The sequence below is a fragment of the Nematostella vectensis genome, chromosome 8 (assembly GCF_932526225.1).
Source record: "Nematostella vectensis chromosome 8, jaNemVect1.1, whole genome shotgun sequence".
Taxonomy (NCBI): Eukaryota; Metazoa; Cnidaria; class Anthozoa; order Actiniaria; family Edwardsiidae; genus Nematostella; species Nematostella vectensis.
In genome coordinates, this window is record NC_064041.1 from 5,954,154 (window position 1) to 6,025,825 (window position 71,672).

Below are 71,672 nucleotides of genomic sequence, written 5' to 3' on the forward strand. Positions count from 1 at the left end.
GTGCACATTTCCTAATGAATGCATTTTACCCTTAGTTCGTCTTATTCTATTACTAGGCTTTTTGTGAAGACTTTGTTTCGAAGACTTTCTATCTTTCATCGCGATGTTGTGTCCAACTGTTTATCTTTGTCGTGTAATCGATTATCCGCCGAGTGATAACCAGTTTCTTGGAGGCGAATTCGGCAGCAGGCTAAGGGAAAACTGGGAATTCTTTGAATCAAACAATCTATGACTGTAAAAGGGTTTCTCAAATTGTTTTCCCATTTCTTAGATGTTTGGAAGTTTGTGTTTTCACCGTGTCAAGAAAGCGTGGTTACATAGCTTGCGCGGGCAGGGCAGGCCGAAACCACAGGGCTCCCGCGCGTTGACCAAAAAACTAAGTCGCTTAGTTATATACCATATTTCTATACCTATGGTGCTCCGCGCGCGGCCTTCGGCGCAGGCTCCGCTAAGACTAAATTCCTTCGATAGAAATCAAAAGAGCAAGATAAAAGGACGAGTTTTAATATTATTGGCACCAGGCTCCGCGAAGGAGAGTATTACGAGGAACGCCTAGACGAGTCATATTTAGAAAGTAATTTGCGTTAGAAGACACTATTAGCAGGAAATGGGAGACATGTTATTCCGGAAGTCAAGTAATACCCGCAAAATTGTAGTCTCTATTCAAATAATGCGAAAAGTACCAATAGCCAAATAGTGCATTAAGTTTTGGTTCGATTCTCATATTCAAATAATGCGAAAAGTTTAAACCAATAGTCAAATAATGCATAGAGTTTTAGTTCGATTATCAAATAATTCGAAAAGTTTTAATAGGTTATTCACATAATGCGAAAAGTTTTTATTCGAATATCAAATAATGCGTATAAAAGTTTTAATTCGTAAGTAATTTAATCCGTGACACGCAACATTAATTTTGACCCTAAAAACGCGCCATAGAGTTTAACTATAGAAATATGCAAAATTCAGTAATTTAACAGCGGTAAGATTAAGGATAACGGTAATAGTTAAACTTTCACTTGAGCCTGGTGGATATAAACTGTTTTTGCTAAACACTAAATACGCATGTCAAACAATAAAGAGATCAAAGTGAAATGTCGAATGGGAATTGAAAGTAGATATCTAAAAGACGTGTCGGAAACGACTTCTAAATAGATTAACAATTCCTGCATAACACAAGTTTATTGTAGTTATTATCTGTGTCAGAGGCCATTTAATTTACCCTTGAGTTCAGCGATTGCTAAGAAATGGCCGTGTCTTGTTGCACGCACGCTTTAAACTGTGTCTTTGTTTTGTAAGACTTATAGAGATCGCTAGGTTATAAAACCTAGTTTGTTTCGTGTGTTAAACAATGAAGAGATCAAAGTGAAATGTCGAATGGGAATTGAAAGTAGATATCTAAAAGACGTGTCGGAAACGACTTCTAAATAGATTAACAATTCCTTCATAACACAAGTTTATTGTAATTATTATCTGTGTCAGAGGCCATTTAATTTACCCTTGAGTTCAGCGATTGCTACCCTGGTCCCAGAGCCTCGAAATACTTCGCTGGCCACTAAATAGAGAGAGGCTCTGGAACCAGGGTAAGCGATTGCAAACAAGTTTAAAAACAAATAGAGCCTCTTGTTTGTTTTCAGGCTTTTGTCATCCCCCCAAAAAATGCCATGTGCGAAAGAGCTCCCATATCCATCAGCTGATTTGGGAAAGGTATTGCCATATTTTTTTATTGAATTTGGCGAATAAAGTATCAAATTTTGTGTTTAGATGGTTATTTCGAGATTTCTTTTCGTAATTTACTTTCTATTTTTGAATAAAAGAAATAAAAAAAGCGTGGCGGAAAAGGGCTCCTTAAATGTTCTTACCTTTTCCTACTGAAAAAATAGAAACGTGCAATTTCAGATGATCTCTTAAAACCTCTCATGGGCAATATCAGAAATTCAAAAACCCCATTGTAGCAAAACACTTAAAAATCTAAAAATAAGATATGGCACGCACGCTTAAAACTGTGTCTTTGTTTTGTAAGACTTATAGAAATCGCTAGGTTATAAAACCTAGTTTGTAGGAGACCTAAAACAGGTCAAGTCCAAGTTGCTTTCACTCATAACCCAGGATTGGCTGAGCGGGGTGCGCAGTCATAGGTAACATCGAAAAAGCCTAGTATTTGAAGATTCCTTAATAAGAATTCCAGTTTTTGATGTATTGTATATAGTCTTCTGACTCACGAACACGACTATTTGGGTTTTTTTTTTTTATTTACCAAATTATAAAAATACTTTGGGCAATGGCTGCATTAATCAATGACGTTATATCTTCCGCAAAACTTATTCCCGTGAAGGCAATGATGCAAAACAGAAACCAATACTTAAAACAAGCGTTTAGGGTTATTCTTGTATTTTTTTCTTAGGATCCTGTGACAAAAACTATTTTGAAATAACATATTTCACAAAAATTTATTAAAAAAAGACTTATTAGTAAAAACCAGAGCTTATATAAGCACCCAAGTGTATAAAATATTATATCGGATGCGATTCAAAACTGGACTTAAGTCCAATATTCCTGACCTGGTCTTGAAATTTTGACGCTTTTATGATAAACTACCCTTTAATAACGGCCAAGGAATGTCTTAATTACCAATGACGATGATGTAAAATAGCAAGTCTAGTTGGTTTAAACATCAAAACAAGCCTACCTTCCTGCAAGAAGGATGAAGATTGTGATCTACGTCCTAGCCTTTGCGGGCCTTGTCGCATCAGTACACGCAGGTAAACATTCCCAAACGTTTAATGTTTAATAAATAACTGTAGGCCATTTCATTTTTTTTTTTGTTAAAACCTTTCCCTAGCGTTTTCTCTCAAACATTTAATAGTTTTTTTTTACATTTTTCTGACTAGGCCGGATCAGAATCGTACTTTTTGGTCATATGCATTTTTTTACCGCGGCGTTCCCTTAGCGTTTTCCCTTTAACATACATAACTTTAAAAAAAAATTAATAAAGCCACTGCTTACAAGTCCTTGTTTAAATATGGATATGCTTTTTATGCCTTTTTCTTGGCGTTTTTTTTTTTGCCTGCTGCGGTTATCTAAAGATCTCGAGCCCAGCCTGTTGTCCTAGTACCGAAACCTGTTGTCCTAGTCCTGACTCCCTCACTCTTAACGATGAAACCATGAGACGAATCTCTTATCCCCTTGTCAAGCCTCTTTAGAACATATATATGCTTTTTTTTTCTTTTTAACTACCCTTTTTCATGGCACTCTTAGCTCGTTTTATTTTTTTTCTGTGTTAGATTTGTGCGCGGACAAGCCCCACGGTGCGTACCTACCAGACCCCACCTCGTGTCAGCACTACTACCACTGCACCTGGGGGAAAGCTGTGCGCAAAGATTGCGGGCCTGGGAGGGTCTGGGACCCACGCATCACCAACTGCAACTGGGATTGGGCCTACAAGTGTGTGGGTACTCCCGCACCAAGTGTCGGTGAGTGCGGAGGGGTGGGGTGGGGTTTGTTAAGGCCACATATGTAATAACCTGCCACATTTGTTATAACGGCCACATTTGTAATAAGTAAGGCCACATTTTTAAAAAACTATCTGATATCTCATAAAAGAAACGTCTTACGGAAACCAAACTTGGTAGGTGTCGTGTAGGTGTCAAGGGGAATGCAACCAGATAGTCACGTGATGTGTGACGTCATCGACGACGTCATAAAAATATACATATCTAATGAAGGTCATCAGAGGAAAAGGAAATAATATCTCAAGAACTGAGCTTATCAAGGCAACAAAACCGAGAGTAATTTATGTTATTGATACAGTGGAACCCCGATAAACACGCGCCCATCTCTTGGGCAAAATATTATATTATTTAAAGATCCACCACACAGTAAGTCGAGCCCAAACGCTTAGTTTTTAGTCGGTCTGGAAGGGCGTGCATTGTGATGCCTTGTGTATGTGTCTAAAAAATAATTTTCGCCCGAGAAAGATGGTCGCGTATGTAATTCCAGATGGACACTCGTATCATTGTAATTACCTGCTATCATTCTTAACATAATATGGTGTGCGTTTTATTATTATTGAGTTAAAACGGTTGTTACTTTATCAATAAATATTTGTAATTACTATTACTGTTGGGAACACATTGTTTGCGAGAATAATAGTTGATTATCATTAATTATCAGAATTCCCCTTGTTTTTATCATGATATATGCAGTTTTGTCGTCAAGAGCATATTAGTTCTTTTACGGGATAAGATATGATCCTTGATGTTTGCTTTATCGACTTGAGATTGCATAATCGTCATTTTGATTAATTCTGTCGCAACGTCTTCCTTATTCTTAGGAAAATCAAATTCTTCTTGTTTATCAGATAACAGAGCTTTTTTTGTCCGATAATTTTAATATAAGGTTTTATGACTGCTTGTGTCGCTATCGGCATCGATAAAGTCGCACATTACGTTACTATCTCTTTGATCTGCCTAAACACCCATCGAAGCTAAATGTTTGGATGTCTGACGATGTTTCAACTTGAGATATGAATATTTCGATGTCGTCGTCGATGACGTCATACATCACGTGACCATCCTGTCTCACCTTATTGACACTCGCATGACATCTTTCATGTTTGACAGCCTGAAGATGTGTCTATCATGACATATCTTTATCTTTATCTATTTTTATATTTCTTATTTTTAAATGACGTCATGGATGACGCCATATATCATTCGACCATCTGGTTGCACCCCCATGACACCTACATGACATCTACCAACAACGACAACTGTGGCCTACCTTATTACAAATGTGGCCGTTATAACGAATGTGTCAGGTTATTACAAATTCTCGCACCAAATGTTGGTCCTTATATGTCGTTAAGCTGGGAAGGACTGAAGTGCCTTAAGACCAGCAGTCTGAGTTCGTCGAGATTTCTCGGAAAAATGATGTTTGGGTGCCCTAGCTCAAAATTAAACTGGTAATAGGTATGTGTGACCATGATATCCTGTGAAAGTTTGAAGCAATTTGGATAAATATTTTTGGCGATAGAAGCCGAAAAGTAATTTTTCGTCTCCCGCACCCGGATTTGAGACAATTTCGTGGTTGTTAGAAAAAGACTAAAAACCGGTTCGCAACGCGTGATAAAACAACTGCAGCTTATATAAACCTAAAGAATGGATAATAAGGAACTCCCAGGCTGAAGGATAAGCTGTTCTGTCAGCACCTTATTATTTTACGCGATTTTATTTTATTTTATGTTTTTGTATGATTTTGAAAAGCCTTGAAATAATCGTGTAATATCGCCGATGAGATGTGGATTTGGCAAAAATGTTTGCATTCATCGAAAAGAGCATCATTTCTACTTTTGATATGTGAAAAAAAATTTAGGGGCAAATAAAATCCGACTTTTTTACAAGCCGAAATATGACCCCCACTTGACCCTAATTATAAACAAATGCCGACACTCACTTTTTAATGCCTCGCTACCAAAAACTTATAAATAACAATTAAAACTCCCAAAAAAAGGATGCAATATAATTCTTGAAAATACTGGTATTTGATCAAATATTCTTGTCTCTCTGATGTTTATATGCTTTTCAAGATTATATTTTCATAACATTTTAAAGTACAATCCCCATGCATGATAATTATTATCGGCACTAAAAACTTCCGGTTCTTTATTCTTCCGCTTCATGAGCATCACAAAACTTTTTCCCACGAAAGTTATTCTTAAATCGTCCTATATTTATTTCTATCCATCCCTCGTTCTATAAGAATTATAATATTTTCTTTCGTTTCCTACTTTCGTGGACTAGAAACGCGTACCATCTTCTGCTGTCGTGTTGTTATGCAAATTCGAGGAGTTAATTTATTCAACAAGCGTTCATACAAAGAAATCAAGAAAACATAACAGTTGAAGCTTTTCTACCATTGTTTATGATATAACCAACCAATTTCCATTCCCCAGGTAAATTGAGTTATAAAAAGAAAGTAAGAAAAAATAACAGTTGATGCTTTTACTATTGTTTTCAATACTACCAAAAAAATTCCATTCTTGTCAGGGAGCATATGTCCAAAAAAGCTCCCTAGGTAAATTTTGAGGTTACTTTTCTGTTTTCATTTTTTCGCGCGTTAACTAAGGGCCTAATCGTACTAGGAGGACAAAATTTGTCTGGCCGGGATAAACAGCCGTCCAAATTTTGTCCTAGCCAATCGATTGGTTGTTAACCAGTAAAAAAAATCGCTTTCACTATTCACTTTACCGGCATACTACAAGCAAGACAACGCAGGATTCTATCATTGCGCGTAAGAAGCAGTAAAAGCTTATTGCAAGCAGGTAATTACTGTCTATAAGCGCTTCTTTACTTTGACAAAGTCTCAGGCAGGAGATCATAGGACCAGAGGACTGAGGAGGGGGGGGGGGAGGTGTGGCTTGCTCAACCATAGGTACCATTTGGAAAAATAATAATATTTGAAAAGCCTTCAATAAGGGGGGGGGGGGGGGGGGCGTTTACCCGGTGTATTATAGCCACCATCTTGGATTTGAGCAAAAATGAAAAACGAGGGGAGTGGGAGAGGAAGAGGAGAGAGAGCCTTCAAGCAGCATCCTGACCAATCGATTTCAACGTTTCCGGGCTCGTTCAGTGACGGTGAATTCGATGACATCCAGCGTGCTGTCGAGCGCAGGGCGAACGCCGCTGAGCCAGAACTCGCAGTCAGCAACGAGGAAGAGCCTACCACAAAGCTATTCAGCTGTCCAGTGCGTGAAAGGCTATACACGCTTGGCTTGGTTAGACCGGCACACACTATACGGCAAATGCGAGTTTGACAAAGAAGGGGAATGCATATCTTTGCCCGGGGGGGGGGGGGGGGGGGGGGGGGGGGGGGGGAGACTCTCTAAAAATATAGACGGGGGTAATCGTCATATCTTTTCGGGTATAAAATTTCTACCAACTGCCATCTCTTTGGGGGTGTTGGAGGATTTTTCAGATTTTGCTATCTCTTAGGGTGTAAAATTCGACCAACTGCTATTCCTAAGTGGGTGTTAAACGTTTTTTTTTTCCATTCTGTTATCTCTTAGGGTATAAACTTCGATTAATTGCTATTCCTAAGGGGGTGTTAAACGGTTTTTTTTTTCGATTCTGCTATCCCTTAGGGGCAAAAATTCCTTCGACCCTACCCAATTTTCCATCTCTTAGAGGAAATAATTTCTGTTGACCACGCCTAAAGTGCCATCCCTAACGGGTTAATTTTGCCGACGATCACCCCCGTCTGTTTTTATCGGAGTCCCCCTTCCCGGCAAGCTTGGCTACCACCAAAAAGTAGTCGGGGGGAGGAGGGGGGTGTACCATTAATTGGGAATGAAGTGATAGAATCAACAAGCTGCATCTCTATACAGGGGAACGCCGATTAAATCAGCGAGTTCCTATTACCGGGCCATGTACAGGTGTATTTTTCCCGAAAATAACACAGGGTGCGGAGGCAGTAGAGGCTGCGGAGGAGGCAGCCGCCTACTTCCGTACGAGAGCTGCCATCCTAGATGAATGCCGACTAAATCACCCAATAGAAGCGAACGGCATCGACTTGTGCCACTTGTACTCCAGGTCCAGGCTCACCTTTCTTTCAGTGGCCACCCTTCCCACTATCTGCAAAGAGCTGGAGCTTCAAGTGCCCGGAGCAACCCGACGCAAAGCTTCTTTTGTAGCCACGCTATTGGATGTTATTCGAAGATGTAGTTGCGCAAAATAAATCCACGATTTCTTGGGTCCTGATTATATTTTTTTCATGGTTACATGAAATAGATTTCTGAGTCGGTAATCCTGTGTTCTGTTGTGAAGACCAGAGTAAGTTTTTACACTTCAATACTCTCTTTTACTAAAAAGGAAAACAGCTTACGGTGAGAGGCCTCAATATCGCAAATGTCTCAGCGTTCTTGCGTAATTTGTATTTTTATTTGATCAAATTTGTAGTTGAACAAAGGCTTTGAAAATAAGCAAATTTTGACAATTTGATCAAGCTTTTTCTTTAATTACAATTTAAAACTGTACAAAATTATGTCAGTATCGCTTGTTAATTAAATAAAAACATGCAAAACTCTCATTTTCTTCTTTTGGACGTTTTTCTTTTTAATAAGTAATTATCAGAAAAGTCTTATTGCAGTCATGGTGAGGTATTTAATGCTTGTCGCTTTGTTTGTCACGCTTTTAAAATTACGTATGCATGGCAGCAAACAAAATAGTATCACGCGAGCCTAAAAATCGCAATTTAATGCAATAAATGCTATGAAATTATTACCATTAAATTTTAGTATTGCCGACAGTATATTTCTTTTGATTTGAGCGCTCTTTCTTGTTTTTCTGGAGATTTGAAGGCGTTGTTTGAATACGGAAAACCCGATACAGTAGTCAGCATTTGTTTATAATTAGGGTCAAGTGGGGGTCATATTTCGGCTTGTAAAAAAGTCGGATTTTATTTGCCCCTAAATTTTATTTCACATATCAAAGGTAGAAATGATGTTCTTTTCGATGAATGCAATCATTTTTGCCAAATCCACATCTCATCGGCGATATTACACGATCATTTCAAGGCTTTTCAAAGTCATCTAAAAACATAAAATAAAATAAAATCGCGTAAAATAATAAGGTGCTGACAAAACAGCTTATCTTTCAGCCTGGGAAATCCTTATTATCTATTCTTTAGGTTTATATAGGCTTCAAATGTTTTATCACGCGTTGCGAACCGGTTTTTAGTCTTTTTCTAACAACCACGAAATTGTCTCAAATCCGGGTGCGGGAGACGAAAAATTACTTTTCGGCTTCTATCACCAAAAATATTTATCCAAATTGCTTCAAACTTTCACAGTATACTGAGGTCAACCATACCTATAACCAGTTTAGTTTTGAGCTAGGGCGCCCAAACATCATTTTTCCGAGAAATCTTGACGAACTCAGACCGCTGGTCTTAACATCTAATGTAGGTGTGCGAAAGGGCTAAAAGTGCTTCAACACCTTATGTTGGGGAATAGAGAGGGATTAGGGTGCCCAGGTACCTAATGCTGGTGAGTGTGGAGGAGTTGAGGTCCTCCAACACCTTCTGTCGGAAAAAAAGGGAAGGGTGAAAATGCTCGAACAACTTTTGTCGGTAAATGGGAAGGTTGGAGGTGCTCCAATACCCAATGTCGGTGAATGGGGAAGGCTGGAGGTGCTCCAATACCCAATGTCGGGGAATAGGGAAGGCTGAAGGTGCTCCAATACCCAATGTCGGGGAATGGGGAAGGTTGGAGGTGCTCCAATACCCAATGTCGGTAAATGGGGAAGGCTGGAGGTGCTCCAATACCCAATGTCGGTGAATGGGGAAGGTTGGAGGTGCGCCAATACCCAATGTCGGGGAATGGGGAAGGTTGAAGGTGCTCCAATACCCAATGTCGGTGAATGGGGAAGGCTGGAGGTGCTGCAATACCCAATGTCGGGGAATGGGGAAGGCTGGAGGTGCTCCAATACCCAATTTCGGGGAATAGGGAAGGCTGAAGGTGCTCTAATACCAAATGACGGTGAATGGGGAAGGTTGAAGGTGCTCCAATACACAATGTAGGTAAATGGGAAGGCTGGAGGAGCTGCAATACCCAATGTCGGGGAATGGGGAAGGTTGAAGGTGCTCCAATACACAATGTCGGTGAATGGGTAAGGTTGGAGGTGCTCCAATACCAAATGTCGGTGAATGGGTAAGGTTGGAGTTGTTCCAATACCCAATGTCGGTGAATAGGCGAGGCTGGAGGTGCTCCAATACCCAATGTCGGTGAATGATTGTTTAGATGGGATGGCTGGAAGAGCTCCAGCACCAAATGTCTTTGATTGGAGAAGGATACGGTTGCTTTAAAACGCAATAGTTGGAATATTTGCGTGTGTTTTGGTGGATGGGGTTTGGAGTGCTAAAGCACATAATAATTGTAGAGGGGTCGTTGAATTTAAAGGGTGGGATTTAACTTCTAATTTTGGCATGTATGGGGTGCTCCAACACGTAATATTGGTGAGTTTGGAAGAGGGAGTGTTTCCAAATCTGATTATCTTCTAATGTCGTTGAGTGGAGAAGCTTACTCGGACAGGCAAGGCGACGTTATGTTGTTGAATTGAGAGGGTGAGAGTGTTTTCGAGACTAATGTTGTCGTGTGGGGAGTGCTAATTTACAGGGATAGACAAATGCTTCTTCTAGCTACTCTAACCTTTATTGTATGTAGCTTTTTTCTGAATTATTTCAATTTTATTAATAGATCCAACGTTCTTTTATTAGCTGTGAAATGCTTCTTTAAACTTAAAACAGTTTTTGTGTATGTGTTTGCACATCAATCAATTCTTTTTTTTAAACTGTCGTTTTTGTAGCTCGTTTGGTCACCTTATTAGGGCATTACATACCATATTATCCAGAAGTCTGCAATTGTGTTTTTGCTTTATTGTCGCTCTAGAACTGTGTATATCGAGAATTTCCACGTAAACTTTCCAGAATTCGTGCTGACTACGATTGCAGGACGCCATTTTGAAAAATAGGCCATACGCTAACATTTTTAGTAGTTCCCCGAGCGCTCGCCCTAGGATCTTATAGACCACTTGAAAAGGAAAGCCATTGATTCATATTTATTGTGACTAACTCACACAATTCAATGTCTGTTTTAGTGAATTCCTTCTGCAAAAAAAGAGCGAATGGATACTACGCCCACCCTGAGAACTGCAAGATGTACATCACGTGTTCTAACGGGATCACTTACGAGAGGCAGTGTCCCGCGGGACTCAACTGGAACGACGCAAAGAAGTTGTGCGACTGGCCGAAAAATGCTCCTTGCGAGGAGAAATGTCAGTACAACATCATTTATTAATTTGACAAAAGGCCATTCCAGCTATAAGCATGCGCACGCACTCACCATGGAAACCTACCTCAACTACCGTCATGCAGCGCGCGCTTCGTTTGGTGCAAGCTTAAAAATGCGCGTGCTGCATTCTAGTGGTTGAGATGGTTTCTATGGTAATGCGCGCGCAAGCTTATACCTGGAATGGCCTATTGCCTATGCTTTGAAGCTTAAAAGCATAGTGCTAACAGCACTTACGCTGCTTAGCAGTGCTATCAGTCGCGCTCGTTTGATCAAACCACACAAAGGAAATGTGGAGAGCTACTTCGCAAGCAAAGCTATATTTCATTGTTGGCCTAGTTATGTGCATTGTTACAGTGTTTTGTTTACTTCAATCACCAAAAATGTTTATGCTCTAAAACTACGTTCTTGAAGCCGTCCACACTTAAAAAAATACAAAATCCAAATAAAATATATCGTTTTAGTCGACCAGTGTCTACTTCTCCTTGTAACCTATCAACTTGTAATTAAGCAACACTAGTGCTTCTGCTACAGCTCCAAACATTTCCCTTTCTAAAAAGGATTCCAAGTTGATTTAAAATGAAATTGATGTTTTAATTTCTATAGCTCCTACCGTCACGGATTTGGTTGGAAAAATATCTGCTTTAATCTCCGTTGACGTCACCAATCACGTCATTGCAGCGGTAACGCAGATTGTTGAAGGTTGGTTCAACAGAAAGAGAGGGGAGGGGAGAGAGTGGGGGGGGGGGGGGAGAGAAAAGACGTAGAGAAGGTGAGGGGAACCCTTTTATCTGGCACTTATACGGAAGCAGACATTGAAAAATTTATCTCCCCCTCCCCTCTCCGCTTCTCCTTCGCGAAATCCTTGAACCGGCCCTTTTTCTGTCCAAAGCGCCTTGTGGCCAATAAGGCTTTAGGTCAGCCCCTGACGCATTCTTGAAAACTATAAAGGGCTATCCTAGGGATGAAAGTGTAGGACCATCACTTAAACCATCTTTTTTAAATACATTGCCTTTCACGATCTATTCCAGGTTACCACATAGGCGGGTGCTTGTCATCGCTGCCCTGTTCGGAAGCTTCCCTTATTAAACGAATTAAAGCCGCAACAGTTCCTAGAGACTTCGTGTACGCTCGGCGACTACTCGGCGTTATGCTCCGGTTTAGTTCGGGTAGTGGAAAGCGTCGACGTCGATCCATAGATGGTGTTCTAAGCAGAACAAAGACTTCCCTGGGTGATTCACACTTTGCTGTGAGTATTTGAGCCCCCATTCAGACCGGCAGGCATACCTCTCCCCCCCCTTTCGGAAAAATAGCTAATAACTTCTGAGGAAAAAAAGCAATGTGACCAACCAGGCAACCGATATTTTACATAGGTTTTCAAAACGTCAATTTGTTTTGAAATTTGGTCCTGATTTTCGAGTGGTTCTTTTGACTTATGGTGTCTAGTTCCACAATGAAGACGACAAATTCAAACAAAGATATGCCCCCTCCCCCAATCTCCCGGTCTTCCCGGTCTTAGATTCCCCTCAAAAGCAAGGCCTAAATAGGGTTGATTATATCTAATTTATATTGCCATTTCCTTTATCATTTCATGTCATTAGTGATCATCAACCCATTTCTAAGCATACGTGTTAATCACAGCTTATTGGAACAAGCTATAGAAAGAGATAAAAACCTAGCCAGTTATTTAATTGACAACTCGGCAATTGAAAATAAAAACAAGGAAAAAATTCAAAACGTTATCCTAGTGACATCATCCATTTTCTCGTACAGGTCCTCGTGGGAGGAAGGGGTTCAAACTCTATATCCTTTGCGCTTGACACAACTGGAAGCATGGGTCAAGAAAAGATGGCTATGATGACTATTGTGGCCGGTCTCTCAGCATTACTGCCGGGGGGGACAACAAAGTTCATACTTTCACCATTTAATGACCCCGGTAAGCAAAAAATTATTTAGTAAGATTTATGGCCGCAAGTGTTCTCCAAGACTAAGGACACAAAAGACTGCGAGTGAAATTCTCCTTCACTTCACATCATTGCTCTGATTGCTCTGTAATGTTGTTATTTCAGCGTACGGACCGGTGACTGTTTATAGCACGGCGGCGGGGCTCAATGCTGCTGTTAGTGCACTTGCAATCACCGGAGGCGGAGATTGTCCAGAGAAAACTTTCCATGGTATCGTCGGAGCCCTCATAAATCCTTATATCGTCACTGGCTCATCGCTCTATGTCATTACCGATGCCCCCTCTAAGGATTACAACGGTCCGCCAATCTACAACCTTCTCATTGCTAAATTCTTGGCCCAGTATCTCGACATAAGCGTCACCTTCTTTATCAGCGCCAGTGGCAGCTGCAGTATACCAGAAGCTCCACAAGTGCATGCCCCGTTCACTGATATCATTGCCTCCACTGGTGGAAGCAAGTTCATCTTTACCCTTGGCCTTGATATATCTAACATAACCGGTGTTGTGTTTAGTGGGTCTAGAGGCATGACTCGGCTCTCTTCTGGTTCATCAAGTCGAAGCATCAAGCGTCGAGATGTAGAGATTTTCCTGGAACGAAGCAAACGATCTATTCATTATACGGCATCATTCAGCGTAGATCCTGGACTTGAGAAAATTCTGGTTATTGCAAAATCTACTAACAGTAAGTGTAATAGATCTTCTGAAAGAAGTGTCTCGATTACAAAACTCAGGCAGCTTTTTCTTTTTAAAGCCTCTTCTCTCATAACACTCAAGACCCCGTCCAATGCAGTTGTCGCCGGAAGTGCGTTGAAGGACGGTTACTATTGGGAGGTGAAGAACCCTGCCGCTGGGGCATGGAGGCTGGAATCAGCCACATATTTTACTTACCAGGTGAGTGGAGCTGAAATTCGTCAGCTGGATAGAAAGCGGGGCAATAAAGTAAAGGCCAGAGGACCTTCACCCATTAAGGGGGATGGGCAAAGAGCTATTTTCAAGTAAGGGTGTGTGATCCTTAACACTTCAGCTTGATACAGTACAGAGGGCCCCTATTGTATAGCTTAGGGGAGTACAGGGGGCTATTATAGTAAGGTTGTGTGATCAAGGAACAACCCAGCTTGTTACAGTGCAAAGGAGCCCTCTTGTATAACCAAGGGGAGCAGAGGGAGCTATTATTCAATTCAATTCAATTCAATTATGTTTCTCAATTTTACATTAGTGGTCACTACCCACAAATAGCGTAGCAAACCGAGGTGGTTTGAGTTTTAAATATAATTGAATAATTGTTCTACTATATTTCTATTTATATTGAAAGAAAAAAAACAATAAAAAAGTACACAAAAATCAGTACAAACACAAAAAACACACACACTAGACTAAGACAAGAAAAACCAATAAAAACACAGAAGGACTAAAGGAGATGTTTGGTAATTCAACAAAAGAAAAGCATAATATTGGGATACGAAATTTGAGTAATGCTTTTTTTGAGACACCAACATAGGTGTAATTCATTTTTGAAAGCTTTTTTGGGGTTTGTCTCTTAGCGAAGCTGGTATCTCATTCCAGATCCTTGCACCAAGCCTAGAAAAGGCTTTGTATTGGATTTGATTATAATGTAAGGGTGTGTGATTCAGGAACGTCCCAGCTTGATACAGAGGGCCCCTCTTGTATAACTTAAGGTGGATAATGCTAAAACACCTCAGCTTTTATAATTTACTACGAGAATGTCACCTCGAGAATGTTCAAATGTCAATGCAATGCAAGGTAGGGTATTGAATCGGGTACTAAAACGAAGAGCAACCATTCATTCTTATGTTCGCCTTCGCACCAGTTTTCTCAATGACAGATAGATGATCTATTAAAGTGTGTGAGGACTTTTTGTTATTTGACACTGTCAACAAAATATCACGAATCAAAGTTAGACCCCTCATTTTTGGCGAAATTTGGAGACTAAAAGTTCTATAAAAGCGATCTTTTGTCGGAAATCGAAAATTCCTAACACACTTTATGACATGGCATAATTATCTATCAGAATTTGAAGGCGATATCTAGGTAGGGTATTGAATCGGGTACTAAAACGAAGAGTAACCATTCGTTCTTATGTTTATCATTAGGCATGGGCATCCTCTAAGAAGAACTTCGCCTTCGTACCAGTTTTCTTGAAGAAACTCTGTGGTAAAGACGTGACTCTTCCAAACCCTCTTGCCGGTATGTACAGGTGAAAGTGTATGTTGAGAGGAAAACGCTTTTTTACGTGTTCACTTATTCCAGTCATGTTAAACCTTACCTTTTGAGGACCAACCTTTTGATTACGGGCAGGTAGTTGCCATGTCTTTTTTTGTCCTATACTTTCTACGAAGCAGGATGTTGGCTTGCTAGTTATTTTTTTCTCTAGTGGCTGCAATGCATTGCCAGAATTGCTGATTCGCTCTTGTTTCTAAAGGTTTTCGCTAGCTTTTAAGTATTTTTTTTATTGTTACCGCCCCTTATATATCAACTGATCGGTCCCATTCCTGCCAGAAAATGCTTCTATTTAGATAATTATATAGAAAACGAGTTCAACATAAAGAATATCTGCGATTGCATTTAAATAATTTCATACAAAACGAGTTCAACATAAAGAATATCTGCGATTGCATTTAAATAATTTTATACAAAACGAGTTCAATATAAAGAATATCTGCGATTGCATCGCGGTTCTGGTCGCTTTTTAAATCAAACATCGTCGTAGATTTGCTCAACTCTAATCAAACATATCTGACAATAGTAAACAAGCCTGACAAGAGTAAAACAGTATACAACGTGATACTAAAGAAGATAGCAAAAATGTCATATTCTCTACTCGTATTGAATTTGCAGGAGAAGAAGCCAAAGCTCTGATCACCCTGTCTGATGAATCATCCGTTAACCTGGCTTCCATGAAAATCCACGTCATGTCAATTGCGGGCGCGGTAATCTCAATGGCAACAGTGACAGACCGCGTGGCCAGGTTCACTCCTCCATCCGAGAAGTTCTACTTGCGCATGACCATCTCGACCACATCGGGTGTGGAGATCGTGCGGTTATCGAAAGATCTCGAAGCGCAGTCTGTTGTCCTAGTACCAAAGATGACCCCTTCACTCTTCACGGTGACTCCAGGAGTCGCATCACCATTTAATTACATCCTGTTCAACAACGCTCCCAGCCAGACCTTCACTATCACCGCCGAGGCCCCACTCCCTTCAGGCACGGCCGTTTCTCCCAGTCCCCCAAGCCTCACGGTCCCGCATAACGGTAACGGCGAAGGTGTCATCAACATCACCGTGCCACCAGGCACAGCCGCTAACACAGGCGTCCTGCTCTACGTGAAGGCTGCAGGATCAGGCGTGACTGGGGACCTAGTCACGACCCTTGTGGTCAATGGAGGCGATGTTTGCTCATCGTAATGGGTTTCAGGCAATAGTGCGTGTTAAACCAAGCGTAAAGTACAAATCGTTTAATTGATCTAATTTTAACTTTGCTATTTTGATTCAAGTAGGCGCCTAGGGCCAGTTAATGATCAGTTTTCTACAAGAGACCATGATCTCTTTTTTTTTCTCATAATGTGCCTTAAGCAATATTGCTTGCTAAAGATGGGGATACCATATGGATAACAATTTTTTTTTCTAATGATAAATAGCATTTGTACGAATCTGCATCATTACTGTCATTCGAATAAAAAAAGTCATTTGGATAAAAAATGGGTATGTACTGTATTGTTTCAAAGAGAATTCTTGGTTTACTCGATAACATTCTTTTATTACGTTCGACTTGTGCACTACACAACCACTATATGAATATACCTACAAAATCTGAAGATATGGTGGTTTGTGAAACAACGATTCCTATATATTCGCTTAATGAAACTTTCTGAGACAGCCTGTTCAGCGCCTGATCAGTTCAAACCCTAAGATCAGTTCAGCGCCTAATATGACTTCTCAGGATTTCAGAATGTGTGGTGGATCATTGCCGAATAGACGGCTTATAACTGATCCAGCTGGTTTTTGGTTGTCCCATAGATCTCAGATCTTTTACTTAAAAAGGGGGGATGAATATCCACCTAATCCGAGCCGCCCCCCCCCCCCCCCCCAACGACACACCCACACACATGTCTCCGCCTCTGCTTCTACGCAACATATTTAGATAAATTGTCTATTGCTTTTGACACTCGTGGGTACAGTCACGAAAATGTTTGATCGAAGCAATATATTCTTTGTCTTTTGCGTTCTGGCAAGTTCTGCGGAATAAAGTGCAAATATGCATATAGGAGTTTCCAGCTAAAGGCTGCGTTTTATTAAAAATATATCCATGGGATTTATGTGGATTAATAAACTACACGTATTAGGGGTAAGGTCATAAGCTCTGAAGCGGAAATAGATTGGAATTGTGTCCAAGATTTTTGACAGACATTTAAGAACAATGCACTTTTAAAATAGCCGGCTAAACCATTCGTGCGGAATATAAACAAAATAATCACAGAAGTGTTTTAGAAAATCTACGAACTAAGGCTATAAATAGACTGTGGTTTGTATTAATATATATAACAAATATTTGGCACGTTTACGACAGAGCGTTAATTTATCGGTTTATCTAACAATACTTAATGTCGTAATTAAAACTTTTAGATAAGTAATATCTTTAAAAGTCGTACCTAAAGACTAATATTTTAGACCTGAAATTGAGTTATAAAAAACCCTTCGTCGATCGTGAGAGACTAACCTTATGAAAACAGCCCAGGGATATCGTAATTACTAATAACGAGTCCAGTGGGCAGTACTCATTAAAACTTTTAGCTGGTGGGGCGTTATACAGGTCTGGTCTGCAAGCGAGCAGGATGAACTTGCTTATAAGTCTGACCTTTTGGGGTCTTCTCGCATCGTTACACGCCAAAGATACCTCCTATAAAAAAGGTATTTACATTTGGCTTAAGTGTCTCCTCTTTACGTCTTCTTTGCGCGACGTAAAGAACACTCAAAATCCCGGAAAATTTTACAACTCTTTAAGCCAATAAAGTAGAGGTAATATTTTCTTAACACACCGCGTGAAGGATACGTATTTGTCACGTAAAGTACAGTATTTGCATCCTATAAGACAAGAAAAAAAGTTCAAGTTGTAAGGTTGTGTTAGCTTACATTTGTTAATTTTTTTACCCAAGGTTCTTTGTGTAATTTAAAACAAAATAAGCTTTGGTACCTTTTCGTATATGATCCGTTTTTGAGATATGATTGAGCAAAGGCTGTAACAATAAAGGAAAAATTAGCGCAGCGAATGTTTGCGCGGAATCCTAAGAACATGCCCTAGAAACGATCAACCCCGTCTATTTATTTATTTGTTTGTTTGTTTGTTTGTTTGTTTGTTTGTCTGTCTGTCTGTCTTTCTATTTATTTATTTGTGTGTTTGTTTATTTATTTATTTATTTATTTATTTATTTATTTATTTATTTATTTATTTATTTATTTATTTATTTATTTATTTATTTATTTATTTATTTATTTATTTATTTATTTATTTATTTATTTATTTATTTATTTATTTATTTATTTATTTATTTATTTATTTATTTATTTATTTATTTATTTATTTATTTATTTATTTATTTATTTATTTATTTATTTATTTATTTATTTATTTATTTATTTATTTATTTATTTATTTATTTATTTATTTATTTATTTATTTATTTATTTATTTATTTATTTATTTATTTATTTATTTATTTATTTATTTATTTATTTATTTATTTATTTATTTATTTATTTGTTTGGAGAGTCCCCCCTTCCTTCCCTCGAAAAGTTCTTTACACCTTGTTATATTCTTCAGGTCATGTTCTCCCAAAAAAGGCATCTCAGAATAGCAACAAGCGTCAATTGGTAAGTCGGGGAATGGAATGGCTACAGCGAATAGTAAAGAAGGATATCGTGTGGAAAGGATGACATTCGCTAGTGTGGTTTTTACCAAATTTAAGAACATGCTAAGTACATGTAGAGGCTCAGATAGCAAAGTAAAATATTGTTTCGTTAGTGTGATACCTTCTTAATGCAGAATCAAAATAGTTATTCCTAATAACATTCTCAAATAATACATAACTCTGACTTCTTATAACGCATTGAGTATTATGTTTTTATATTATGCACTCCTAAATTAAGAAGGACATTTTCAGCCTTAAAAATTCTTGAAAGCAACGGCTCAGCCTCAACTCAAAATTAGATGTTCTTTTAAAAGTAAAAGAGTGTACCATGACATTGTACTGTAATGGAACATAATCGACTTGTTCGAAAGATCTCTCTACGGTCAACTAAGAACAAGCTTACTTTATCACATTATCCATATTATCGTAATTCTGCATTTAAGCATCTATTTCTTATAGTAGGCTTCAAGGCAACCATTTCTATGCCTATATTCTAGGTCGCCATTTTGAATCGGGTGAATAGGGCTGACCAGGAGTGGCCTGGGGACAAGGCTAGGGAGTTAAGATCATGATTGTTGGATGGAGAAACAATTGGGATAAGCCACCTGTAAAGCGAAGGGCGGGGCTAGCACCACGTGATCTCTGACGTGCAATATTAAATCACCATAATGGACGGGGAATCTCACAGTTGGGATAAGCCTCCTGTAGGGCAAAAGGGGAGGGGCCAGCACCACGTGATGTCTGACGTAAGGAGTCACGTGAATGTCAAGAGGCATATCAGTCAATCATGTTTTAAAAACTGTTGTTTCTCTTGCTCGCTCGGCCATTTCCATATCGGCATTACATACCATATTTGGGATTCCGCTTCAATCATTTTTTCGCTTTTTTATCGTTCTAGAACTGTGTTTAGTCGAGAATTTTCACGTAAACTTGCAGGAATTCGTGTTTACTACGATTTTGCTGGCAGCCATCTTGGATATGGAGCCTAGTCCCTAAAGTTTAAGAATTTCACAGGTCTCCCGCGCGCTCGCCCCAGGCTCTTTTAGACCATCAAGAAAAACGACAGCCATTGATTGATATTAATTTCTGGGAAGTTGTTTCCTGTAACGTTACAGATCTCACCGACCACAGGAAGCCCGATCATTAATCCGGATAACTAGGCTATCTAATTACCATATATATGATCAGTCAACAAAAAAAACTATCTATTCTACGGGAACCCGGCCGCATCTTACTGAGAACTTCGACTCTGCATAAATACACAATTCTAACAGCACCGAATTATTTAAAGCATCAATTTCCATCGGTTAATTTATTCGAGAAACTAAATTTTCCAAATCTAGTGTGCGTGGCAAGGGACAAAAAAAATGACAAATTAAAGCTGATCGACATGCCTCTCCGTTGTATTGGTTAATTCATCTAGTGTGTGTTTTTTTTCTAATTGAAGGGATCTAATCACGAGCATTACAACGTGCTCCGTCAAATGGCAACACGAGCGGATTCAGGAAATAAAAGAAGCGAAGTACAACCGATCGCAGCTGGGACCTTCAAGATCAACGACGGCGGTGTAGTAGGTAAGAAAATAACGTAAGAAAGTAACACTTATCTTACATTTCAGGGTAAATAGACTTGTCTTCCTTATCAAGAGAGATTAATCACAGACTACATTACCAAGAAGACTAGGCGCCTATGTGATCATCATCATCATCATCTTTATTTTGCTCATATTTCTGTTGCTTTACATAGGTATATACTAAAGGATAGAGATCTATAATTTGTTACAAGTAAAATAAATGAGAACAAGTTCGAGCAAGGAAGCTAAATAAACTAGTCAGTTATCGAGTTAGCTTCCCTTATCCATAAAAAGTCAGTTTTGATAATGATCGGGCTTCCTGTGGTCGGTGAGATCTGTATCGTCACAGGAAACAACTTCCCAGAAATTTATATCAATCAATGTGTATGCCTGTTCGCTTATCTGTCTAATGACATTTGTAGCCGCGAGGCAATATCCTGTTCATCTATCCGTCTAATGGCATATCACTGTAGCCGCAAAGCATTAGCCTGTTCGCCTATCCGTCTGATGACATTTGACGTCCATCTAATATCAATTCGTCCAATGACATATCACCTTAGGACCCGAGGTGTATGCCTGTTCACTTCTAATTGCATATGGCGTCCATCTAATATAAATATCGTTGTAGGTGATTTGGCTTATAAAGTTGGAAAGGATAGCAAGGTGGACATCGACCTGAAGATAAGGATCACACCAAAAGAGTCGGGGTGTGGTGGGGAAGGGGGAGGTAGTACCCCTACTCCAGCACCGGGAGGTGGCTTTAGTACCCCTACTCCAGCACCGGGAGGTACGTGGATTAAAATTTGAATAAAATACGAAGTACTTGCACGTTGACATGAATGCGACGCCCTAGGATGTGAGAATCACAGTTTCAACTGACAGGTCTACTTTATATCTACAGGAATAGGATTCCGTCGTGTACTCCTACTGGATTGTGGCCCATGGAAGCTTTCAATAATGACAAAACAATTTTTTTTTGTTAATTTTATGTTTGTTTTGTTAATCTGTTAATTTGTTAATTTTGTAAATCAATCTCGTTTTGAGAACTGTTATTTTTCTGACCTAATAATTCCTAGGAATTAGTACATTGCATGTAATATTTGAAAGACCGCTTTAATTTTTTTTCGCTTTTTTGTCCGCCCTAGAACTGTTTACCTAAAAAATATCCACATAACTTGCAGGAATTCGTGTTTAATATGATTTTGCAGGCCGCCATTTTGAAATGAGCCAGGTTTTCCGCGCTCTCGCCCCAGGCTCTTTGATTTAGAAAAAAAACCACTAGCAATGATTGATATGTCATTCTTCAAGGAAATAATAAATTAGGTATAGGGCACCATGCCAAATTAGTCACAGTAATAAATATTCATGACTTTTTTATTACTCAGATGACGAAATCGCGTTAGCGCTCCACAACAGATTCCGCCAAGTGCATAACTCCCCGCCCATGACCCTCAATGAATTATTGTCCGATGCTGCAAGACAATACGCCGAAAAACTTGCACAATTGGGTTACCTTGAAGACTCTCCCGAGGGGGAGGGGGAAGGAATTGGCGAGAACCTTTCCATGGGATGTTCTGTCGATCAGGGAGAAACAACAGAAGAAGTCATCACTAAATGGTATGAGTGCTGAATCATCAGTCAGCTTTTTTGTTTTCCGTCTTCTTTCGTTACTTGAAAAGGGCAACGGACATTAAATAACGATTTTTTATTGTAATAAACAAGCTGTCTTTTATTTACTCGATACATAGTTTAAGTGAGAACGACGACGCTTTGAAGACACGACCGAAAAAAAGTACCTTCAGCGCTCAATTCTTAACAAGTCCATGAAGATAACAAGAGCACATACTTCAAAAGAAACAAAAATAAGACTATTAGAACCTTTTTCTACTTTTTTATATCGAGACAAGCTTGTTATCAGAGTTGTGTTTGCTGCGCCAGTTCCCGTCCCAACAGACAGAGAAAATTTTTGTTTTTGTGTCTTGACTTGGTGAAGAAAATTGTTCAATTGTTTAATATATTTTCACCTACTGGTTTTGAATTTTCTGTTGTTTCTTCGGTCTCCCTTGCTAAAATTCCTTATAAATGCTTTTCAAAATGTCGAAACCAATGAGTATGTGCATTAGAATTGTCGTCATCAACAACGCGCAACTAAGGTGTGTAAAGCGCTTCATTGTTTGTTGTTTTTTCCGAGCTGAGCTAAAGTGTTAACAAACGAGCATTGCTAGCAAAACAGCTACGCAGTTGGTGCGTTTAAGAGTTGACCAAAGCAAATGGAAGCTCAGATGACGATAACTTATACTTCTCTAGTCGAAACTCATGCGCTGTTTTATCCTCCGGCAGGTATAATGAGGTTTGTACTCCCGGTTACACGTTTGGCGGGGGGAATGGCACTGCCGGTACTGGCCACTTTACGCAGGTTGTATGGAAGGGAAGCACGGAACTAGGGGTTGGCAAGGCGTCCGCTGAACAGCGTGGCATGATTTGCACCTACCACGTCGCGAGATACAAAGATGCAGGAAATATTCAAGGAGAGTACGACACAAATGTGGAGAAGGGCAGCTTCGATAGGCAAGCATACTGCTCACAATTGAGCAAATAAAGCTAAAGGTCTCAAACCAGCTTGCAGAAAGAAGAAAGTAAAATAAATTATTCTTTTGCGCTCTTAACCCGTAAATGCAAGTCATTCGATCGCTGCATATCCATAAGAAATAAACGCAATAATAATCATCAGAAATAAACGCAAAACTGGAAATCAATCTGGCTCCCTGTATTTTCATACATTCGTGTGCACCATAAAAAAAACGATATCCCTAATAGTGGAATAGTGGGCTGGTGCCCAAATAACTCTCCTGGCCCTCACCTTCGACCCCTCAAATTTTACGAGCTTATGGCGATTGTTTGTCGCTCGCTTCTATTTCGATACAAAGTAATGAAATGCTTATTGCAGGCCCGTAAATCCTGAGTACGAGCCTGTTATTGGACGCCAATTTAAGCTTTCTGCCGATTATCGGAACATAGCAGTTGGTCATATGACATCGTGAAATTGTAGTTTTAACGCCACAGAATGTAATATATCGTACAAAAAGAAATACCAATCCAAACTGTAATACATTACGCCACTAAATGTTCTTAATACCATTTTTAACTCATTGACCCCTGGCTATTCTAGCTTAATTTACAACAGCAACAAAAACACAGACCGAAAACGGATACCTCCTCCCCCTATTAAGAGTATTTTACTGCCTTTCAAAGTGAAACACCGCTATACGTAGTCAGCGGTAACCAAGCTTTCCAGCAGTGCCTTGCGGTCCCCCGTCTAATCTCACATCGTTAGTGCTAGAGCAAATTACATGACAGTTGAATGTACTTTTCGTTACTGTCGAATCCGTTGTATTGCGACCCGCGTTTTCAAAACACGATTTGTTTTGGTTTTCTGTTTCGTCAGTAAACCATTCTGAGCCAATCAGAGTCTCGCTTTGGGCACTTCCCTGGCTATTCTCTCACTAGGCGAGAGATGGCAAGAATCTGATTGGCTTAGAATAATTTGACTGGTGGAACAGAAAATCCCAAAAGACAAAAACAAATCGATGTGTTGAAAATGCGGTGTCATGATACAAAGGATTCGACAATAAAATACAGCCACTAGCATATTGGGGAGAGTGCATAGGACATCATTATTCAAGGGACATCAAGTCTATTGGGCCATGATTGAGTGCTGTGCTTATGGATGTTTGCAAGCAAAGTTGGATTCATGGGGATTCTCTCTTTGGCTTTCTGAAACCAAATTGATTGTTAATACTGCTATTTTAGGTCTGTTTGACCTGGAATTGGCCTATTTGGCTTTAGAGAGAAATTAAAAAGAAAAACTGTCTAATATTGTGGTAGAGGTGTGTTAACAGGCCCTTCGCTTGTGATTTTTATTCGTTGATATCCTAGAATACTTTGCAATCTGTAATGACAGCAAGAAGGTTGAAGAAGCCTTCAAGGAGTGAACATTGTGTTTTGAAGCCATGGAAATAGACCTGGATGATCAAAATAAAGATATGGTTTTTTTTTTTTCATGTATGAATGTTTTGGGTTGTGGTTACTTCTCACGACCGGTACAGGCCGGTTGAGGGCTCAATGGACTAACACAAAAAATATATAATAGCCTTCGCCCAGAATGATATTCTGTTTACGAAAAAACTGGCAAAGGGATAGCAGACCAGGCTATCACCACCATCATTATGACCACAATCATCACCACCACCACCACCACCACAACCACCACCACCACCACCACCACCACCATCGTCGTCATCATCATCATCATCATCATCATCATTTTCATCACTATCGTTACCGAAATTATAATGAGCTTCTTCTTTATGTTTCGTCTTTATGTTTCGTCTGTTCGTCTGTCTGTTTGTTAAAAAAGCAGGCTTTCGTTGGAGCCAAAGCGGTGAATTCTTCAAGCTTTGTTGTTGGTACTACTGGAAATATGGGACAGCAGAGAGATGTCGTGATCGCGATTGTAACTGCTCTGGCAATTAAAAAAACAATGTTTGATACTTAATTTACGAAATTCAATCGAAAAGATCGCATTGGCTTCCCCAAATCAGCCGATGGAAAAAGATGCTTTTTCACACTTGGTACTTTGCTAGGAAGACAAAATGGCGGCTGACAGAGGCTGTACAAAAATATGTTTGTGGTAACGGTTGTGATTTCATTCAATTGTTTTGGCAGATACGGATGTACTCATTCAGGCCAAAGCTCTGGTAATTCGTTATGGTGGAGATTGTCCTGAGTTTACATATCATGGTATTGTCCGAAGCTCTTCGCAACCTGAATTGTCCCTGGCTCTTCCATATTTGTCTTCACGGGATGCACCTTCCAAAGCCTCTGTTGCACATCGTGACATATACCGATTTGCTGTAGCGAAGGTGCTGGGACAGCTTCTCAATGTGAAGATCAACTTCTTTCTAAGCAAAGAGCCCCCGCTCTCGTGTGACATGGTGACTGACAGTGCATTCCAGCAGCTAGAACATGCTACTGGCGGAGAAAATTACATTTTCAGTTCTAGTTTAGAAATAAGACGATCAAGCGGTATCGTCTATGGTGCTTTGATTGGAATAGCACGAATTTTTTCAGGGATTGCACTCCCTAGTCGAGTTGTCCCTAGACGTTTATATCTTGGTGATACTACGACAACGACGACGACGACGACGACGACGATGATGATGATGATTGCGGAGTTGTTGTTGAAGTGACCACCGTCATATATATTTAACCCATTTCCACAACTTTGACAAACAGGGGAAAAAGCCAGAGCCGAAATTTTACTGCCTGACGACAAAAATCTTGATCTCGCTCCCCTGAAAATCCACGTCATGTCAACAGCAGGGGATGTCATCTCCATGGTAACCATGGCAGACCGCGTGGCGAAGTTCCCTCCTCCATCCGGGAAGTTCAGCTTGCGCCTGACCGTCTCGACTACATCGGGGATCCAGCTCGTGCGGTTGTCAAGACAACTCGAAGCACAGTCGGTTGTCCTGGCACCCAAGAATTCGCCAGCACTTTTTGGATCAGACTCCCCATTCTATTTTATTTTGTTCATCAACGCTCCAAGCCAGACCTTTGCTACAACAGCTGTCGCCGCTTCAACATGGGGCACGACAGTAACGCCCGTTCCAGCAAGTATGGCGGTACCACAAAAGAGACAAGGCCATGGAGTGTGCCATCAAATCAAGGTTCCATGCAGTACTCCTGCCAACATCGATGAACAAATTTACATCAAAGCTACGGGAACTTTACCAAGACCAATGGAGGCTACCATGTCTAGGCATTTTCCTTAAACATAAACTTATATTTACATTCTGCGTGGCTGGTAAAGGGGTTAATCTAAGAAAATCTATGGAAAAAAACGATAAGCCTGCAATCACAAAAGTAATGTGATCATCATGTAACATGATCATGTAGAAGTGGATGTTAATCTTAATTTGTTTTTTTTATATATGGTAATGATTTGACAAAGATCACAACAAAAGTGCGTTGAAGGAAGTTTATGATCTACTATTTACAGTTGACACCCAATAATTCGAAAAGATGGATAAAGCTGCAGTCAGCTCCTTTGCTTTTTTTTGTTGGATGTTGTTGTCGTTTTTTTTCTTCATTTTTTTTTTCTTTTGTAATAACGAATTGATATGCCTTTTGTCTATACTAATCTTGCAGCATTGATAAGCTATATCCAGTGGCGGATTCAGGGCAATGGAACCACCCTTCTTAAAGCAACTTTAAACTTCTCTCAGCCAACTTGCACTACGAAAGCACAAGTGACATTTCGAGTCGCAAACGCGCGCAATGTCTGCCCATCACACCAAGCGACGAAAACATAAAATCTTTCAAATATATATAAACACATATCAACTGATAATTCGTTAAGAGCTGAAAAAGTGTTTTATTGTTATTTTGCCGAAAAAGAAGGGGAGCGTGCACTAGTCTACCACTTTGGAAGATGTTGGTATGGCATTCATAAATTCAACCCCTCCTTAAAAAATAGTATATCAGTACAAATAACCATAGTGCATTTGTCCAACTCTATCTACTCTTGTTCCTCTTCCAACACGGTGACCACCACCCCCCCTCCCCTCCCATTGGCCCCCGCCAAAAAAAAACGCCTTGCTGTTCTGAGACAGGGCTATTCTAATTTTGTAAACTCTGATGATTATAATGTCATGTTTTTATGCCATCTGGATTACTCTCATAACTTACAGTAAAGCGCACGTACGCAGTAAGAATCCTTCAGGCGACACTATCGACTGACGATTAGCACTTTCCTTGCAGCCAAAACACCGCGCTTCTAGCACTGACTAGTTTCCCAAATCGTGTGCTTTCAAATGGCACTCGGGAGGTTTATGTTTCAAATTATCCCTTCTCTACTCAATTATTCTGTTTTCGTCGGAAGTGTCTCTCTTTTCCCACTTAACCAAGTGGGTGTCGATTGCTACGATAACTGTTTTATTTACACTTGAAAGTTTAAGCAACGGCATCGGCGACGGCAAGGAAATCGTGACAAAACATGTTTTTATGCTTTTAGTGATTAATATTAAATAAGCTTAAAAACTCCAAATATAAAGCAAAGATGAGGACCTTTCTCTTCTCTAGCGAGCTATGGATGGGTTACGTCCAAGAACGTTCTTGTTAAACGCTATTGAAACTTGGATTCTTCGTGGTTGATGGGGAAACATGTTTATTTAAAGTTTGAAAATGTTTTTTTTTCTGTTCACCAGCCAAGACGTTGCCGTTGTGGCATTTTAAATTCCCCATAACCTACGGGTGACCTGAGCCCGTGCATGTTTCTCTTCCCCTTATGAACAAACTATCTTTACCATGGCTTTCCTAAAGTCCGGCATCCGAAGCGCATACACTACAGGGTTAACAACCGAGTTAAGTAGCCTCCAGGCCATCACTAGCTCGTGGGCAAGCAGAAACCTCGTATACCGAGGAATCTCATGAAATATAAGATCCGGTAGCCACGTCACTAGTGACAGAGCAGTGACAATAAACAGAGTCTCGGCGAGTTCGCGATCACGCCGAGTTGACGGATGCGAGAGTTTTATGCGCTGTTTCCTCACGTTTACAAGGATGATAAAATACGAGCAGCATATCACTGCAAGACTGGAAAACGCCAGAACATTCCGCGACCAAATGGTGATAATGGCTTCATCAGTGGCTGCGTAGCTTAGACCCAGAGGCAAAGCGATGGCCCACTGGGCAACGATTCCATAGAAGTATGCACGTGGCTGCACCTGTCGATGTCGCAATGGTCGAACTGTGGCGTGCAGGCGCTCCATGGCGATAAGAACAAGGCCATTAATTGACGCCGTCGAGCAAGCAATCCAGAGGACATCTCCGGCGAATCGCCAGCCTGAGATGTACTTGTCAATCAGGACGAAGGAGTAGCAAAAGATTGCCGCGAGCCCAACCATGGCGTCGGCCGCTGCTACTGCGATAAGGAAGTAAGTACTGCGCTTGCGCAAGGCCCTGTTTGTTGCAAATGTGATGAGAGTAAGGATGTTGGATAGAAAGATGACGAAACCTTCAGCGATCAAGAGCCAGTAAAGAAGGCCAAGTCGAGGCGTCTCCCAATCATGAATTACCCCCATCATTAGCGAACGATCTAGAAAACGAATAATTCGAGCAAGTTTACAAATTATCAGTAAAGTTAGTGCTAAAAAATATTTGCCCTAAAAAAAGAAATTATCAAACAAAAAGACAATACTACAAACTACGAAGGGTAGTATTACACCGACCTTGTGATCAAGTAAGCAAATGATCAAAACCGAGATAAAAGCCAATAGGAACCATGGATGAATCGGGTAACTTCAATCCAGCAGGCGATTTATCAACCAAACGAATCGACAATAGTCATAAAAGTGTTTTTCACAAGAAGACAAGTCCTCATGAACACTCATCTGTACTCTCATCCCATTGGTTTATCTTAACAATAGAATTATAGGTACATAGATGGTATATAGGTTACGGGAGGAGCCCGAGAGGCAAAAGGCATGAGTCGTTAGAAGTAAGATTGTTGTAATGTCCTTAATATTAACAAATCTTTGTTTGAAATGCTCGATTACCAAATACTATATTATATGCAAAGAGTCTCTCGTGACGTTATGTATAATTTCTATCAAGAGGTATAAGAGATATAATCAATAGCAGATTTTGATATAGTGATAAGAACGTCAATTTTTTTTATCAAATGAATGCTTTTTGTACTTTACGCGACATGACGGAAAACCTGAAAAATTCGCAATTCGAGATAAAGAAAGAAGACTCAATTTCTTACAATGGCCATCGGTTCCTTGTATTCCGGACTGATTTTTGAAACACAAATAACGTGAGGCCGAAGTGCAAATAACCAGATTTTTGCTTTTTAAGATATTTTTTTCCTTGATCATCCTTGCGCTATGTATGAGCTCAGGGACAAAATGCTGAAATTTCAATGACACTTTTCAAAAAGTCGCATCAATTTAAAAAAAAAGTCGCACTTGATATTTTGTTTGCTATTACTCACTAAGTACTTAGAGAAATTTTCCACCTTATTAGATTTGAAATGAGCTTATTTGAAGCGTTAAGTAATGTTTTTCCGTCATTTCGCTTTACGCATATTCAGGTGCATGCGGGTGACGAAAAAAAAAATGGAATTCTCTTTGATAACATATATTTCCATTTCCGCATGAACGTTTTTGGGAATATCAGTCTTCGAGAGCTTCAACTTAAAGGAACAAATTAATGTGATATACGTCCTTTTCAAGCTATATTTTTAACATCCTTAAAAAATTTAAAATCATTTTTATTCCAAATATTAAAAAAAATTTTCTTTATGAAAAAAGGTTAACACATTTAATTATTGCTTGAACAGCATGTTGTAGGACTTATTTCTACAGAATGGACGATTTTAAAGGGTACATTGACATGAGTTTTTTTTTTTTTTTTTTTTTTGCAAGGTCACGGAAGCAATAAATCTCCAAAGTGTTTCTATTGAAATTATGCATATTTTGGTACATATTATCTCGTGTTTTTCACATTTCTATGGATTGTTTGGGTACGCTTTGTCATTTTTCCGTGCCTGGGTATATGTATGAATAGGTGGGTTACCTTCATATTTGAACAATTCATGCTCGTTCAATTTTGGAAAGTCTGAGACTAAGGACTTTATGGAATAGTGATTAAATATATGGGAATAAGCATGACAAGAAATCATTTTAAATTTATTCTCGATACGTAGATAAATATGCTAGAAATTAAAAAAAGGGAACAGTGATTCCTCATATGACCCGATTACAGTACCTTAAGAATCCTGCAACGCTTATTTTGATATATTTTTGCAAGGCAAAATAAAAAAAGATATGATGTCATATTCAATGATGTCATATTCATATTCTCCTCGAATCAAAAAGGGGAAAGAAAAGTTTACGCGAATTAAAAGATATCTTACGTGGAGGTTTTAGATTTTTTTTTCTTTGAGCGTTTTTGTTTGTTCGTTTGTTGTTTTTATTGTTTGTACTCATAATAACAGCCTTGAATATTATTGATATTGATCATTTGTATTTTTTTTTCTTAATAATTTTTTTTGGTATCATATTTTGATTTATACTAAAATTTAAACATCAATAAAAGCCTTAAAATACTCCAAAAATAATAGAACGTCCTAAGCCTGAACTGAAAATCAAAAATCAAACGTTCTTATAAAAAAAAGATGATTGTACTCATTGGCGTAAGCAAAATACAAATACGAGCTCAGATTATCTCTGAAATCCTGACTACTAAATGGTCTTACCAGCTGGCCTTCATTTGGGTAATTTTTTTGCTCTCGAACATTTTAGCTCGTCCCTAAGGTTTCCACAGGATTCCCAATGCTAGAGAACAGAATATTTCCCAGTCAAAAGGAGAGCAGGCGCGGATCCAGGAAAAATTCTGACCTGTTTTCGAAATAAAAATACACCCTGCCGCCTCCATTAACAGAATGAAGACATGCAGCTAATAGTTAACGTACTAACTCTAAAAATGTTGACCTGTTTACTTCGGACAGGTCTTGGTCTGCGCCTAAGCCGTAATAACAGGCTACATAGCTGTTATAATAAAGAATACGGTCCTTTCCATCTTCAGAAACTATATCGATTTTATTCCATTGCACCGTTTTCTTTTTTAGTTCAAATAGCCACATTCGCTTTTGACAGGCTCAAAGACATGACAATATTTTTTCTTAGACACGACATTTTATTCCAAGCACTGAAAAGGCAGCGCTAGGACTTGCTTCTCCAATGTTTTGATCGAAAACTATGTATATTTTCTTCGCATTTTTCAGTGAACATTATCTACTTCGCTTATCTCATACTAGAAAAAAAATTCCAAGACAATAAAAGACAGAGCATGGACTTACATCTATAATTTTTAGATCGAAAATAATACCCCTTATTTCTCCCGTTTTTCATTGAAAATTATCTCATTCGCTTATCTCATACCAGAAACCAAAAGCTTAAAATTAAATACAGACCTTCATATAAGACTAACCTTGTATTTCTCTTTCCTTTACTCGAAGTTATTACACTGATAGCGCGCTTTCACCAGCTGTATTTCCCAGAGCCTTTTTGAGTACTGCAGCACCTTTGGTCACCTTGGTGTTAAGCTGTTGCGACATCTGGCCCTCGCTAGATAAAGGGTTTTGAACTAAAGGGGCCTCAATGACGGCGTAAATTTATCAATAAATCGAGGGATATTTGGCACTGCTGCCCGTGTAGTGACAGGCAGCATTTATTATACTATTATATGGCAATTGCAACCCCTTTTAGAAACGCTCATTAGGTTTCCGACACACCCTGCTTAGACGACGAAACAAACATTATGTTCACTTTCATTTACATTATCATCGTCCCTATGAATATCATCATTAAAATAGAAATATTTATTTTAATCTGCTCCGTTTGTTTGTTTTTACAATGTTTGACCCAAATAGAATGGATTTAAATTTCGTTTAATGCTATCTGATAACATCATTTTATCTTTAACTTCAAATAAGCTTAAGTATATGAAAAAATGAAGACTAAAAATAGTCAAACTTTCCCTCGTAAAAATGTTACCGAATATCTTTTATTGCTTATTGCAGTAATTGTGTTTTCCTTTTCATATTTCATAAAACATTGTTGATTTTTTTTGTCTAATGGACTAAAAAATGATTCGAAAGTAGTGCTTCTCAACGATTTTCTAATTCGATTGATTTTTAATCAATTCCTGTCATCTTTTGCAGTCCATTTTCCTGAGTTGCGAAAATTATCTTAATATCCCTCTCTAACCATTAGATTTCTATCCGTCGGCTAAAGATATAGACAATCTGTAAGTAGAAGGGCGCATCAACCTCAAGTAGTAATAAAATTCATATTTTTTGTCCTTGCCTATGTGAAAAGACGGTTGTGAATTTAGAGTTTGGCATCGAGGTTTCCATGTTTTCTATTAAGCTTCAATGGAAGCACAAGCTATCACATTAATTAATTGCTTGTTGCAGCTATTTGATTAAGTTTCGATCCAACTATAGAGTTTATTGATGTGGCAAATTTTGAGATCTATTTGCCGAAATGTGTAAACTACGCTTTTAAGATGGGAAACTCACAACTCCCTGCTCAAATCAACACAAACAACAAAATCGACCACAAAATCTATCCTTGGATTTGCCTCATACTGCAATTCGTGCTAATAGTAACTTTAGAGTCAAATTCCATCAAGAGACAGGAGGAACGGAAGAGAGAATCACTCTTTCGAAAAACAACAATACGCCGGTCAAGCCAAATGGAAAAGGAGAAACCGATAATATAAATAGCATAAGTTGAAAGTCGCCTCTCAAAGATAATGCAAAAGCAATTGAAAAAAACTCGTATTGAGAAAGAATAAAAGATGATAATACAGCAACTCTTGATATGGAAATGCTTCAAGCAACTGATAAAAAAAAGAATACATTCTTGAATAAGATTTTATGGGGTTCTCTTATTATCGTGCGATCAAAACATCTGAGCATCCCGCCACCGTTCTGCCATTAAGCGAAAAGACGGGTGACTCATCAGTGCTCGCAAAAGCCCATTGATTAATTATTCTTGAAGCTTCGATAATTGTAAGTACGCATACCCTACCCCCATAATAGATATTAATTATGCGCGCGTAAAGTATATAAAAAAAGACTAGAAACCACAAACAAGGCGCGATACATCATTTAATCGATGCTGGTAGAAGTGCGTAGATGACAAAGAACAGGTGAATACTAGATGCACTCATCGAAATGTAGATAATATCTAACGACTAGCTCGTTTTTTTAAATTTCAATATTGACATACTTGGTCACTTCCAGTTCACTTCCAGTTCAATTAGGATTAGTAAAATGTTTTCAAATTTTAATGCTGGCAAAAGGGTAAGTGATATTACTATAGGTGATCGCTAACCCTGAGATCGATGTTAAGACCGACGGCCATCTTCTTTTGATTTTTTCACCATGCATTAGGCAGACTCGTACGCAGAATTTGTTGAAGGGTGAAAGGTGAGGGGAGTGGAAGCGGTGCGCAGACATAGGTAACACATGGAAAAAGGATTGTATTTGAAGATTCTTCAATAAGGAATGACCTCCCTTTGGTGGCAAAGGGGGGGGGGGGGGGCGTAGACGCACTATACGCACTTTCCCCCATCTCTCATTCCTTCCTGTGAACGCACCTGTGAAGTCTAAAACATTCTTAAGATTACATTAAACTATGTTTCAAGAGGAAACGTACAATTATCAATGTTCAAATAAATCCGCTGAAGACGACGGCGGATCAAAATAAGGTACAGTGTTGTTGAGCGGTTGCAAGCACATTTAAATATATTGTTGAAAGCCATCGAAGTGAAGTCTTAAAAGAATATTTATACAGCAAATATATTATGAATATCCTGAGCTGCAAAAAAAGGGATACCCTTTAATAAGAACCTTTTTTATAAGAACGTCCAGCCTGAGATTTCACCAAATTTTAAGAACATGCTAAGGACATGCTAAGGACATGCTAAGGACATGCTAAGGACATGCTAAGAACATGCCGAGGCTGAGAAAGCTGAAAAATGTTGAGTTTTGTTTGTGTGATGTGTTCTAAAATGCAGAATCGGATCGTGTTTATAATATACCCTTAAATATTATTGCTATTGATAATTTGTGTAATTCTCTTTTTAATGATTCATTGGGTATTGTATCCGCATATACACTAAAATTCGAAATTTTAAAAGCCTTAAATTGCTCCAAAAATAAGAGCCCAGCCTCAATTGAAAATTAGACGTTCTTATAAAAAAAGAGTGTATAATGTATTTCCACATAAAGGTGCACTGCGTCTGTTTGCTTTCCAAAAAAAGGAATCGATCCTTAAAGCACTCCCAGAAAAGTATAATATACGATATGTTACATCCCCCCCAGGCCCGTAGAGTCTACTGCTATTTTAAGAAAAATATAGCTCAGTTACCCTACCCTCCTCAATCAGGGTAAGTGGCCACAAAGAAACAAACAAACAATGTGGCTTTTCATTCCCGGTCAATTGAAAATCTGATTTTTGTTAAAACGTCCGAGTATTTTATACATATGTCTCAACGGTTGTCTCTTCTTCATACATCGACCAATGAACATGGAGCTTTTTCTTCTTTGTCTTTGACACTTTGATGGGTTACCGTATTTCTGGTGGAGAAACCGGTGATGCAAAGATCCTCTTGGCCGCGGTCTTGCTGGAAATGAGACACTTCGACTTAATGTTGACGTTACCGTAGCTGCTGTTGACACGGGCAGCGATGCTAGGAGCTCGTCGCGAGAAACGTTGGAAAAAACTTTATCTGCGAGTACGTTTTTGTTGGTTAGTGGTTGAATGCGTGGCCAGGTTCCGTGGTTCGCTTTTGGTTGCTTTGTGTGTGATTTCGGAATCTTCGGAGTTTCTTCCTTTCTTCGTTCTTTCTTCATGTTTTTTCTTCGCCTTCCGCGGGAACACAGCTATCCTGTCGCGGTAATGAAGGTCTATCGGATTTCTCTCCTTTCTTTGAGCCTTTTCTTACTTTCTTCTGCCCTTTTGTTGTTTTGTCTTCATTATATTTAGCCATCCTTCTGCGCTGTTCTTGCATTTCTTTCAACACGCTAGGCTGTCAAGAGAAAATATATAGATAGTAAGCTACTAAAGCTAATACATTCTTTTCTTTTTCCTTTCCCTTTCTCCGGTTATTATTCTTCATTTCTTTCTTTTCCTCGTCTATTCTTTCTTTTTTCCTTTTCTCCTTCCTTTCCTCATTCCTATCCTCCCGCTATCTTTTCTTTCTTTCTCTCTACCTTGCATTTTTTTAATTTATTTTTTCTATACCAAATAAGTAGTGACATGCTACCACTATCTATCGTGGAAGGGTATTCTCCATAAATCAGTTCACGAGTGCATTTGGGCCCAGTCTCTCTCCAGGACGGGGTCCTTGGATGGAATATCCCTCGATTGGCGGAGAAGGGTCCTGGTGCGATTTGCTGCTTTTCTTTTCTAGCACCCACAGAATTTCTACCACAGAACAAGGCCTTGATCTCGTCTTGGAATTCAGCGCTTATCATGTAATGACAAACTGGTTAAGGCAAGGAATACAGCTAAAGAACGTGGAATGCGAATCTTATAATGGCACCTGTGAAAATTCCAAGCGATTCCATAGGTGATAGAAGCAGAAGAGGTGCAGGGCAAGGGAAGAAGGCGACGGAGAGGATGAGGAATGTGCGCGTGATGGTGAGGTTGTACCGGGAAAGGACGTGTCCCTTCTCAGGATCCTCCAAATCACGTAAAATCTTTCTGATATTCTTCCCATAGAAGGTACCTTCTACAACTAGAGGGACTAGAAACAATAATAAGAATATTATAAGAGAATAAGGTGAAATAGGCGTCGTTTTTGTGAAATGATTCACAAACAATAAATGGCACTTCAATAGAGAAAAACGATAAAGCGATCCAAACTCCATCAAAGCAGAACGCTCCGATACGTCGCACCTGATGGATCTTAAAGCACTGCACCGGATAGAACGTTGCCATGTACCAGTTAACACACGTGACGTATGCACAAATACGTCAGGAAACGAAAACGAAAGGAACAAAAAGAACGGTTCGGTCTTAAGCCTATGTTGAAAATCGTAAGTGTCTGTACAGCCCATTTTTTTCACCGTATCTTACTATATTTCTGCTCCTTTGACTTCTTTTTCTTTATAGTCCAGTCAATCAACGGTTTAAGATCGGACTAATTGCAACACAGGGTTTTTTCAACGTTTTTGTATTAAGTCTCTCTTTATAACATACTAAAAGTCTAAAAAAATCGGAGCACGCATACACCCCGAAAAACCGCATCGAATTTCCCGGCACATATGAAAAACTACAGGGATCCCAAATCATGAAAATCACGAAAAACATACATACTTTGAAAAAATCAAATTTATACCACTATATATGATAAGAAATATATATTTCTACACGATCAACGTTATCTGATATAGCTTTTCTGTTTTTGGCAAAATTCACAGGTTTCTAGCTATCTTTATGGGTATTTAGAAGGAGAATCAAGCACATCATGGAATTACTATCATTAGTTTGAGTTTGTTTGATTTTAATGGCGTCGATCACAAGTTGCTTTCAATTATAACTATTAAGTGTGATTTTAAATGCAGGACCACAGTGATATCAGACGCAGTCTGAAAGGGCTTATCTTGTAAAAACATTGGTAAAAAATATAAATTTTGTCACCATTACGATGCTCGTAGACATTCAACCCTTTTAGACATTTCTGAAAGTTCTTGCGGAAAGATCTCCCTTTTTGCAAGACTCTACACTGAAAAACACCTGCACGGGTGCCTAAGCCGAAAGCGCAGTTAATGTTGATACCGCTTAAGTGACCGAGAAGATATCTTGTAAGCAGATAGCACAACCTCGCAATCGGCAGTTCCCATTGACAATGACGTCATACATGTTACAGCTGTCGTTTCAGCGCTCAATTCTAGCTCATCCCCAGAAGACCTTGAACAACATTTCTTCTTGGAGCTCTTAAGCTTTTCTCCAGCATTGTTAGACTCTATGGTGAGAGTGGTGCAGAAGCCTGTTTTGGCCGAGGTCATTTGGTCCACATTGGATGAATACCAAAACACAATCTACCGTGCTACAGTATGTATTGGATGGAGGTGCTCTTCTACACTGAATACCCTGGCCCAAGGAAGTCGACACATTATTTCACGAAGGTTGAAGCTCCTGCTGTAACGTATCGTAGTGTTTTGATCGGTAACGCCGATGGCTTCTCAACAGAGGTCATGACAGGAAAATAAGGAGCCTCCGTTACGTTCTTGTTTAAACATGGCGTTTCCTTTGAATCAAGACGGGGTTTTTTGGCAAAAAAGAAAAAAAAGCAGAATTTTATTTAAATGTTGAACAAGTACCCGAGGGTAAGCGGTCGTGGCACAATGGACACGGGAGCTGATGACGAATCGAAGATATGATTGCTTATGTGGGAAGCTGCGGTAAAATCGTCTACACGATTAGCAAGATTCTGTTGGTGACGATAATTCCGTATGGAATGACATCTACCTCAGCGGAAATCCGAATCTACACGGAGATGTGGGGAATGACGGCCATGAATGAGCTGCTAGGGTTATTGCTTATGTTATTTCTATTTCTCATTATTTGCTTTTTATCCATGCGCTTCTTGGTTGTGATACCACCTTCCATGAATACGGGAAGGAAAGGGGGCACCGTTCAAGAAGCTTGTCTCCTCACCCTACATCCGCGCACAGGCAGCTGTTAACAGGACAGAGCTAAGAGAGCCCACAAAATCTATTCACAACTTCTGCAGCAGCCATGTTCCAAGTTCCATTAATCCATCGAGTCAACCAAAGGAAAGGCGATAGAAAGGCGGTCTGAAGTTTTAGCCTAGATGTTGGTCAATGACAGAGTGAACCTTAACAGATTTTGAGAGAACTCCAGGACTGCAGTACGTTTAGTGCTCCTGCCGCATGAACAATCTAGAACAATCGCGGCGTGTTCGCCCTACGACCAATGCAAAGGGTCATCGTGTAATAATTCCCTCTCAATCGATTCAACGGATTCCATGGATTTTATCTGCACTCACGAGTAAGAACCTCGAGTTTAAGAACCTGTAACAGGTTAAAATTAAAATTAAAATTTTAAAGAAATTGTAAAAACATTAAAGAATCTATTTTCACACAAAAAAAAGATACCATGAGAATGATTATATTATGAGTAATGTGTCCATATACTTTCTTGTTTTAAACTGAATCGATGACATTATTATTAAGAGCCACTAAGCACTATATGAGAACCTGTTTTCGTCGCGTATAGTTATTAATAACCATATCAATATTTGGGTGACTTTCATACCCACTCGGCCGACCTCTTGGAGGCCTGGGTCTTAGGGCTTTTCAAGATCAGTGAGAAAAAAATTTGACCGAGCGATCAAGTTTTTTTTAACAAATTTTTGCCTCGAGTCTCAAATTGACAGGAATAAGCATTTTTCACCATGTTTTCTGGAGATCCGGGAGCGGGAAAACTTTAGCTCTTCTAAATATGGGCATCAATGCCCATATAAGGCAATGCATACGAAGGACACTATATGTGGGGAATATGTTTGATATGAAAATGTCTGCGAGATCAAAGTGGTAGTGACAAGGACAGCTAAAAAATCCGTGTGCATTTCATCCAAAATAACTGATCTACTTCAAATAACGTTAATTTTTATCCTAATCGTGTAGAAATATATATCTTAAGTGATCTATAGTGGTATAAATCCCTTTTTTTAAGTATGTATTTTTTCCCATGATTTGGGAACCCTGTGGTTTTTCATACAAGCCTTGCATTTGAAAATTCGATCCCGTTTTTGGGGGGTTTGCCTGCTCTGATTTTTTTTAGACTTTTAGTATGTTTATAATGGGATACTTTCTGTGCAAGAAACCGTCAAAATACCTTGTGTTGCAATTAGTCCGATGTTTGCCACTTTTTTTACGTAGATTGACTGGACTATTATCCCGTGTTATGTTTTGGTAATTAGTGGTTATTTCCTACTGTTCTACGATAAGCCAGCTAGTCTAAATCGACTCTTTTTATTTTATTTTTTTTTTATTTGTGTTTTTTATAAGAACGCTAATTTTGAGTTGAGGCTGGGACGTTCTTATTTTGGGAGCATTTTAAGGCTGAATATGTTCTTAACGATGTTCTTAAATTTTAGGGTTATAAGAATATAATACTCCCTGGGTACGGGCCTGCTCTCAATAGGACGAGGAACGCGGTAAAAAAAAAATGCTTTAATACAGCGCTCTAGCTAAACTTTTGTTATTCGACAAAAATAACTTGTTTTTTATAGTTCTCAAAAGATAAACATAGAACCTATTATCTACCATAGCAAACAATGAAAGTCTTTACAAATAGATTGCTTGATAAAAGTTCTCTCAGCAAACACATCCTCGCTCCCCCTTGAAAACATTGGAAGTAAAACTTAAAGTTTGTACGTTGGCAGTGGTTTGGTGGAAAACGGCTGAAATGTATCAGACAGAGAATTTCACTTCTGGATCTTTGAGTTTTCTATTTTTTCCTGTCGTTTCTGTTCCTTTTGCTTAATAGGGTAATAATCCTAATAGAGTCGTGCGCTGAGTAAAGCACTCCTTTGGTCGCGTTCTCCTTCCCATGGCTGTCGATGTTGCGTATTAGATCGAGCATGACCGAGAACGAAAAACTAGACATGGAGGGTTGTACCCGAAAAAAGAAACGATGGAATAGCTTAAAGGCACAACTCTGGCAAATTCCTCGAGTTCTCTTCAGAATGGCTACTGGCCCGACTTTATGAAAATCTTCGAGAAAAGCTTTATGCTCGAGGCTCGCTTTATAAAACACCCAAAAACATATAGACCTTATTATAAAATAATGGTTATGATTTATAAGGGAAAACAGTTGAAGCAGCTTACTTCCCTTTTTTATGCTTGAGTCGAGCATCTGAAATGCTTAGCAAAAAAAATATACGATTGTACCAAAAGCGCGTTCATCAAAGACACCGCTACCTGACACTACGCATGCGCGTCTCTTACACACGTGTACTGTGTCACTACCAGGATTCGCGCGCTAAATGGCGAGTGTTTTAAAAGAAAGGAATAAAGGGGAAATTACGGATAAGGTTTGGGAGGTGAAATTTATTCATGTTTTCATTGTTTTCTTTTCATTTTCTTTCCTGCATTGTTTACCGTAATTCCTGATTAGAGACAAATTTACAGCATTGGCTACCTGTGCCTTGACGTTAATTAATTTTTTTTTTTTTTTTCTAGAAACGGGCCCATCCACTGTGCAGGCGGCCATTTTAGTTGTCTTCAATTTCCCGCCGCCCTTCTAGCCCTCGCCCTATCAGATATTGAGTGATCAATTTTTCGGGACTTTGGGAGATGGTCGCTTGATGTGGGTGGCCGCTTAATAGAGGTATCGCTGTAAAAGCATCCTCTCCTTTAAGAAAAATGGAAATAATAACATATAAAAAAAACAGATATCATATTATAAACCATATCAGATATTAGAACTATTTCACGTAACCGCTTTTTACATGCTAATGAGTAAACTAACATGTTAATGAGGCACACGCGCCGCACATGCGAAACATCTTAAAACAAGCATTGGCAGCTCCACAGCCGTCAACATCTACCTCAAAGCCCATTTATGTAGGCGCACGGTCGGAGATAGTGAGGCAACAAATGCGTTATGCGAACAAGCAGACGCCTTCACAAAGAAAAGTCGAGTACAAATTAACGACCGCATTCGCAGGATCCTCCTCTGAGAGCGAGAATAAATCGGAACCAAAATCCAAGAAAAAAAAGACGGGCAGGGAAACGGCAAGGGAAGCAAAGAAGCTCACACAGCTATGTGTTCAAAGGCCATAGAAACTCTGGTAAAGTGAACGATCTCATAAATAAGGTTGAAAAACAGTTTGACAAGTATTTCACACAAGTTAGGAACTCTGACTCTCTCAATTGTTTTGTTTGCGTAAATTTCTATGGACGGGAAAATAAAATAGCCTAGAATACAACACGGACTACAACCACTTTTTTACGGTTGATCCAATTTGATGTATCACGGCTTCAACATTTTCACCGGGTTGTGAAATGTTTGAGAATAAAAGAGAACAAATAAAATATTTGTTTTTTGTCAATACTCTCCCAAGGGTGAACCTACCGTGCGTGTGCCTCATTAACATGTTAGTTTTCTCATTAGCATGTTAAAAGCAGTTACGTGAAATCGTTCTATTACAGAAAGAATATGCGCGGAATTTATTATAATGTACTTTTTTATGCATTCTAAAATAAAAAATAGGGCTAATGTTTATAACCTATAATGTTTATAACCTATGTTTATAACCTATAAACAATTCAATTACATATTCCATTTATACTAATCACAATGGCAACCAGTTTTATTTAAGATTTTTTCACGTTTCTTATCCTTCTTACCTTTTTACCTTCCTTAAAAAAATAATTAATCTATATTATTCTGTTAAATACTAAAGAAAAAGCAAGAATAAAACTGGTGCTTGTGAATCATGTCCCGATAAAAGGTGCATGTTGTCTCACTGCAAAAAAAAACAACAAAAAATTAGCTAAATGATACTGTATTGACCAGTATTCTTTTTTATCATAGGTGTGGTGGAAGGAAGGGGCTTTTTGCCTCCTAGATCCACCTGCGGGTGTAATAATAATAACAATAATAATAAGGACGACGACGACGACGGCGACGATGACGACGACGACGACTACGACGATGCCAATGCGGATGATGATGACGATGACGATGCCGATGACGATGACGATGACGATGGCGATGGCGATGACGATGACGATGACGATGACGGTGATGATGATGATGATGATGATGATAATAATAATAATGCCGCAGCTCTGCCAGCACGTGGCTGTAATGTACTTACAATCTAGTGCACGCTTTCCCTGCCTCCCGTATCCCCCTCTTCATCGTAATGCGCACTTGTATAGCTGCCCGCCATGGCTACAGAGTTATGTCCTTGGTTAAAGTTCACGACGTCTCCGGATATCTTAGCCTTTTTATTTGCCCGGCGGCACTGCACCTAAAAAGTATGTCAAAATACAAAAGGTCATGGTCAAGAATTTTGATTTACGGAAAAAAAAATTTCGACGAATTACGTTATTTAGACCCCGTCCCCACGTATCCGTTTTCTTTTGAAAAAGCAACCTCTTTGTTCTGTTTTCCAAAAGATCCGCGTCTACACGAAGCGTTTTCATTTTGATACGACCCGTCGTCACGAAAACGATAACAAGCTCTACAGCGCATGCGTACTAGCGCGCCAAGTGGAGTCTTCACGCCATCGTTATCGAAATGTTCCGTTTTCGTCCGTCCCCACGGCACCAAAAGGGGATCGTTTTCAAATTGTTCCACTCTGGAGATCGTTTTCAAATCGTTCCGTTTTCCGTCATCGTTTTCGCCTTTACGTTTGGACGATATCCGTAACAAAAAGGTTGCGTTTTCAAACTGAAACGGAGACGCGGGGAAGAGGTCTTAGTAGTGCATTTTGTATCCGCCTTTTTTTTCGACAATTTTTACCTTGTGATATAGTTTATTTCATATATAGTATTTCATATATAGTTTATTTCAGAGTGGTATCGAAATATTTCTATATTTTTACATATCTTATATGAAATTTTTGAATTTATTTTACAATGTTATCTTACGTACCGTGATAACCCAGATAAGCCCAAGTAAAATAACAGTAAACACGCCAAAGAAGATAAGAAGGGCACGGCCCCAGTCTGGAAGTCCGTCTTTTGTGACGATTTTTGTTGGACCCTCAACAACATTGATATTTTCCACCTAAAAGGAAATCGGCAAAGTTCACGTTATTTTCAATCAAATAATAATGATGGTGGTGGTGATGGTTATGGTGGTGGTGGTGGTGATGGTGATGGTGATGGTGATGGTGATGGTGATGGTGATGGTGATGGTGATGGTGATGGTGATGGTGATGGTGATGGTGATGGTGATGGTGATGGTGATGGTGATGGTGATGGTGATGGTGATGGTGATGGTGATGGTGATGGTGATGGTGATGGTGATGGTGATGGTGATGGTGATGGTGATGGTGATGGTGATGGTGATGGTGATGGTGATGGTGATGGTGATGGTGATGGTGATGGTGATGGTGATGGTGATGGTGATGGTGATGGTGATGGTGATGGTGATGGTGATGGTGATGGTGATGGTGATGGTGATGGTGATGGTGATGGTGATGGTGATGGTGATGGTGATGGTGATGGTGATGGTGATGGTGATGGTGATGGTGATGGTGATGGTGATGGTGATGGTGATGGTGATGGTGATGGTGATGGTGATGGTGATGGTGATGGTGATGGTGATGGTGATGGTGATGGTCAATGAGCCAAAGTCATTTAGCGAAAAGTTAGATTCGCCCCTGAATACATACAAACCTTGTACATCCCCAACTGTCCTTTCTCAGCTTGTAGTAGCTCCCTTATGCTGTTTGCATCAAGATTTGAGCTCCCGTCCACAACAACAAGAAAACTACACACGACGCTTCCTTTTCTGAATCCAAGGATTTGGATCCCTTGGAACCCTTTCCTTCCCTTTTCCTTGAAAACCGCAGTCAAGGCAAGCGTCAAGTTTAAAGCAAGCTCCCTGTACTCGCTGCTGGAACTATTTGAGTATTCAGAGCGGTACTCCAGGGCAAAGGTAACTTCAAATTGGATGTACACAATGGTCGGTACTTCGGCGACTGCTGACGTTGTGCTCATATGGTTGATAGTTGGCGAGGGGCGTATTTCGGTTGTTGAAGACGCTGAAGACGTCATGGCAGATGTAGGTGTTCCACTGTTTATTATAGATGTAGACGTCACTGTATTTGTGATTACTGGCATTGTTTGAGTGGTTACATTTGGTGAAGATGTCACGGTAGCTGCGGCTACTGGCATCGTTTCTGTTTTTGCATTGGGTGAAGTTGTCATGGTATTTGTGGCTACAAGCATTGTCTCCATGGTCGCGTTGGATGAAGATGCTATGGATACTGCCATTGCTTCATTCATTAAAACCGGCGAAGATGTCACTGTAGTTGCAAGAAGAGAGAGACGTATTTAAAGATTAGGTGCCAGTCCCCCGTAAAAGAGGGGCGGCAGAGTGGTAAAAAAATGTGTGTATGTTAGGGGGGGGGGGGGGGGCGAAAATGGTGTGCGTACGCGTTGTTATGAAGGTTTCGCCCGCTGGCACAAAGTAATGCTCTGGGAACGAGATTGGGTAGCTTAATGTAAAATGTCGTCTTTTGACACACTTTTGCTCTCAAATTTTCCCAAACAAAAGAATCTCGGTTTCCCTAGCTTTTCAAGACGCTATGAAGTCACGCAAGGAATAATTTATTTCTCACATGACATGCAAATTAAACAGTATCTATAGTATATACCTTTTCTTTAAAAAAAAAATTCTCTCAAGGTAGACCTTTTCAGTTTATGCTTGAGATTCTAATGCAATGGTTTTCTCAAAAAGGATGTATAACTATCTTTTTTATTTTGAATTTGAAACCTTATATTGAGAGTTCTAGGTTGTAATTTCGAGGTTGTTATGTAGATTCTATAAATAGCCCAAGGCTAGACATCTGTCTAAACTCTTTTGATAAGAATGTCTGATTTTCAGTACATATTTTTGGGACATTTTAAGGCTGAATATGTTCTTAACGATGTTCTTAAATTTTAGTGTATATAAGAATATAATACCCAACGAATTATTAGGAAGAGAATTACACTAATCATCAACAGCAATAATAAGGTTGTTACTATGAGCACAATTTGATTCTGTGTTTAAGAACGCATCAGGCCTAATTTTTTTTTCTGCTATCTGAGCCTCGGCTTGTTCCTATCATGTTCTTAAAATTTGGTGAAATCTAAGGCTAGACGTTCTTATAAAAAGGTTCGTATAAAAAAAAGAGTGTTTTGGCTGCGGGCGCTGTGTATTTTGAGCATATTGAACTGAATCTTTTACACTTTTTATATGATTTATATGTTTTTTTTAAAGAGGCTGTCATATCATTACTTTCTCCTTTTGACTTTGCACTGGATATTCACCCATTCTACGCTAAATGTACACATTGAGGGGTGGAAAAATGGAAAAAAGTCATCACAAGGTTTTTTGAATGTTTGTGTCTTGAATTAAAGTAAAAATATTCAGTATACAAGACCCGAAAAAAGTAGCATGTAATCTTGAAAAACAAAAAAAGATATATAAGGTTGTTTTGGAACTATTATTTCAATCTTAAGTTCATTTTTTTAAAACAATGAAACCACATTTAACATTTCTTAAATTTTACAAAAATTTGCTTTTATATTTCCAAATGTATCATTGGCTTAATCTATGTAGCAAAAGGCATAACAAAACATCAAGATTCTTGCTTTTTTTCTTTATTTTCTGATAGCTGAATTAATCCAAAAATCATCAAGAAAATTTATTTTTGAATTTCTAAACTCTTGTTAATTTCTGTAATTGGGACCAAAGGTTTAATGAATCCCGTTTTTTATAACCTTTGGCAAATATGTTTTAAGAAAATTAAAAGGTAAGGACGAAACAGCTGTCCATGGTTGCCGAACTGCACGGGTAATAGACTGTGCTAGCGTCCCGTCTTGGCCCGACTGGTGCCAATGTGTGTATGCTAGTGTGCTTCTAAAGTTCACATTTATGTATACATACTCGCAAGGATAGTTTGGCTATCCGACGGAGTTTTAGACTAGCAAAGGTCGCATGCGTGATCCGCACAATTGGCATCACGCTAGCCCGGTCGCAGCTCTAGATCCCACTTGGATCTAAGCTGTGGTTTAAAGCACTTCGTTCGAGTCGAAGTCGCCCTGCAGTTTATTTTGCCGATGAAGTTTAACTGAGGCAAACCGGCTATGCCATGCTGACGAGTCCTAATAAGGACGAAACAGCTGTCCATGGTTGCCGAACTGCACGGGTAATAGACTGTGCTAGCGTCCCGTCTTGGCCCGACTGGTGCCAATGTGTGTATGCTAGTGTGCTTCTAAAGTTCACATTTAAGAAAAAAAGATGTTTTAAAGTAACCCACATGGTAACGGAGGTTACTAGTAGAATGCCATTACACTTAATAATAGAAAAACTAACTATTGCAATCTTTGGAAGAAAAGGTTTTTGTACCTATTTTAACTATATAGCTATTGAAAGAAAAATAAAACATTAAATGATTGAAAATATAAACTACTAAGAATACATTGTAGGAAGTATACGCTAACCAGTCAACTGACTGGCTGGAAATAATGAAAACGCAAACAAAACCTGGAAGAGTACACAGAAATCTTTCTTAGAAGCAACATGCTAGGCACTTCGGTATCATTCTTATAAATTCCGCTTTAAACGAAAGACAAGAGTGGATAAAAGTACATAAGTTATCATACTTGGGTAAAAGTTACCTCCGTTACTTCTTGCGTTACTGATCATAAAACATTTTCAAAAAAATTGAAATTTCCCATAAGTAAGGAAGAACTTCGATTTTTTGTTATTAATTTGCAGTGCAGTGAAGCTTTGTTAAGGTTTCTCTTTTGCAGAGTTTTGAGTCGATACCTAACTTGCACACAGAACTAAGCAAAACTAACAATTTCACCAATGGAAAAATATTAAGTGTGCGCTGATACATTGTTGCGCGGCATAACTAGATTTGAGATTAGGAACTTTATCCCAGTAAAGAGCTCAAAATCTCCTCTGTAAGGAGAATGACACGTTATTTTGTGTTTTCATCTTTTCGTAACCTCCGTTACAAATTTTAGTTACGATCGCATAAAGCCAAAATGCAGGTATCTTCTACTGAAAACCCATAAAATGCATTTTTACTATTACACTTACGATTCTATTATCTAGAAATGTAATTGCGAGTCATTTTAGTGCAGTAAACTCGACCTCGATGGAAGTACTATATTTGACTAAAAGAGCATTTTGCTGGATGCAAATGAGCCTCGAACTTACCGAAAAGAGCCCAAAGAACTCAAAATAATGTTTAAAATATATTTGTAGGCTCTAAACATTTCACTAAGGTTGAGAAAGCTGGCTTGTTTGATCAGAAGCTAAAGATCCTAAACTCGCGGTAACGGAGGTTATGCGGTAACGCAGGGTAACGGAGGTTATTTTTAAAACAATCTGTTGATGTCACATCTTCGAATTCACGTTTAGCAGAAATATCTATATTGTATTGCGTTCACATCAATCATTTGTAAAACCTGTAAAGTTCACAATCCACTGAGAATTTTTGATCTTGGAAAAAATGCGGTAACGGAGGTTACGCTCTTATCTCTACGCTCCAATTTGACATTATTTAAAATAGCTAATAACTTCTAAAAGTTTGGAATTCTCAAAAAAAAATACTTGATTTGATAAAGAACCGACCATGGGCTTCAGATTGGGCTTGGTAATATCATCTATCGCCCAAACTTACTGCCTGAAAAATATATGTTAATTGGGGTAACGGAGGTTATTAAGAAATTGTGGACATTGCATCAAAACTCGGGGAACAAATAGGCACGATGATAGCTTATCATTTTTTCTATAGAGAAAAAACGTTGTTCCCTGTGGTCATTTTGAAAGTGATTTCATTTTGATCCGCCACGGTAAACCTGCTTAACGTCAGGGCTATTTATTGAAAGTTAGGCTGTGGACATGAGAAAATAGGCAAAACTGGCAGCTTTCAAGTCAAACTACGGCAAAATGGCGACTATTTGCTCAATAAAGCTGTATACCGTTTGAAAGGTCTAGCTTCGTACTTTGGAAAAACATCAATATATGATCTTGTAGGATCTGCCAACTTTAACAAAAAGACAGGTTTTAATCGTAATGTGTACATTTAGCGTAGAATGGGTGTATTATTTCCTGGTTGTGATACATGCTTTCCGTTGCTAGCCGAGTTTGCTCATTGTCTGGATGTCACCTCACTAAAAAAGACTTTAATTGAATGTTTCACCATACAACTGTACAATGACTTTGCAAATCCCTAAATGTATATAATAGTTTTTGTGCATTTGATGATCGCGGTGATCCTAGAACCTAATCCCTCAGAACCTAATCAGAACCTAAAAACGGTCAGGGGGGGGGGGGGGGGTACTTCAAAAAAAAAAATAAATAAAAAATAAAAAAATAATAATAATAATAATAATAATAATAATAATAATAATAATAATAATAATAATAATAATAATAATAATAATAATAATAATAATAATAATAATAATAATAATAATACCTTTTTAACGAGTAAAATCAGCTAGAATCGATGAAAAGGCATTATTTAAATATTATTTCCTGAATTATTTGTTCATGAATTGTTGTGGATCCTAGACTAATGTCTGATTAGAATCCCTTGTCTGGTTTCTGGTTTTAGACGCTTGCAAATTTCTATGCAATACGCAAGGAAGTAGCAATAATATGCATTTCTAAAACGTTTCTATACCGATTTAGCGCTTAGTTATTGATAAGTTTTCAAACAGCAATCTACTTTTGTAATTTTTGGCACCGACATAATGAATGCTGTGAACGGTGAAGACCACCCAAGTGGAAGTCACGCTTGGATCACGCGCTTGGACGTCACGCTAGCTACATCAACTACAGTAACTGCGCTTCAATTACGGAGAGTTAAATATAAACTGGACTCAAATTGACCGGGATAAAATCAAATCACCCGAAAGAAGGGGATTTTTTCCTTATGAGATCTGCATAATTTTTCGGACCAGTTTCTGATCTGCTCAAACAAAAAAAGTTAAAAGTAATGAAGAAAGAAATAAATGTTCCTACCAGCAGCAATTTATACGAACAAAATCCAAATTCGTTCCCCCGTATTTTTTATTTAGTTGTATTAAGCTATGTGTATGTGTAGGATCGCTTTTTTAATATTTCGCGCTAGTGATGACTGAAATAGAAATTTAGCCTGAATCCGCTAAATAGCGCAAAAATCGCTGCTATTTTTTTTTTTTTTTTGACGTATTTCCAGCCCTACTCTGTAATTCTATGCAGAAAATAGGTAATTTTGAATTTTTTTGTTATTAACAATTACGCCCCTTGCTATTAGGTTCTGTTTAGGTTCTGTTAAGGTTCTAAGAAATTTTAGGTTCTAGATCACCGCGGTCATTTAATGCTAAGAAATGGAAAAAATAGTAATTATAATGTACAACGATCGCCTAATTTGGCTTGCAAATCAGAGCATGACTTCATATTAAAGTGTTTAAATGTATATTTCAAATTGAAATTGTACCCTATCATTTAAATAGCAATATTCTGATATCGGCAATATGTTTTGTCTACCAATTACTTGGATAAAATCAAATTTTCCAAAATATTTCGTCTTAATTATTTTTCAAATTAACATTTAGCGGCGCCGGTAATGTATTTATTTAAAAATGGCGTAGGTAAAAAATGTCAAAACATCAAAAGATAGTCAAGGTCTATGTGTCTCAGCAATTACTAAAACTACTCGCGTGATTGACATTAGGGTAAGGTCGCAGGAGATTTAATCATATTTAATGGTTGATAAACCTATTGTAAAATCTACAAAAAGCGAATAATGAGCAAGAAATGACAACTGTGTGAGAAAAAGATCGTTGATCTTGAATTCAAAACGGAGATTGAAAGGGATGGATACACTTCACTTGGACTGGAAGAAAGCTAGCCAAACGTACCTTTTGTGTGGTATGCCAGGAGCAAGAGAAAAACGCCACAAATCATTGCTCTGTTAAACTTCATTTTGTCGATCCTTCTTCAAAAAAATACGTGATAAATACAAATTAACCGAGAGAAGGTTGATTGTTACGTCTCTTTTTCTTCTCTGTGCTCCAAAATCTTGTGATTGCCGACTGTTTATAAGCGCGATGCTTATCTCGGATTTGATAGAGGAACGTGCAAATATTGCTGCGCTATGAACGAAAATTTATGCCCATCCATTACTAGTATTCAGAAGTTTGCTAAAATACTGATGATTGGAGGGTCTCGATTTAATTGCTCATGGAGCGTATTAAAATTATTGTGAATACTCGTTTAATAGCCATACAACATAAATCATTCCCAAACACATGTTCTAGATTAAAAATCTAGATCTCATTTTGCTACTCATTTTGCAGTACATTAGCTCCAAATAATATGAGACGTCGCGCATTTTATTCATATGATGTCTGAATTAGCTAGTGTATGAGCTTCAAATAAGACTAACTCCCGAGAAAGCCTGGCCCACTTCAGTATTTTTCGTCGGCTCTTGTCTTGTTAGGTATCTCATACTTACGCTTTTTTGGAGGGGAGGGAGGGGTGTTTTATATTATTTTTAACGCGCCTTACGTAAGCATGCGCATGTTAAATGCGCGCCCTTGCTCAACCCCTAGTTACGCCTCCCCCAGTTACGCCATAAGTTGTCTACTTTCAATTAACGGGGCGATGCTTGTGTTACCAGGATTCTACTGCATAAAGTCAAGGAAGACTGGTAAGTGACCATATTTGGGAATCATTCTTTATAAAAAAAATACTCACGGGATAATTAGAGCAATTACGTCACGTCTCCCTCATGATGTAGGCGCCTACACTAATGTATGCAACTTGAGTATGCGACTTGCCCGCAACATCTCTACAACTTTAGTCGTAGAGTGTAAATCAGTCTACGACCCCGCTACGACGCTCGAGGTTTTAACCCCCACCCCCTCCCCCTTGGGCTGCCTTTTTTTATTGTTTTCATTGTGTCTGTTCTTCCAAAATAGTTACGAAGGTAAAGACGACATTTTTTTGGTCAACCCACCCCCTCCCCCTTGGCAGAAGCTAGATCCAAACCCTGGTCGTAGGCAGGTCGCATACTAAATTGTTCCTTTACGCATGTCGAATTTAACAATCTACAGTTTTTCGTCTGATATGCTGTAGCTCTACCTGGCTGTCATTCTTAGTTTTCTTTCTAAGGCACTCTTTGAGCTGTAGTCCATGCAACTCTTTCAAGTCGTCGTAGGTACGTCGAAAATTTCGATAAAATTCTTCCAGGATTTCCCTCATCATCGATATTCTTCTGTGGTATTCTGCCATTCTCTGGGCTCTTTCTGAAATAGGGAAGTATGTAAGACTTATAATCGACTCAAGTAATATTTATTTTTATCATCAAAGGAAAAAATACATCTCCCATTTTACAATCAGTGCAGTAAAAATAAGAAAAACTACCAAGTTACAATAAGGGTTTGAAGGCATTTGGGTTTTTTTTGTGACAGGATGGCAAGATGGCTAGTTTCTTTTATAGCTAGAGCTTTTTCATACAGTTTACAGTCTTGCTTGGCTAGTATACACCAATTTTACAAAAGGTTGTCAGTGCAAATGGCGAAAGGCAAATGGTAAATGGCATATGGGTACTAATTATTAGTAAAATTAAAGGTGTTAAATAAAGTCCAGCAAATGACAGAACCAAGCATTGGTAACCTTTAATGGATAGTTGTTCTATCCATATTTCTCGAGACGCATGATTACTTTCGGTCGTATAACTACCATTCGCCAATCGCCATTTGCCATTTGCACTGACCCATGTTACTTTGCACGCGATCCCATAATTCTATTTTCCTACCTGTGGCTATGCGTGTGGTTTTTCGATTTTTGTAGCACATCACGTGGTACATCATTCCACCAATCACAGCACAAGCCAGCAAGCTCCCAGTGAGTAGAACCACCAGTGTGTACAAATCAGATCTCGGGTCCAGAAACTCTATAGACAATTGTTCCTTTGGCGGAGAAGGGGTACGGTTCTATGGCAGAAAACCAACAGGTTAAAGCCACATTGTTTCTCCCCTCCCCCAGCGGAGCGCATTACCCAAGATGGCGGCCGTGGTATGCGAAATCCGAGTTTTCGGGGTTTTCGTACCGGAAAAACTATCAAAGCCTACAGGTAGGCTAAGACAATAGAATCTATTAGAATCCGCGCTATTTAACAGGCCATCCGCTCTAAATTATCAATCACATTCTCAAATAAACTTCCAATAGACACACTGCTTTTACAATTTTGAAATATGTTTTCCGTTAAAAATCATCGAAGATTGTTACGTAATCGACTGGAAGTAAACTGGTGACAATTCGTGTTTCCCACGATTTTGAAGGCCGCCCTTTTGAAATATTGCCCATATTTAAAAGGGGCAGTGTCATGGTAAGAACTTTGCAATAGCTCGGACAAAAAGAATTTCAGTCATGAATTCTATTCTATGACTTATGAGCCTTTGGTACATGTGGGAGACTTAAATTCAAAGGAAATGACCACAAACTGTCAATAAACATTGTTTTTAACAAAATATTGTATATTAATTCAACAGAGCATTGACAGCTTAAAGTTAAACTGTTTGTAGACAATTAAAAGCCTACAATAAACACTGAATCCAGACATGCGCAGTGCCATGACGCTGCCCCTTTAAGTGGCGATTCAGTCTCGACACCTCCCCTCTTCCTCTACACGTGCAGTCATCTTAAAAGTGCACTACTACTAACGGTGATATTCTTGAGCCTCCCCTTAGTTCTCTTTTCCCACCCCTCCCCTTTTTCTCTTCCCTAGTTCCCTCCACACTCCTCCTACCTATTCCTACACCCTACGCTCTTCATGGCCTTGGAGCGGGAAAGAAAACTTCAAACCTTCTTTGGCGATTAGCACTTGCAAGCATGTGGCCCCCTGTTTTCAAGACGTTGTGTTTAATTACCTTTTATAGCCTCAAGAGTTGTGGCTGTAAAAATGCGAGTGCATCAGCTCCCAAAATTTCTTATAGAGTTTAGTAAAAGTGATCGATACTCACTTTCTCGTGTTCAGCGTCGGTACCATGGTGCATCTTCTGTAGATAGCGTAAAACCTGAAGCTCATTAACTTTTAGCGTTTTCTCCATTTGATTGGCTAGTTGCGACGCGTTCCCACCAATCAGCACACCGTAAGTGAAAGGGCGATTAATGACCTGCGAGACCTTGAGACCCTTGCGAGTGAGCTGATCACTGTAGAAGCCAGCCGAGTGCATGTCAATCAAGCAGCCGTCGATTTCGTCACGTGATAAGGCATAGGCTAAAGTCTCGGCGTTTGGGTAACTTGCGACTGTGGAAATACAATATGAGAAAAGGTTGTTTGTTACCGACCACGTAAAATTTAATAAGAAATTTTCAAACAGCATTATTGTGCTTACACAGGCCAAATACTACAGCGATATTACCTGTTGCCATCGTTCCTGCAAGCTTTTTGGCAACGGTGAAAGCTACGCTGCCCTCGACTGCACCAACCTATGAGTTATAATCATAATCTTCATTATCATCATCATTATCATCATATCAATTAATTTGGCAGTCGTTTTTCTAAATGATCTTAAAGAGCCTGGGACGAGCTCGCGGGAAACCTGTGATGTTCCTAAAAAGCTAGGGCCTGGGCCTATTTTCAAAATGGCGGCGAAAAAGTGATTGAAGCGGACTTTCAAATGGCATGTAATGTTTGAATAAAAAAACGACAGGTTTCAAAACAATATTGATTGATGTTATCTTGTCGCCAATGATACCATATCATCATTTAATTAATAATCAGCAGCATCATGTCCTTGTTCATATCACCTTACGTCCTTTCTCCACTGTCATGTTCTCAGTGATGACGGTGATTATGAGTGATGACGTCACAGCACTTATCAACAATGACGTCAGCACCATGCCCATAAGTGACCAGGCCATAGCGAAGGTACGGCCGAGGAGGGATCTGGGAACTCGATCGCCATAACTTTTCTCATTAAAAAAAAACAAGATAGGTTTGGTTTGTTTAACAAAAGCAGTTACTTTAAGCACTGAAATTTTGAGAACTAAGGTTCAAATATACTATAATGGGAATACGCTTATTTCACAGTTCATGCCAGGGCCGGATCCAGGATTTCAAAATGGGGGATGGATAATGGCCGGATAGACGGCTTAGAACTGATCCAGTGGGTCTTGGTATGTCACATAGATCTAGCAATACTTCACACTGAATTGGATTTGTCACGTCAGCAAAGTCAAGCAGGCGAAGACACATGGACAGTACCTCCCGCCCCTCAGACGTGTATTTTCTTCACACAAAGTGACTTTTCGTTTTTATTTACTTTTACTCAAAAGGGGGGTGGATATCTACCCAATCCACCCCCATCTGTCCTGTATCCGCCTCTGTATGCGTGGAATGTACTGTTTCCAAAACATCATTTTGTATACGTAACGTTTCAAGGGGGGGCTAGCTGGAGTTATGCAAAACATTTTCGTAATTCGTTTTTTAGCTTAGAAAGTTGGGGGGGGGGGGGAGCAGTGACGGCTAGAGCTCACCCAACTGTTGTCGAAGTAACAAACGACCACCAGAATGTTTCACGAACGCCGGCAAGAAATGACAATGGAAACTCCTCCGAGCTGGACGCGCTGTCCTGCAGAAAAAACTGACGGTGAGTGTAAATGCCCCTAAACACAGTCTTTCTTCACAAATCGCCAAAGCTCGGACTTTCATCATACGATATCCGTAATTGCACTCAAATCCCATCACATTTCTCCCCCTGAAAGTCTGGCTAAACTAGGCGACATGTTGAGCACGAGAGACATTGTAGCGCGCGACAAAACTGGTAGCAGCGATAAAGAAATGTTTCTCGGATAATTGAAAAAAAATTTTCGTGTCGCACTCTACAGAATTTGCCGCGTACAACACGTTTTTGGTAGTGACTAAACTAGGAAACATCATGCCTTCTCTTAGTCTCCCTTGCAGCCGCCCGAGGTCGGAGTCACGCAAAAACGCTGCAAAGGAGACTAGCCTTGTATACGCACCACAGAGTTTATATATCGCACCTGAGAGCTTATAGATCGAAGAAATTATAATATGGCGATAATGGTATTCTAATTTATGAACACATTTTGTTCGTTATGGCTTCCAAATCAATTTATTTAACACAAACCTGGAAATCTCATAATAGGGGGCTTGCACTTAGAGATCACGTGACCTTTCTGGGTGACAAATTCAAAACAAAATACTCAAATAAAAAAAAATCAGAAATGACTGCGCCCGTCACACCAGAGAACGACGAAAAAAAATAAAATCCATAAACGAAGGTTATCCTTTCTTAAAAAAAAATAAAAAGAAACTTTTTTTCGTAAGCGCTGAATAAGTTGCTTTTTTGTTGCTGTTATTTTGCCGCTAAAAGCCAGAGCGCGCGCTAGTTTGCCACACAGTCACGTGATCTCCTAGTGCAAGTCCCCCATTATACCCACCAGCATCCACAGCACGATTGCTGCTAATGACGTCATCACAAGATTGATAACCAGCAGTGGCCAGCACTGGCACACAGACCTGGCCACCGTCCGGGCATAGGCCCCTGGGGATTTCTGTACGGTGAGGAGCAAAACGCCCGGTACTCGGACCACGGGGATGTAGACAAGGCCGGGTATGGGACGAGCTGGCTTGGTTACAGGGAATGAGAGATCGCAGTGAGCTGCGTCCTGCAACACCTGGTATAAAAAACAAAAGTTATGTCGCAAGGCACGCGTATGTAATATCGGTATTTAATATCGGAATGGAATGGTTTAAAATCTCAAATGCTAAAAACCATGCGGGAGTTTTTAATACCTATGACTTTTGGGTGGAAATTGTGGTGACAGACCCTTGCAAAACACGCAAGACTGCAACCGTCAGGCCGAGAGCGACGAATAATAAAATCTCGCGATTAAGGGAAACCCTTTATTAAACAAATAAACTCTCTAGATCATTACTGAAGCGCTAAAATATGTTGCAATTTGTTATTGTTATTTTGCCGACAAAAGCCGTAGCGCGCTAGATTGCCACAAAAAAAACACGGTGACCTGTTGGGACAAGTCGCCTAAAGAAGTTTGTAAGGTTTTGTAAAGTTTGTTTGTGGCTGAACAGCAACTGGACTGAGAGAAGAAGGGTCTTCCTCCTCGAAAGCTCTTTCACATTTGTTGGGGCTTGGCGTACGGACTCAGATAGCATGACCCCTCAAGTGGTAAAGCCATGATAGAGCTTGGTGGCGGTGGTGACGTTGTCAGGGGCGTACGCAGCGTATAGGTCTGCAGTCAATGGACTGCAAAAAAATTGGCGATCTTATTTGCATGAAACAAGAAGAAAAATCAAATGTTTACTCATTCATTTTTATGTACCTAGTTTTATATATATCTGATGAGGATAAAATCCATAATTTTCTTAATCATGGTAGTCTACAGATGATTTCCAAACATATTGTGTGGTTCAGTGCCACGCGACGACTGAAGTCCTATTTCAGATCGAGGATGACAGAGGATCGTGTAATATTCTCAAAAGTCTGACGCATTGACGCCAATTTTAAGCCCAAAATCGTGAGCTATTATGAAATCTTCACGGGGATGCGGGATGAGGGGCCACGCCCTCATTCAGCTTCTGAACGCTTTGACTGCAACTTGTTAAAATAATGCGTACGCCCCTGGTTGGTAGTGATAATCGATGGTAGTATTAAGGTGGTTATGGTGGGAATGGTGATGGCAATAGTAATGGTTTTGTGGTAGTGATGGTGATGATGGTGGTTGATGGTGGTGGTGGTAATGATGATTGTGGTGATGATGAAGATGGTGATGATAGTGGTATTGTGGTCGTATTTGCGATGGTGGTAATGTAGTTATGATGCTGGTGTTTTTGGTGATGTGGGATACTGCGACGATTTGATAGTGATGATGACAGTGATGACTAGCAAAATGATTAATAGTCGAGTTCAATTCCTAGATTTCGCAAACTCTTTCAAAACCATGTATACACCAAATAGGTAATTGCCGAGGACGGACAGCTAAACTTACTTGATAAATATTATTCTTCTTTGTTGAGTTTGCAGTTGAATTGCCGTATGCAATAGTCGAGACACCATAAGACAGGCATACCCCACACACATCCTTCACCATGTGTGACAAAGCTTGAGAGACTACTCCTATTGGCTGTGACGTCACCGCGCTCCCGCCAGACATGTCTAATGCGTAGGGCGGTATTTCAAACCAGTTTGGGGTAAACGTTACGGGACAAGGACAGGTTTCTTTAAGGAAAAACAAAAATTTATTTTTCTACTTCTATCGCACTTTTTTTTCTCGTCAGATAAATATTAAATGCTTACCCGCAATAACAACGTTGCTGAGGAACCTTTGTTCTTTGAATTCCATGGCAACAAGTTGTATACTGTACGTGGTATGGGGAATAAGCCCTTCCAGTAACCATGACGTCGCATTCCATTCCACTTTTTCCTCCATGCGACCAGATTTATTAAGACCTAAGAGCGACAACAATAGCTGTGCAATGGGCCGATTTCCATATAATTTTGTTCCTGTGGAATTTGAGCATCTTGGTTTGGCCAAAATTACCGTATCTCAATTTGTTCTTACCAAGGTGTTCAGCTTTATTTAAAAACCAAAAAATATGGGCTGTGCAGCGTATTTTTGAAGAGGGGGCGGGGCTTATAAGTGAACTTCAAAGAATGTATGAAACTGTTTATAATGTAGGTAGGAGTCTAAACCCCCCGTCTGCGCGGACCCTTAAAGTGCTACAAGATGCTACCGACCTGCCAAAGCCTTAATTTTTTGCGCTCAAATACTAAAAGACCGCCATTTTTGGCAACCGTATACGCTCGTGACTCACGCTTGGTATTCGCGACTTCATAGATTAGCTTGACTTCAATACGCGATGCCATCCAAAAAGGGGATGGTACTGTCCACCGTAACCTGATGGCTGTCTGACTTGTGTAGTTAACTGCTTGCAGGTGAAGGCTTGCATTGTATCCTAGAATGGATGGGGAACAAAATGTTTATATATATATATATATATATACACCCCCTCACCCTTGTCCCTGCAAAATAGGGTCAATTCTATACACACGCCTCCACCTTGTTAGCCTCCCTTGTAGGCGTTTTAAGGCAGACGTCGCTCGCTCCCCCTCCACAAACGCCTGCTTCACCGAGCAGGGTTTTGTGTTCCCATTGATTGACCAATCAAAAGTAGCATTCCAATTGCGTGAAGGCTGGACTTTGTACTCTGACTTACTTCGCGCGTAAACACGGCCTTAACGTTGCCGCTCACGGCAAATTTAACAGTCGATGGTTGAATATGAAAAAAAATATGAAATCATTGAGATAAGACTCGGTTCAATTGAAAACTTATGCATGCTTAAAAAAGGGCTTGGCGCAGGTTTGGCGACTCGTTGATTTTTGTGCCTTTTTTAACAATCAAGTTGTAATAAACACAATTCGTAGCGCGCTTCGAACTCACTCTACTGACATACTTTAGGCAAAATTAAAAAAACTCAAATTTTATATGGTCTAAATAATTTTTTTATTTTACGTAGTACCGGTAATCCTTTGGTTTTGTTTTTTTCCCTTGGTGTTGAAATTGGAGTCGATATCAATAAAGGCGCGATAACATTGTAGAGTGCAAACTGCGCCTGTTGCACTAACTTATCTCCAAAATATCGAGGCAGAACCACGCCAATCACTAACTCACTGATGCTCAGAATCGACGGGTTTTCTTCGAAGTTTCGGCCATAAATCTACACCTTCGAAACCAAATCAAACTTCAGAAATTCATCGCAGGCTAATGTGCCTTGACCACAACACGATTCCTTAAAGCCGATTGGGTATTGGAGCAATTCAGAAAACAATGGAAACACAAAACCCAGCTAGGTGAAAGGGAGGGGAGCAAGCGACCTGCCTAAAAAGCCCTGCGAGGAAGGCTACCACCTTCCCGGTAAAAATAAGGTAAATCCGTGCCCTTATTACTGCTTACCGCCCTCATCTGTACTGACATTCACACATGCGCTATTTCTACCCAAGCTGTTAACCGCGGCTACACAAGCACTGTAAAAGGTGAACCTTTTTAGTCCCCTAACTTCCATACTGATAGTACTTGCGTTACAGACTACGTCACGATATGAGTCACTGGCGCTTAACGTCACTATGTAGTGACTTGCGTGACGCACTTGACTCCAGGAGATTTTCAATGCGGTGGAGCTGATACTATAGGCGGTCACGTTGTGTGGTGCGGCTGGTGTATCTGAAAGATATTGATGATTCAAATATTAAGGTCATTTTGAAGGAGAGAAGAACTTGAAAGGTTACTCTTAGAGCAACCTTCCGGGCGAACTAACAAAGAGTCTATCCAGTGCGACTTTCCGCTCTACAATGCGCCAGATACTCTCACCAAGGGAAGGGGTTTAATCTAATTCACTGTAATTATGATCATTTTTTTTGCAATGCTTTATAAGAAAATTTTAATTGATTGATTATTACGGAGGGTCACAAGTTATTATATCCTCTCCTGAAACACTTCTACTACTATCACCACCACCCCCACCAACAATCATACCTACGCATGAGATGTTAACTCTACAAGCTCGAGTTTTATTAGCCGTCTCGTTTAATGCCCCAACGCTAAGAGAAAATTTGGCTGGATTATCTGCGCATGCTCTATGACGAGAAGACCTCCCCTCTCCACATGTGACGATACAGCTGGACCATTGTCCCCAGTCTCCTAACATGCTCACGGTCCGCACAGGCGTGCCTTGAAAAGAAACAACATTTTTAAATTCCTTTCATAAAACAAATATTTTTCATGTCCATATAAAGCTGGAGGTGCAGCATCTCGTTCCCAGAGCCCACGTACCTTTATGCCAGCGGCAAGGTACTGTACAAGGCTCTGGGATAATCAATTTTTTCACCAACAGAATCTGTTGGTTACGGTTTAACTGCGCATGTCTAAACAAAATAGCGACCGGAAAGAACAAGAGTTGATCTCTTTCACTGATCGATCTTATTCGCGCTTAACAAATTAGGAAAAGTCGATGATTTTACGCTGAAAGAAATTCAATCCCAGATTTTGAAGTCAGTCATCGTTTATAGAAAGGATGGTTTTGGTGTATATGTTGCCAACCGGTAGTGGTAAAGCATTCCTAATTCACGATGTGCTTGGATTTGCCCACGATTTAGCGATTTTATTTGTCAAAAGTTGGAGAGGAAAAATAAAAGTACGCCTGATACAAATACTAGACGCGACGCCTGCCGCCCCTTTTCCGGCCACTGTCAAAATACGTCGGCTGTCAATTTTCCAATGACTCGCGTGGTGGCACAATAAAATGCCCAAATCCAATTATAAACAGCATTTATTTAAAACAAAACTAGATTGGTGTTTTATGCAAGGGTAATAATTTAAGTAACGACGAACCCCGGTGAGGGTAACTTTATGCTAAATGATTTATAACACAAAGTAGTTCACGGCTCAGGAGATTTACTATTTAAGTATATGACTGCATTCCCTGCTAGCAGAGGCCTCTTTTCTTTGTATTTCGCTGTGCTGGAGTTCGCGAGGAAAAGAGACCTCTGCCATGGGTCGCAAGTTCGTTTGATCAAACCGCCGTCCACGATCGTGGACGAGATCCAGAGCGCATGCTCCGTTCATTAATTACTGGCCACTATTTGAGCCCACAATGACTAGCGCATGCGTGAAACGTATATCCGCAGCGAGATAATGAGCCCGCATTCGAAACGGCGTCCTCCGTAGAAATATCACGCGACGAATTATAAAAGAAGCCATTCAATGCCTTATCTTCATTCAAAATTTTCTCTCTTTTGACTAACGAGTCAATCTTCCGTTTACAGGTTTTGCATATTCTTCTGGGAATAGCTGATCTAAGTTTGCCAAAAAGTTTTGTAACATTTTCTTCGAATCCAACTGTGCGATATTTACATTTAATTGAAGAAACCCGCCTGCACAGATGTCTTGAAATTAATCCCACAAACAAGACAAAACTCGTCTTTGCTGCGTTTGTTGTTCAATCTTTTTAGTGACGTTTTAGGTGATTGAAATTGAACAGTTGTTTTCTTTTTTCGAAGAGGAGAACTAACCGGAGTTTGATTCATGATTTTCGACTAAACCCATGCAAAGCACGGGTTTTGGCACGTCGGTCGCTTATTAACGCTCACGCATGCGCAACAGAAACAGTTTCGACCCATGGCAGAGGTATCTTTTCCTCGCGAATTCCAGCCCAGCGAAATACAGAGAAAAGAGGCCTCTGCTAGCAGGGAAATGACTGCAGATCCACACATCACTAAATTACTACAGGATATTCACATCACCAATTTACTATAGGCTTTGTCGTATAAATAGGCAAACCGCTGCTTGAACACAAATGCCTTTTTTTTTTTTTATAATCTCACTCAATCAACAACTCGCGGGAAGTGCCGCAAACAATCCCAAGCATTCTTCGTGCTCTCACAAACAAATTTCTTAAATATATTCAGCTACTAATGATGTCCGTAGTATTGAGCAGCTTCTATGACATCCAACGATATAACTAGTAGATCTTCGCTTCGAAAACGATACCAATTAGAAATAAACACACGCAATGACCGGCCTGGGCAAGACATTACAACATCTAACCTGAGTATCAGGCGAAATTTTTCCGAAGAAAATGAGGAGAGGAAAAAATATGTTTTTTAAATGTTATAGAAAACGATTTCTCTGATCTGCTAAGGCAAGGTCAAAAGCACTTTTGGAGTCCGCCATTACTCTGAGAACGAGCAGTCGACGGGTTAGGGTACTATATATAGATGAACCAATCAGCGCGTCCCATTCGAGTGCCCTTTGTTTTTTTACCAATCAGGAGCCATGCCGGAATCCGGCATGAAAACATACGATTTGAACAGTACTTGTATCAGGCCCTTGTCTTGTTTTTTTCTCACCGGCGCGATAGAAACATAGGAGCAGGGGTGGATCCAGACTGATTCAACTGATTCCAATGAACCACTCAAAATCCCAGAAAAATGTTTTTTTTTTTGTAGATTTGAATTTTAGAACGTTCAATAAAAATAAACATCCATCTGTTGTCTGTTATTTAAACACTATTAGACATGCTTCCTGGGTTGCTGTTCCTGTTATTTCCTTTAGCGCTTGGACAGCATTTCCGGTCCCCCGACGGGAAATATTGCTCCTGATGGTGAGTGATAAATCTAGTTTGGGGTAGGGGACCCATTTAGAAATTTTGCGCGTGTATAAAAATTATGCGCGTGTTCTGGAACCACTCAAGCTCTTCACCGATTGGCTACGGTCCACGCGGAATCACTCAAGCTCTGTTTTGATTGGTTGCTATAACGTGTGAATCACTTTGGAATCAGTTGACAATAAAATCCCGATGCTACCCCTGTGAAAGTAGGCCTGTGCTTGCTTTAGCGTGTGGTCTCTTGGACACATCTCTCGAACCGAAATCTTGAAAAGCGAAGGATGGCTTCACAAAATGCAGACGTTTCTCGTGGAGAGCCTCTGTCTGCCGAAAGGAAGAGAGTTATCCTTTTGATTATGGTTTAGTATTTGATTGAATTCAGATCCCGAGAAGTTGGAATTAATGATGAAAGTGTGGCGACCGGACGATAGCTTTTTAGAATTCTCTATGAGTTATGGCATTGGAAAGGGTCGCCCTCGTAAGTGAAATAGATGATGTTTTTTAGCAAAACCCCAGGACAATGTATTCTTAGTGTATTAATGGCATTTCTTTTTTCCCTGTGTTTTATTTGGGAAGATTTTCGGCTGTTATTTTAGTGAGGTAATTAGGCTGGTAAAATCACCTCTTGTACTTTCGACATTAGCGTAAGATACCACACGAGCAAAATTGACCAGTACACGAATTTTCGATGCCTCTAATGGATGAATCTAGGAGAAACATACAAAGAGGAGAAGTGCCAATAGATCAGCAACTAGATGGGATGATGCACCGTAAAATTGCTTAGAATTGAGAGGTCATGGAGTCAATTATTCATACGAGTTGCTGTCTGTGTGGCACAAGCTACGTTATAATGCAAGGGGAGGTTGTTATTTTATATATTACAATCACACCATTTGGATATTGCCAAGGGGCATTCGAAGAGAATAACTGGTACTTTCCTCGCCACACTTTCAAGAATACAAATTTGGTTGAATTAGGTAGGAATAGTGTATTTCTTATCTGACTAATCGATGAATGTAGTCACTCAGTTTTAAATGACCAAAAGTTTAATACAGCACCGGTGAAACGAAACTTTGAATTTATTATCTATTCATAAATTTCCTGTTGGACATGCCCCTATAACCCCCCCCCCCCCCCCCCCCCCCACCCACCCCCTTGATTGGTCCGTGACCGTTTGGAATCAGTCAACTTTAGGCCTAGCTGGATCCATCCCTGAGGAGGGCCTGATACTCAGGTTACCCATGATTTGTTTGTGTCTCAAGGAGAGAGCGCAAATCCAGCTCAATTATTTTACTGATTTCGCCCTTGAATGCCTCAATGGAGGACAAGATTGAAAAGCTTCGCTTACGCATTATTTCTGTGCCCAGGCATGTGAGGATTCCATCGCTTCACGATGTGGAAATTACATTTGCCCGCCTCGAAGTAGTCGTTAACGAACGTTGATTTTGATATTAAATTGCCTTCGCGTTTACCCTGGTTTCAGAGGCTCACTAGAGTTTCACTACTCACGCGCCGCGACAAAGAGCCGCGAAGCGGCGACACAAAAGAAAAGAAGGAGACTCTGGGACCAGGGTACTTCGCGTTGTCTCGTGTCGAAGAGCCGACACATACCGCAGAAGTCTTTCAAAGAGTTATTCCGCCGAGAACATGACCGGCATATATATTACGACTTCGCACGCTTCTACATTCCCCGTTATTTCCCATAGGTTTCCACAAGGCTTTCCTCTATTTTGTAAGACCAAAAAAAACTAAACGTTTGTAGCAGCAATAATAAAATTTGGTTTTAAATGTATACGCTGGTTTGTGGGACTTTTCTCTGCAATTTCATTTTACAAAACAGATCTTACTAGTAATGTCAGAATGTGTGACAGGCGTCGTGAAGCTTTTCCATTGTTCTATTCACTTCCGTTTTATTTGCGCATGCTCACTGAAGCAAGCTCGAGAGCAAATAAGAATCGTCCTAGGAATCGATTATCCCAGAGCCTTGTACCTTGCCGGGGTCAGTACGCAGCTCTTACAAGCTGAAATTTAACTGGGCAAATGAACAATATCCGCACCTCGATACAAAAAATGAGAAGAATAGAGACAAAAGAACTCATTTGTAGAACAAAGATAATAGGAGACAAAGTGGGGTCTGGGAACGAGATTGGATTTGCAGTGGTATTAAGCGGCTTTGGAAGGGGAGGAGCTTTCCTGGGCCCTAAAAACCAATATAGATATTTAAAGGGCTTTTTATTTATAATTAGTGTGGATAAGGAAGATATTAACAGAAATAATATTACTTTCGAAAAATGACATCGCTCTTTACGTGTTTCTTTTTTTCGGACTACGGGCCAATGTTCATTCCGTAAAGGTACCGAAAATAAATAAATTGTATTTTGTTTTGTGTATTGTATATCATTCGTTTTAGCACTGTATCTTCATTAAGCAGATACGCATCATCTCTACTTCTCCATGTTAGCAAAATTGTGGATATGGCATGATTAAATTTTACCAGCCAAACCCCTATCCGAATGAAAAAAAAATGCTAACCATATTATCGGCTAAAGGAAAGCTTTACAAAGATTTGTATATATTGGGCACAGTCATTCGATAATATGCAAAAATAGGAATATGGTAATAAAAAGGACCACTTTTTGGCGGCTGAGGGGGATATGCGCGCACCCTTTGTGCCCACCACTAGCGTCCACCTACCTGTTGATACTGCTATAAGATGGTCAGTAGGTATCACGCGATACGAGTTGGTGGTTGGTGAGATCATGCGCAGTTCCATGTAATCTTGCCCAACGACCTCCACGTGGACGACTTGTATCAGGTACGCCACGCCCATCTCCATATAGATGTATTTGGGCACACGCCTGTAAAACACATTGTTATGATTGTAATCCCTCCCCATAACCTTTACATGCACGGAATGAGGTACGTCACGCCAATATAGGGAGTAGGGCGCACGTCTGTCAAACACATTGTTATGATTGTAATCCCTCCCCATAACCTTTACATGCACGGAATTAGGTACGTCACGCCATTATTTGGAGTAGGGCACACGTTTGTCAAACACATTGTTATGATTGTAATCCCTCCCCATAACCTTTACATGCACGGAATGAGGTACGTCACGCCAATATATGGAGTAGGGCACACGTCTGTCAAACACATTGTTATGATTGTAATCCCTCCCCATAACCTTTACATGCACGGAATGAGGTACGTCACGCCAATATTTGGAGTAGGGCACACGCCTGTAAAACACATTGTTATGATTGAAATCCCTCTTAATTAAAGAGCAAGGTAATTAGAGAACGCTTCTAGATAGCCTACCTGTAGGCTTTGATAGTTTTTAGGGCCGAAAAACTCCGAAAACATTTAGTTTGTATATCACGGCTGCCATCTTGGATTATGCGATATACCAACTAGATATTTCCAAAAGTTAATGTATACCGAATAAGAATTCATCAGCTCAGATGCAAGGTCCAAACGTGTTTTTAAAGACATAAAATGCTTCCTTATATTATTTTTATTGCGGTTTCCTTCAAGGTTTATTCTTTAGAAGCTGTCAACTTTAAACGCTAGAACCTGATGAATCCGGAATTAACAAGCATGTAAGACACACAAAGCTATAAGCTTTCGCGCCAATAACTATGAAAACCTACCTCAACTACCAGAATGCAGCCTGCTCCTTCTTTCTAACCTTTGCACCAAACGAAGCGCGCTGTCTTCATGACGGTAGTTGAGTTTCCAAGTCGAGTGCGCGCGAATGCTTATATGGCCTATCTAGGTATTATAGGAAATGGTTCACGCTACCTGCTGCCAGGAGTCAGAATTGTAAAGGAGACTAGCGTGTCCACTGGTTTGGTCGTCGTGCGTATTATCACTTCACACTGATAGTTACAGTCCGCCTCAAACCTTTCAAAGGAGAACCAAAACAACACTGCATGCTTCACCTGGTTCAAATAGTAGTTTTCAGGTTGTGCTTCGTAAGTAGCGTTTGCGCAATAAATAACATAGACATAGCCGTATCAGTCCTCGAATTATTGGGGGGCACGATACAGAAACATCAAGGAAACATTTGGGGCACAGCCACGCCCCTACAGGTCATTTCCTTATAATGTTTAAAAAAAGATTGGAGGGTGGTACGTACCCCCAAAGCTCCACCCCCTGCTACGGCTTTGCTAGATAAGCAACTGTTTATGAACACAATATTGGTGTTACAAGCAGACCAACCTCCCAAAAATATGAATGGTTCATCTATGCGTTCTGGCAAATCAACTGGATCCCCTCCCCCACCAACTCCTCCCCTCCCCCACCAACTCCTCCCCTCCCCCACCAACCACACCCTGCTATCTTAAATACCCCGGACGTACCGATAACTACCAGCGATTGATGGAACAAAGTATCCAAGTAGCCGCTGTCCATATTTATCGCCGTCGTTTTGCGGAGCCTTGAATGTTGTGAGAGTCTGGACTTGTGTAACGTTGTCAGGGTAACGGCTGTTTGTCAGCAGGCTCTTAAGATCAGACAGACCGGACAAGTCTCTCCATACTTCACGCTGCACTCCTCGAATTTCTGTATACCAAACATACATCTTTTTTTAAGCTGAACGTAAACAGCATATAACGGCAATTGGCAAAAGGGCAGTTTTTTTTGTGAGTAAGAAGCTACACCAAGGCTACAAGGATCTCACAATTTGTAAATCGCCTAGGAAATATGTGCAATCGATAGCATATATCGATAGCAAAGAACTATTATCCATAAAAGTTCGTCAATGTATGGCTCTCAGGCGCGCGTGCTGGGTGGCCCTTGGCGGCCAAAAAGTGGGCCATTTCTTATTAGGAATCTTAAAATGCTATGCTTTTTCCAAATGATACCTATGACTGCGCTTGTTGAGTAGAGTGGAATACTTAGACCCAGCCCCCAAGCGCTTAGTCAATTATTCTTCCATAACCATTCAAATCCCTAGGTGTTCGCTGTCAAATGGATTATGACATGATATTGATGGCCATCGCCATCGCTATTCCAAAACGAGTCAAGTATGTTGGATTCGCCGAGATCATACGCAACATCGAATTTGGCTATAACTACGGCCATGAGTTATCCATAATTTATGCTATGGACAGTAGTGCTTTACCGGAAACTAAAACACTCGTATTTTTCATATTTTCACTAGTTTAGATATGAAAAAGTTATATCCCGAATCCCGGATGTATGCGCTTTAAATCAAAACAGCTTTCCCGCCCATTTCGACGATTTATAGTCGCTTCTTCATCGAGTTAACATGGCGGCTAGATTTGTAGAAATCTCCGAACAGGACGTGGATAAATTTTCAAAAGAATCAGAACCAAAACAAAATGGAAAAAAATGCGACCTGCGATTATACAGGGAGGACATTGCTGCAGTTTGTCAGGGATCTAGAGAGTATAAGATAAGAGAGGGACACTTTGGTATTACCCGCGCGCCATGTCGATTCCGAATCTGGCTATTTTTAGTAACCACCACCCCACCACTGCGCGTGAGGATTCGCTCCTTAGATAGGAATGAAAAGAGATCATGTAAAATAACTCTAACTTAAGTAAGCAAGATTGGCAAATATACTCACATAAAGCTAAATCCTTGAATAGTTTGACTGTTTTGTTTGTCTGAGCGGCGAAGTCAAGTGAAGAGAAAGAAAAAACCGACGAGCGATAAAATGGCTGTGATACCGCGTTATAAGTAATACCAATAACAGTAATACCAATAATAATATAGCATATAATAATAACGACATCAAAGAATTACAGTAATATCTTTCTCTTATTTTCTCAGTTTTACAAAAGCTCACTGATACTTCAGCTTGCCGGCTTTGATCATCACAAAAATGCCTTCCCTCGCTACAAGGATAGTTTTATGAAATAGTATTTTTCTTGGATTCCCTCTCAATTCAGCGGAATATTCACAAAAATCAATATCATATCTAATGTCTAACTTACAGATTTCGTTTGACCATTAGGAAGATAATGAATGTTGAGAAACCACGAAGAAGCAACAAGTTAGAGCGAAAACGGTGTTGGAAGCACGAGGTTTTCCGCCCTTGATTTTGAATGAAGTCTCGTTTTCGAAATCTTGCAATCCTCGAATTACTACATCCCCTTAATAAACTGCAACTGCCCGTATCCTTGAGGCTAGAATGAAATTTTCGATGGTATTTGTGCAAACAGGGTGGTTTTTTTTTCGGTTTCAAGTCACAAAACAGCGGCAAACAACAAGATGTAAATGCCACAGCGCGGGGGTAGGGTGAGTAAAAATGCTCCCGCGCAGTGGTGGGGTGGTGGTTTCTAAAAATAGCCAGATTTCATATCAAGAAAATTGAGCCCAAAATTGTCGTTTTTGACAAACGCGTTCACTTTCATATAAAACTAATATATTCCTTATTTGGAAAATCTGCATGATTCTTGTACCCCCTGGGGTACGCTACAAGGTAAGCGTACCCCCAGGGGCTTCGTAAAGTTTATGACTTTTAACCAGAAGAGAAAAACAGTTACTGTGACCATCTTTAGTTAATTGAGAAGGTCCCTGAAAAGAAACTTAGTTTCCTCGGTACCAGACCCCAAAAACGACAACGTTTTCTTCATATGGAATCGCCATAGCGCGGGGGTTATACCAAAGTGTCCCTCTCTTATCTTATGCTCTCTTGCAGGTTATACCAAAGTGTCCCTCTCTTATCTTATGCTCTCTTGCAGGGATCTAATACAATGAGCGCTGCGCTCACTCGTAAAATATCGTTTCCACCACTCGAAAATAAACACTTCATATCTTCGCGCCACCGTGTAATGTCCTCTATGTATTTTATCCTATATATGCAAGAAGATATAAAAAGCATTAACTGTCTGCATTTTTTGTCCACCTACCTGATGGAATACACGAAATGGCGCTAGAAGACCCTGCCGTGAAGTCACACAAAGACAGGAAGACAGTCATCAGGCGCATCAATGCGAATTCCATAGTCGAGGGAGCGACACCTAGCAATCAGAAAAAAATATATATATACATATTTTTGAATCCCGAAACGCAAGAATTTTTTTATTAAACGTTTATTAGTTGAATGTAACATTTTTTGACAATTTTTTCTCCTGCTTGTATGGCAAACCAGATCGGTCGAAAGTGTATAGAGTTATGCGATTGGGGGTCGAGTTTTGCAATCGAAGGTCGAGTTCACTAAATTATCCATCGAGTTTTGGCAATAGTAGATCGAGTTTTGCGATACAGTTGAGCTCGAAAATTTGCAAATTCTCAGTTTTGGTAATCGCTTTTGGCAACCGTCGATAGTTTGGCTGATTTTATCTCATGTTTCATATAACGCTTAGCGCGTTTTTGAAAAAGGCAAATAAGGGAAACGCCAGCTGACCCTCTTCATCGATTCTAGCGCTTTTCAGGTTTAAGTAGAAACTTTCTACTTTCTAAAGTCTATATCTTAAACATAAAGTGACTTTTTGCTAGATTTCATATAGTTTCATATTCCAGTGTTTCAGATGATATAATGACCTTTTCTCAAAAGAAAACCAATATAATGTCGCACAGAAAGATAGACTTGTCGATAGATACTTACCTTATTTGTAGTATCTTCTTCAGTTTTTTTTCCCCGCAACTTAGAGTAGTCTAATCTATTAAGTATTCAAAAAGATATTAGATACAGTCACTAATTAGATTTTTCTCAAATATTGTTTACAGATAACCAGTCTTATTATTGGCTCAAGTCAATATTCGATCGCAAACGGAACACAAGAATCACTAAATACTGCTATCAAAAATCTACTATAAAAGCCCCATCTTAATCTACACGTATTTAGATGACAACTATAGTTTGTCGTGTAGATAGGCCAGCAACTTTATTTTAGACAATTTTTATTTGCTCGTGTAAATAGCCCAAAGTCGGTAATCCCCGGGCTGTAATGTGGCAATCATAAGCGGTTGTCTTTTCTTAGTAATTAAAAATTGTTTGACATGGCTCTTATAGATGCCGACAAATAAAAAGTGACAATTTTTTGCTGTTCAATATTATTACGTAATTATTTTTAAGAAGCTCAGAGTTTGTTCACTCGATGCTTTTTTTTCGCAAAGGTAGAGAGTTTAAAGGCGCATTGTCACCAGTTTACTTCCAGTCGATTACGTAACAATATCCGATGATTTTGAACAGAAAACGCGAAAAATATCTCAAAATATTTAAAGCAGTGTGTTTATTGGAAGTTTCTTTGAGGATGTGATCGATAATTTAGAGCGGATGGCCTGTTTAATATCTCGGATTTTAATAGATTCTTTTTGTCTTTTAACTGTGGACTTTAAAACATTAAAAGCACACTAGCATACACACATTGGCACCAGTCGGGCCAAGACGGGACGCTAACACAGTCTATTACCCGTGCAGTTCGGCAACAGCTGTATTCAATAAGCGACCGATATTCCTAACAAAAAATGCCTTTGTGACGTCACGATGACGTCACTTAAGTGAGCAGAAACGGTCGCTTATTGAATACATTTGATTTTGATAACTTATTTGGATTTTGGATGTTCTTTGCAAAGGTTTCGAAAGATAGGCTATTATAACCATATGTCCTTAAATGACGTCATAATGACGTCATATTGTGTTGCTATGGCAACAAAGTGCCATTGTGACGTCACGATGACGTCACTTAAGTGAGCAGAAACGGGCGATATTTCTGTTTTTTTAAGATATGTATTTCTGTATGTCTTTTTCGATAATCCTATTATCTTGCAGTTGACATATATTATTTGTGGCACTGTTTCTCGGACAACAATATATGATATATGTGACGTCATTGATTAGCATGGTACCTTTAATATAGCATAAGTTTGCGAGTGAACTCTTAGTTAAAGTAATAATTTTAATTTCTTTTACTTTCTATTTACAATAGAGGAAAAAGATCTATCTATCTATCTATCTATCTATCCATCCATCCATCCATCCATCCATCCATCCATCCATCCATCCATCCATCCATCCATCCATCCATCCATCCATCCATCCATCCATCCATCCATCCATCCATCCATCCATCCATCCATCCATCCATCCATCCATCCATCCATCCATCCATCCATCCATCCATCCATCCATCCATCCATCCATCCATCCATCCATCCATCCATCCATCCATCCATCCATCCATCCATCCATCCATCCATCCATCCATCCATCCATCCATCCATCCATCCATCCATCCATCCATCCATCCATCCATCCATCCATCCATCCATCCATCCATCCATCCATCCATCCATCCATCCATCCATCCATCCATCCATCCATCCATCCATCCATCCATCCATCCATCCATCCATCCATCCATCCATCCATCCATCCATCCATCCATCCATCCATCCATCCATCCATCCATCCATCCATCCATCCATCCATCCATCCATCCATCCATCCATCCATCCATCCATCCATCCATCCATCCATCCATCCATCCATCCATCCATCCATCCATCCATCCATCCATCCATCCATCCATCCATCCATCCATCCATCCATCCATCCATCCATCCATCCATCCATCCATCCATCCATCCATCCATCCATCCATCCATCCATCCATCCATCCATCCATCCATCCATCCATCCATCCATCCATCCATCCATCCATCCATCCATCCATCCATCCATCCATCCATCCATCCATCCATCCATCCATCCATCCATCCATCCATCCATCCATCCATCCATCCATCCATCCATCCATCCATCCATCCATCCATCCATCCATCCATCCATCCATCCATCCATCCATCCATCCATCCATCCATCCA

The 71,672-nt window shown here is 39.7% G+C and overlaps 4 protein-coding genes and 1 pseudogene across 6 annotated transcripts; 2 read left to right on the forward strand and 3 right to left on the reverse strand.

Annotated features, from left to right (window-relative positions):
- The first annotated feature begins 2,652 nt into the window (after positions 1-2,652).
- Positions 2,653-16,519, forward strand: LOC5507260 (von Willebrand factor A domain-containing protein 7). Its single transcript, XM_048731280.1, has 10 exons — positions 2,653-2,759; positions 3,282-3,470; positions 10,650-10,826; positions 11,447-11,542; positions 11,872-12,089; positions 12,614-12,776; positions 12,910-13,485; positions 13,555-13,694; positions 14,915-15,008; positions 15,660-16,519. Exons 1-10 carry the CDS (start codon positions 2,702-2,704, stop codon positions 16,223-16,225), a joined length of 2,277 nt encoding a protein of 758 aa, XP_048587237.1. The 5' UTR covers positions 2,653-2,701; the 3' UTR covers positions 16,226-16,519.
- A 967-nt stretch (positions 16,520-17,486) lies between these two features.
- Positions 17,487-23,055, forward strand: LOC5507249 (protein PRY1). The gene is made up of 6 exons (XM_032375762.2): positions 17,487-17,728; positions 18,639-18,688; positions 20,174-20,300; positions 20,928-21,086; positions 21,685-21,916; positions 22,640-23,055. The coding sequence occupies exons 1-6, from the start codon at positions 17,653-17,655 to the stop codon at positions 22,896-22,898; spliced, it is 903 nt and encodes a 300-aa protein (XP_032231653.2). The 5' UTR covers positions 17,487-17,652; the 3' UTR covers positions 22,899-23,055.
- Positions 23,056-26,466: 3,411 nt separating this feature from the next.
- On the reverse strand, positions 26,467-31,687 carry LOC5507259 (lysophosphatidic acid receptor 3). 2 transcript variants are annotated; one of them, XM_001627842.3, is made up of 2 exons: positions 31,358-31,687; positions 26,467-28,457 (listed from the first exon to the last, which is right to left on the reverse strand). In XM_001627842.3, exon 2 carries the CDS (start codon positions 28,444-28,446, stop codon positions 27,646-27,648), a length of 801 nt encoding a protein of 266 aa, XP_001627892.3. In that variant the 5' UTR covers positions 28,447-28,457; positions 31,358-31,687; the 3' UTR covers positions 26,467-27,645. The 2 variants fall into 2 exon arrangements, with proteins under 2 accessions (XP_001627892.3, XP_032231655.2); XM_032375764.2 differs by lacking the exon at positions 31,358-31,687 and adding an exon at positions 28,591-28,878.
- A 3,763-nt stretch (positions 31,688-35,450) lies between these two features.
- On the reverse strand, positions 35,451-43,931 carry LOC125570226 (annotated as a pseudogene).
- LOC5507247 lies at positions 43,852-69,534 on the reverse strand. Of its 2 annotated transcripts, XM_048731719.1 has the most exons (18): positions 69,451-69,534; positions 68,753-68,863; positions 66,233-66,434; positions 65,673-65,774; positions 64,563-64,726; positions 59,240-59,434; positions 58,661-58,927; positions 57,521-57,661; positions 57,003-57,155; positions 56,695-56,924; positions 55,126-55,362; positions 54,199-54,293; positions 53,470-53,629; positions 53,082-53,148; positions 52,680-52,966; positions 51,473-51,650; positions 50,797-50,960; positions 43,852-43,963 (listed from the first exon to the last, which is right to left on the reverse strand). In XM_048731719.1, exons 2-18 carry the CDS (start codon positions 68,844-68,846, stop codon positions 43,961-43,963), a joined length of 2,739 nt encoding a protein of 912 aa, XP_048587676.1. In that variant the 5' UTR covers positions 68,847-68,863; positions 69,451-69,534; the 3' UTR covers positions 43,852-43,960. The 2 variants fall into 2 exon arrangements, with proteins under 2 accessions (XP_048587676.1, XP_032231652.2); XM_032375761.2 differs by lacking the exon at positions 43,852-43,963 and having other exon boundaries at positions 48,875-50,960.
- Between the last annotated feature and the right edge of the window lie 2,138 nt (positions 69,535-71,672).

Bases quoted from the DNA above. Each gene is read 5' to 3' on its own strand.
- LOC5507260 (XM_048731280.1), top strand. From the start codon at position 2,702: ATGAAGATTGTGATCTACGTCCTAGCCTTTGCGGGCCTTGTCGCATCA. The intron at 3,471-10,649 runs GTGAGTGCGGAG...TGTCTGTTTTAG, and splicing joins TACTCCCGCACCAAGTGTCG to TGAATTCCTTCTGCAAAAAA. The intron at 12,777-12,909 runs GTAAGCAAAAAA...TTGTTATTTCAG, and splicing joins TTCACCATTTAATGACCCCG to CGTACGGACCGGTGACTGTT.
- LOC5507259 (XM_001627842.3), bottom strand. From the start codon at position 28,446: ATGATGGGGGTAATTCATGATTGGGAGACGCCTCGACTTGGCCTTCTT.
- LOC5507249 (XM_032375762.2), top strand. From the start codon at position 17,653: ATGAACTTGCTTATAAGTCTGACCTTTTGGGGTCTTCTCGCATCGTTA. The intron at 21,087-21,684 runs GTACGTGGATTA...TTTATTACTCAG, and splicing joins CCCTACTCCAGCACCGGGAG to ATGACGAAATCGCGTTAGCG. The intron at 21,917-22,639 runs GTATGAGTGCTG...ATCCTCCGGCAG, and splicing joins GAAGAAGTCATCACTAAATG to GTATAATGAGGTTTGTACTC.
- LOC5507247 (XM_032375761.2), bottom strand. From the start codon at position 68,846: ATGGAATTCGCATTGATGCGCCTGATGACTGTCTTCCTGTCTTTGTGT. The intron at 55,363-56,694 runs GTAAGTTTAGCT...TTTTTATACCAG, and splicing joins AGAAGAATAATATTTATCAA to GTGTTGCAGGACGCAGCTCA. The intron at 53,630-54,198 runs GTGAGCTCTAGC...TAATGAGAAAAG, and splicing joins GTTACTTCGACAACAGTTGG to TTATGGCGATCGAGTTCCCA.